Raw genomic sequence first — 72,089 nt, forward strand, 5'->3', positions numbered from 1 at the left:
TACCGAAAGGGCGTGTGGGATATAGGCCCACACGTAATAGAACCCCCGAATTCGGAATTTCCGTTTCCGTACAGACCATTGCCTTAACATACTAGGTGTATCCCATACCCCTAGACCCGGGCAACTCACCGGCCCTCGACTTTCGAGTCGTAAACAGGTAGTGGCGACTCCTTCTCACGCGCGTTCCCGAGAAGGTGGACACTCTCAAGCCGCGTTACATTTAGGCGCGCGCATGCGAGCTCTGACAAGACGAAATTCGAGTGCGCACAATATGTTGATCTTTGATTTTACCTCAAACAATGTCATTATTCACATAATATATACATATCGACTAAACACTATCTTCATTTTCTTAGAAATTTATGATTTCACGAATCGATTTTATATTTCAGTTTTGTCCTCCATCGTTTTTACTTAAACGCTCAATTTTGACAGCTTGCATACAATGCCGGCTTGATAATTTGGATGAAAAGAAACACCTTTTACTTTGGTTTTCTCCTCCCTTTTTTCGATTAGGATTCCTTTTTGTTATCTTTTGGATTTTGCTACAGCAGCATAGGAAACATGCATGAAAACTTCATAAAAATTGTTCTAGCCATAATATACTTTTATGCTCTTTGACAATTTTTTGGGACATATAACTACTATATTTTGATATTGACAGAGTATTTTTCACAGTATCAGGATATCATCTCATCTTAATCGGCATCCCTTGATTTGATGTATAAATCCAAGAAAGTAATTAAAAATATGGAAGCATGTCCCCCGGAACGGCAGGCCACTCTTCCAGGAGAATCTACATTTTTAAAATCTAATTCGGCTTTTAAATTAATGCTGCACGAAGTTCCTAAATTAATTAATTAAGATTATCATTGTGTCTGACAGTGTCTAATTTAAATTCTTTTCTTTAGTGAGGCATTAGCTTACTAACTTAGCAAAAAAGGGCATTAAGTTACTAAAGTTTAAAGAGAGAAGAAGAGGAAAATTCAATCATATTCATGGGTTCTAGGCATGTGCCCGATCTTCGCCTCGAGGTCTAAAAGGGTCTCAAATAATTTATTAGATATACTAATATCAAGAACTATTATTTTTTATATTCATTTATTTATTAGTGATAATAAGATCTTAAAATGATGTGTTTGGAGTATTCATAGGCCCATAAAGGATTTACTCCCAATAATGCAAAAAGGTTTCCCATTGGCAACCTAATTTTTTTAAAAATCCATATATCTAAATTTTCGTATATCTAGTATTTTTATATGAAATTTCTATTGATTAATTTATACAAAAGTTGTGTGAAAATATATTTCATTTTTTGAAATAATTGATCCAATCATAATGACCAGATCGTTTATCCCGTTGAGTGGACATGATAACCTGCTATTTTGTTTGGGCCAATTACTAACAAAGCAGTTAAAAAATATAAAAATTTAGAAATGGAAATTTTAAAAAATAAAGTAGCTGCTAGGGTACTCAACGCATTTTTTATACAATTTTTTTTTTACTTTTCTAGACAAAAGTTAGGTGAAAATATTTTTTTTTAAATAATTGATTTGACCATAATGACCGGATCATTTATTTCGACAGGTCGATCAAATAATCTGTTACATTATTCAGGTTGGATTTAAAACACTAAGAAATGGGTTAAAAAATAGGACCTAATCGTTCATTTGTCTTGATGGAGACTGTATTACCTATTGCCTTTTTTGGATCGTATTTAATAATATTTAGAAAAATGAATTTTAAAAATCAAAATTTAAAATTTAAAAACTGCAAGTAGGAAGATGTTTATTATTAATAATGATAAATCTTAAGACGATATGCTTTGAATGTTCATGGGCCTAGGAAGAATAAACTCTCAAAAGTGGAAAAATGTTTCCCGTTGGAAACCTAAATGAAAAAATGCATATATTGTAATTTGTATATCGAGCATTTTCAATATGAAATTTCTTCTGATTTATCCATATAAAATTCGAGTGAAAAAGTACCATTTTTTTTAAATTATTGATTCAACTGTAATGATAAATGGATTGACCGAATAACCTGCAACATTGTCTTGGTCGAATTTAAAATACTAACAAATAGATTAAAATGTGAAAATTTTAGAAAAATAAAGCAACCGTGAGAGTACTCAAAGTATTTCCGATCGGAAATTTCTATTGATTTTTATAAAGAAAAGTTTGTGAAAATACTTTTTGAAAATAATTGATACGATTATAATGATTTGATCGTTTATTCCGACGGGCTGGTCGAATATTCTGCTACATTATTCGGGTTAGATATATAATATAACAAAGGGGTTAAAAAAAACTGGACCCTGATAGGTCAATAAAATTGTCTATAACCTTTTGGATCGAATTTAATAATAATAACAAAAATAATAATAAAGTTTAATTTTTTTAAAAAAAAGAGGAAGCTGCGAGTGGGGAGCTTTTTCCCACTCACCAGCAGGTCACATTTTGGTACCTAATTTCACCTTCTTTTTTAGGTGTGAATCATGGTGTCCGGAAGTCAAATTTGACCCCTACTAATCCAGTCGAGTTGGGTCGACCCATCAACGGGAAAAGTTCTCCCGGCATGAATTTTCTATGTTCACAAGAACTCGAACTTGAAACTTTCCTTAAGTGGAACAAGTTTCAAACTGGTTGAATCAATTCATGTTGGTTTGATTTCACTTTCTTATATAATGATATTTAAGCCCCTCCATTTGGATTGGACGGAATATATCTCTTACTAAGACTTCTCCAGTGTAGCCTTGGAGGGAAGAATGTGGCCACGTGGACGCACAGCGCGCATCTCTCTCCAACGGTAGATAGACTGTCGAGTACGATATATGCATGGAAGAAACACAAAAGTTACCAAAAGGTAATCAAGTGAAGTATTCAATACCTGTCTAGTATATTTTCAATTAGCACATACTATATGGGTAATTCTTAAGTCATTCACGTCTCGAAAAGGTGTTAGGCAAGAGCTCATTATATTGTGAAAATTTTTAGGTGAAACGTATGATTAATTTATCATGTTTCTACGGAATCTTTCTAAAAAGCATCATAATTTGCGGATTTACTAGTATACATATATCTTATTAGTCTCTAGTATTCTTGAGGTACTTGCCGATATCTTACTCGTTTGATGACGTATTACAGGATTTCTTAGAACATAGACTTGATATACATTTACTAATCCATATGCACACTCCCATTTTCTTTTGCCTAAACCGGTAAGTTCTCTTACGGAAAGACCCATAATTCGATTCCACCGAAGTTAAATATTCTATCAAATTTTAGGTAAAAATAGAAAAGTTTAAATATAAAAAGTATACCCGACTCGACTAGATTAGTCATGACCCAATTAGATATCCGGACATCAGAGTTCACACCAAAAAAAAAAACATAAAAGATATGATATATGAATTTTTCCAAAACACGAATACATGTTTATATTAGATATGGCTATATTAAGCTACTAAAAGAGAAAGTTGGAAGAAAAAATTATGTAAACCTATCGAAGTCATGAGCCACTCCATTAGTAAGACATCTGGTTAGATCAATGAGACAGAAACCAATGTAATTAATGGACGAGACTTTGAGATTAGAAGCTTAATCATAAAAAGCCATCATATTAATTAATATGATAAATAAAAAAAAATAAAATAAAGGACCAGCTAAGACACCACGGGACAGCGGGCTTGGCGGCTTACCGGGACATGAGGACGAGTGATCTTGTGGGTCCCGCGCCGTCGCTCGATTCTGGGAGTTCACTTCCTAACACGTTGACAATTCTTTAATTACAAAAATTCTGCCGAAGAAGAAAAATAACAACGCACGAAGATTATCTTTCATCTTTTAAAGATGAAATTTTATACGAATATGTATATATAGATGTATGTAATTGATCCGATAAGGACGCTGATTGGTCGACTTTGCTTAGGTCGATGACTCAGTGTTGAGAATGCCTAACGTCGTTGTCAATTAATTATTAAGCTTATTAATAAGATGTTTCAATAATTAAAAACTAAGCAAAGCACGTTATCGAGATATGAAATAGCCATATTAATCAAAGAATCTACTTGCTTATTAGTGACATATACAATAAGGTCCGGATTTAGCTAGCTAGCTGCCAACTTACCTTATAACAACAGAGCCGTGTGTTGCCAATATACTTTGAATCTTTCTCAACTTTCGACCACAAAATGTTCATCACCCCGTATTTGTTGATACTTGTACCTAATCGTGCATCGAACATCTCCCAAAAGGCCAACAAGGAAATGGGCTGGCATGTGAAACTTCGCTTTATAAAAATTTATAAGATGGAAGTCTTAATCCGGTTGCCTTAGCAAGAATTTCGGCTAGTTTTCGTTGTTAATTGTTGCTTACGCTCTCGATTCTTACGGCTTAGGTGATTCAAGAAATCATCATCCTTTTTGGTTATCCGATGAGCTGGTTTGGGGCCACGCGAACGACATTGGTAGAGTTGACTGGTCATCAATGTTAAGATAAAATTGCAATTCATGTCATCACAGTGTATCATATATGCCCTGGCTTGCATATTCTGTATAATATAATCGGTATTCATATCTATCTAGAATAGAGTTAGACATACATATATTCTCAATATTTTAGTGGTATTCAAATTATTTTCTTCATGCAAGTTTTCTGATGTGGCGAGATATGAAGTGTTTATCTCATATGAAACATAATCATATACATTGCATATGTACTATGTAATTATATGGATTGCATAAGTGTATATATGCAATATATCATTTTATTGGTTTTTTTTTATAACGCCATGAACAATTCTTTGAGTTTTGCGTATTCTATTTATCTTCTAATGCTGACATGCATGTAGATCCACACATATAATCTCGTTCAAATCATTTTCGTTGAAAAATTATGTCTCCGTTCTCCATTTTTCGGGAAGTGCTTGTTTCTTCTTGGAACTTCCGTGAGGAATATTCCACAGCTCACACGCAAATAATTTTCGAGATATATATATTACAATATATCTCTTGACATGTAATATTGTCTTTCATATGAATTTTTGGAATAAACTCTATGCAATGACGAGTTTTAATTATTGTTCTCCGATTATAATTTTTTATTAATAATGTATATGTGGATCTCTAAGTTCCCTACGTACCTGCTCATGTCTCTTCAGACGCTTCGCGCCAACCCTTCAATACTGAGCTAGCCCGTTGCCCATTTGCTAATGCCATTCATATATTTTCATGAACTAAAGAGAGCGATTGATGATGTATGTAAACACAGTGCATTACAATGATGAATATTTTACCGCCAGAAAAGAAAAATGATGAATCTTCATAACGAAGCAAGTACAACTAATGTCACGAAATAAAAATATGCTACCTATGCTCTTGATTACGCAGGCAAAAAATAAAAGACTTCATAGAATACATTACACAATGGTATATAAAGAGCTTATTAGCAAAAACATAGAGATTAGTGAAATAACATTCACTTTTCACTTCTTCTTTTTTTCTGGAAAACATTCACTTTCGACTTTGAAAAAAAATTGCGATCATATCATGCATAAAATTATTCCTATCGCCTCCTTTGTGATTCAAGTTGGTGATGTGAACAAGCCAATATTAAATGAGATTAATAAATATATACCGTCACGTTTAATAATATTATTCATTTAGTATTTATCAAATTATCTTGTGAAACTTACAAAATATATATATATATATATATATGTTTTTTCTGCACATATTTGATTAGAACTAGTGCATATTAACTTGATATATTAGTATCGCATACCTAATATTTTCTGGATGTGAACACAGGAAGAATTATGCCACGAATGATTGCAGAGTGGAGAAATACTCGAATCCCACTTTCTAAGCGTAGCTTTTAAGGAATCCAATTGCAGAGGGAGAGGCGAAAAGGAGAAAGAAGAAAGAGGGTAGATGACAAGCAGAGCCGTCGCATCCAACTCTCCAAGATGGAATCTTATTCAGATTCTCTCCCTGTTAATTTTTTTAGCGTTTTGTGCGGTCCTTTAAGATTCCCATCACCTGGTCTTGTCTCTCGACAATTCAACTAAGAAGAATAATTTTTCAGTAGTACACATTCTCATTTAAAAATTAAGAGAGCTTAATCATGAAAAGATATAGCATAATGACATACGCTTCTTCTGATAATTAAAATATTTCATATTCTATAATCAATGAGATTTTTCGTGCTCTTTCATTAATCATTAAAATTTTTATTTTAAAGTATTAAATTTATAAGTCTTTTTCGTAATTGAAAAAATTAATATTATTACCAATGAAATCGCTTTTTATTTATTTATTTATTTATATTTATAATTTTTTATATCAAGCTTATGAACCTACTTCATAACAGCCAAAAAAAAAAGGCAAGACCAGTGTTCTCCTGGTAAAGAGAATTGGCAGGGCAAGATCGTCCGGAAGTCTCATGACACTCACTGTCTGCTGTGTTCCATCTTGAGTATGTCGTCGGTCTACACCCTGTACGTATTTTGTACAAGTTCACCTTATTTTTCTGAAATTTCAAACTATTTAAGCCGTTGGATTTCAAATCCACAATAATTATGTACTTTGTAATATGTGGATGGACGCAAATTGAACCAATCAACAATTATTGTCGTGCTAGCTTGGAGTACATGGCAGGACATAGTATTTATATCTTTCATTTTCTTGAAGGTTATATAGAGTATGAGCCATTAGCATGACGTTTCCCGACCACAAGAGATCATTGTGATCCTTTGGCATATAGTTCTTCGTCCTTTATCTTTCTCCCTAGCGTCGCTTCCCGGCGAAGATGACCTACTAATTTCCCACTAATGCATGTGAAACACCATAGGAAACCATTTCAAGAACTACCAAGCCACCCTATTGGCTTCTTCTTTACTATCCTTGTTCTGGATTCCAGGTCATGATCATAATCGGTCATTAGTACACATTCGTAGAGCTTTATCCTTTAACGCGCCGGCCTAAGTCGAATTAAATTAGTCGGAATCCATTAGACTTTTGAATACAGGCGTGGGTGGCCTTTTGTAGCGCCACTCAAGCAATGGCTTGAGGCCCCCAGAGGATCTAAGATTCGTTGGCCGCATATTTAATAATTTTATAGAATTACAAATATTTTTGCATGATAGATCAAGGCTTCAAATATTAATTATTCCAATTAAATTACTATTAAATCTCAATTTCCCTGAGTTGTATTACTCACTCAATTACATTCTATAATTAGTTCCCCACAATCTCTATATTTTATCAATGAGAAAATCTTAAATATTCCTTATTATGGAAGGCATAGTAAGGAAAAACCAATAAACTTGTAGTATTATAAATAAAAACCCAAAAATCATGTACTTAAAATATCATAGGCTCATTCATTATAATGCTTGTCCTTCCTAATGACTTTTTCTCCTTACTATTAAATATTTTTATAAAGCAAGTATTTTGTATTTTTCGTACTGTTCGGTCTTTCTTTTGAAAAAAAATTGTTCCATTATTTTTAGAAAAGTTTTAAGATAGTAAGCTTTAACTGTAGGACTTCCGTGAGGTGATCTCTTTTGCATTTATAAGATATTCAAAATATAATAAAAACTAAAGAGTTTAATAGTGATATTTGTCTTAAAATATAAATAAATTTAGATATTAACTCATATAATATCATTAAATAATTAATAAGTCCCGTATTAAAGTTTCGTTTCAGGCCACTAATTCCCTAGACCGCCCTTGGATACTGCGTGCACACTGAAAAAAAAAAAGAAAATGGAATTGAAGGGAATCACAATATAAAACAATCAAATTTGTATATGTATAGTGATTTATATTTTGCATAACAATCAAGAAATTTCATGTTTGATTATTGTAAATGAGATTTTGTACATTTTTTTTATTTTGGAAAAAGTACAAAAACCCGCATTGTGATTTGGGTTAGGGACAAATTGTACTATGTGCATTTGTTATGGATAATTAGCCCCACTGTGGTGTATTCCGTTAGCCATATGGAGTTACGACGTTAGTTTTTTCAAATTTTTAGTCATCAACCTTTAACCTTTTAATCATTTTGGTTCTAAATCTTATTTCTTTTATCATTTTGATCCCAACTTTTCATTTTTTTCATTTTAGTCTTTAAAAAAATCGAAAGGGAAGAAGTGGCAGCCCCGACCCCTCCACCGAGGTCACCGACCTCCTTTGTGGGTACCGTCAACCTCGATGGAGGGGTCGGGGTTACTGATTGGCTACCCCGAGCCCTGAATAGATCGGGGACTCAATCGGCGACCTTAATCCTCAAATTGATCGGGGGCTCCAATTCAGAGTTTCCAATCGATTTGCGGGTTGGGGCCGCCAATTGACAACCCCGACCTTTCCATCGAGGTAGCCAACATCCTCCGTGGGTACCGGCGACCTCCGTGGAGGGATCAGGGTCGCTGATTGGAGGCCCCAACCCCTGAATTGACTGGGGAGTCCAAGTCAGAGTTCTCGATCGATTCGCGAGTTGGGGCCACCAATTGACGACCCTAATCCTTCCATAGAGTTCGCCGGTGACCTCCGTGGTATCGACTGCCTCTATGGAGGAATCGGGGTCGTCAATTGGCGACCCCAGTCGGCGAATCGATCAGGACCTCCGACTTTGAGTCATCAATTGATTCGGGGGTTGGGGCCGCCAATCAACGACCCTGATCCCTCCACCGAGGTCGTCGGTACCCACGGAGGACGCGACGACCTCGGTGGAGGGGTTTGGGTGGCCAATTGGCGACTCCGACCCCTCCTTCCTTTTCGATTTTATTTCTAGGACTAAAATGAAAAAAATAAAAAGTTGATGATAGAAATGATAAAAGAAAAAAGATTTAGAACCAAAATGATTAAAAGGCTAAAGATTGAGGACTAAAAGTGAAAAAAAAAACTAACGTCGTAACTCTCTATAGCTAACGGAGTACACCACAGGAAAGCTAATCGTCCCTAACAAAAGCACATAGTGCAATTTATCCCGACTTCAAGGCACAAGGGGGATTTTTGTACTTTTTCTTTTTATTTTCCTGATTTTATGCATGTCCTAACTTAGTGTGCCTCTTTTGCAATAAAAAAAATAAAGATAGAAAATGACTAATTTTTGTTGGTTTTGCTTGGAACTACCATTCGTAATATGACCTTTAATTTGTCATATTTTCTCACATAAATATCATCAACTTTAAAACAAGATGGGTGCGGTAGGTATCTGTTCTTTTGACAATGCTCATCGCAGCTACAAGGTCCAAGGAAAGAGAGGGGATGATCCATCGGTTGATTTTGGATAATCGAACCCAAATTTATGGGCTCCTTGTTACGTATGGGCCGATCGAAGATTTATCTCGTGAAAATTTTCAAGATCATGCTGCCCTGTAATTATTCTGTCATCAACTTAGATTATTGAAACTTCTTAGTTGAATTGTACCTCAATGATCTAATGATCGAGGGAGGAGATGGTCGACTGATCGGATTGTTTTCTTTTCTGACCTTCAAAAGGGACACTTGGGGCATGAAAACAAAATGGGTTAAGATTTTCTTATCTCTGCCATTTGCTACTGATGTTGTGGCTCAAGAAGCATTTCAGATGTCCATTACCTGGGGCATAACCCTGTCCCTAATGAATGCCTTTCGTCACTATTTGAGTCTTGGCCATAAAATGGTCAGTTGAGCTGGGGAGGAACTAACTCGGCGATGAAACTCTTCGGACTTACATATGTGACTTCTCCCGAACCCCTACGAGTTCATCTTGTCCCTCTTTAGAGATTTCATAGTTGTGTAGGCACGATGGTAAAGCACGTCACGACACAACTTGCCCCTCTTCATATTCCTTTACACAGTTCGTTTGGTACACATTCATCTCCTCTGTCCTTCACCGTTATTGTCGTTTTGACACTCAAATAAAAGCATTTCACAATCATGAAACTCAATATGGACCTCTATAGAGTTTCTTAGGATACCAAAAAATAACCGGATCGATTTCATAGCAACTGAAAATGGTAAATCGCGCATCATATTGGACCATCTCGAACAAATTGTCGAAGCACATTTATTCTCCTTCCACTGTACATAAAATTGTTCCAACTATACCACCACTTGCCATAGAGTCAGAGCCAAATGCTTTGTTTGGCATTGACTTGAGAAAGGGACCTGAGAGACTGAAAGGCTGAGCCCCACTAAATGAGCTCTCCATGGGTCAGCCTTCAGATATGTCCAGCCAACAAAAATCCCTGACAAGGATATGACCCAAAAAATAATTCTGGATGGATGGATCAGAAAACATAATAATCCATTGAAGGATCCATCCAGCTTTCTCCTAACAATTTATAGCACTCACGCCTGGAACGTGTGCTGCTCCGGCACCCAAGTAGATAGATGCATCAATAATTGAAGAAGCTTCTCACTTCATTTCTGACTTAATGATCTCTTGTTCCAAGGAGACCAATTAATAGCTCTCTCAATGTTAAATTTTTATATTCACAACATTCGAACCGAAGGTTTTGATTAAGAGAAATAGTGTCGGACTGTTTGAACCAACTCATGTTAGTATGTACCCATACTTTAATTTGATTTGATCGCCTCCTTTTCCTTTATATATTTCCTTTTCTACCTTGTTTACCCTTTTCCTTTTCTTTTTTTCCTTCGTGCAAGTCCTATGAGGTATCGTGAGTAACAATTGGAAATATATTGAATTCGAAAAATTGCCCCACTATTCGATTGGCAATGAAGAGAAAAAAACCTCTCTGCCAGAAAAGAGAAAGAGATGTCACTGATAATCAAATCAATAATCCAATTATATCTTTATCGCTTGTGAATGGAAAAAAATCCATACTGTAAGAGGTTTACTTCTTTAGAGGGTCAATCCGACACGAACTGGATTAGTCGGGGTCTATTAGACTTCCGAATAACAGAGCGCACACTCACATCTTATCTCTTGTCGATGCTTTTCATTTTCCTCTCCGTGTAAAAGACACATTATATATACTCTAGAATAAGTAACATCTAGAGTAAAGATGACATGATTAGTTGGCCAAAGAGAAAAATGATGATGTGAAGATATTTTTTTTTTTGCTGCGAGATGTGAAGAGTGATATTTGATAAGGCGTAAATATGAATTGTGAATAATAATTTAAGATTGGGACTCGATTAAGGGAAAAAAAACATGGATGTCCACAAAATACAATTATATGAGAGACCCTTTCGAAGAGGGTATATATACGCACACACATATATCCTTATATAGGGACTGGGCGTCTATGTTCTCGCTTAATGGAATCTTGACGGGTGCGATCGTAAGTGTAGATGGCCTCCAAGAGTTTCACAAAATCATATCTTCCTAGACATGACAGCTCAATAATTTGACAAGATTAGAGAAAAAAAAGAGTGCAAAATCATATATCTCCATGTTCACTAAATTGCAAAAGCACGGAATGACAAAACACATGTTAGACAAAATCAAAAGATGTCATCCCAATTTCAACATTATCGTGACTCATCTGCCTTCTGGCGGATCTAATAGCATCTCTTATGGCCTTTTCACAATGTTGCGAGGATCAATAATGAACTGGGTTTTGTGGTTCTGTACTTTTGCCTTTTTTTTTTTTCCTGGCTCTTCTATTTCCCATTTCTTCTGCTTCTTTGTGCTTGCAAGAGACAATATAATATAGGACCCAGGATCTAAAGGACGTTCCTATTTATCATCACGTGCTCTTCTTTCTCGCCGACCACAAAAACAAATTGCTCTTTTTTCTCTTTAGATTCGATTTATTATGCCACTTTATCATTTGCTTTTTGTTATCATCAGCTGATCATAATTCAAGTTTTAAGTATTATCAATAGTTTCTTTTATTCCATTAAAATTTTTCCAAATGATTTAAATATCCTCACAAGAAAATGGGGCCATGCCGTTTAGGTCGCAATTTTTTCCCTCGTAAAATTTATTATCCGGATCGATAGAATGCCAACCATCTCCATTCCTAAATCTCAATTGCTAAAGATCCACTAGAAAAAAGTTGAGGGTTGGTAATTTAACTAGCAGAAAGAACTTATATATAAAACTAAAAATTGGAAAAAAAATAAAATAAACAGAGCGATTGATAATAGAATTATGACGAGCTGGCTAGCTGCGGACAATGCTTCTTGAGTGGGGGTCCCACCGGCGAGGATGAGATGGAGGGTGGCGCCGCTGCCCATGAGTCGTAGGAGTGGCCGGAGGTCAAGAAGACATAGTCCACCGCACCCCCGGGGCTGCCGGGAACAGAGCTGCCACCGCCATTGCCACCCCCACGACATTTCCTTTTATTTGGGCGAAGAGACCCGAGGCCTTGCGCCGCCATGGGCGCGTACTGATCACAAATCAATTTGCGACAGGACACCACCTCACCGTCATCTCCTAAAGTGCCGAGAAGCTGCGACTGCCATTCCTCTTTAAGCCCAAGCCCGGGTAAGCCCCTGACGACTTGCAGAATCGTGGCCGCAGCCACTACCGAGGGAAAATATTGGAGCAACCTGGCATCGGAAAGAACCGATACGACGACATCCTCGCACCTCCGGAAGAATTCACGGTGCAAATGCTGGTCCCGGAATTGGAGCCTACGAGCGATATGATCGAGGAACGATAAAGGGGTTACTGGGTTCATCCTCCATTGCAGGGTGGACAGGACCAGAAGCTCCATCTTCTTTATCGTCCTCGCCTCGAAGAGGAAGACACTATCGTCCACCTAAAACAGAAGACGAGCATTTTCGATTAGATCAAACAGTCCTCGTCTGATGCAAAATGGAAATGGCAATGCGATCGAGTTGATTACTTGGAAGTCTACGAGGAGGGGCACGGAGATCTCCTCCACCTTGGCGGCCAGGGACAGGCAGGCCACAGCTGCGAGCTGGCCCATCCACGGCGCCCCATCCCGCCGCAAGCGGGAACAGCTCGAAAGGAACCTGTCCAAGTAGTTGACGGCGAGGACCGCAGTCAGGGCGGAGAAGCCGTAGTGGGCGTGGACTCTCAAGATCCACTCCACTGCCCCGTATCGGGCCTCAGCCAGCTCTGGCCCGACATCCGCCCGAGATTGCTTGGACAGCAGACACCCGAGCTCCTCGTCATCCCAGGACAGGTCCAGCTGTTCGAGCAGCTTCTGTGGAGGGTCACGCCAACGGGTCTCACCCACGAGTTGCTCGGAGCAGTAGAGGCCATCCAGAGAGGGGGAGTCCTGTCGGAGAGTGGAGTAATGAGGCACTTTCTTCTTTTGGGAAGAAGTCATGCGTTCGGGCGGATTTTTTTTCTCCGTTTGGGAAGGACTAAGGAACAGAGTAGAATGCTTCCTTTCTTCCTCTTCCTCTTTTGCTTTAACTCAAACTTCACAGGGAATAGAAAGCTTGGATTTTCTCGTTTTCGATTATGGGAAGGATACGGCCGAGTAGATGGATAAGAAAATAAAATAAATGAATACACAAAAATTGCATCCGTATCGTTTTAATTTCAAGTGAGAACATATATTACTGAACTATAATCATTTTATTCGAATTTTTTATTTTGAATTTGTGAGATTTTTACATATGGTGAATTTTTGGACTGAATATCTACAGTCCAACCTGGACTAGGCCTATGGACCTTTTTTCCTTGTAATCGAAATATCTATGGTTCAATCCGAAATAACAAGATCTTGTGAGCAGTAAACGTGAATGAGGTAGTGTGCATCAAATACTGTTGGGACAACCTGTTATATGGTGCGGATATGTGTATAAAATATACGTAGATTACATATACAACTTCATATATCCATTAGAATTTCTTGTAAACATGATGCGACCGAAATCATCTTATTGCAAGACGAACATCGTATGTTTGATCTGGTCAAGCATGCCATGATAAATATTTAAGGTGGCCTAAGTACAGTGTCTTTGCAGTTTACCAATAGAAAGATTTATTCATTTGCATTCACAAGCAAGAATCCATGTTACGATCATGGGACGTAGAGATAGTTCACAACATTCTCGGCAATCATAGTCTGCTAAGCAGCCCGAAGGATGCTATTGCTTAATGAACTCTTCACGCTCAAACTTCCGTTCTTATCGAACCCATTACTCAAACTCATCAACAGGTCATACACGGCATTCTCAATCCCGATAACAGGAATATCAAAAACATAGCCTGGTTTTGAGAGTCTCCCTTGTTTGAAATTCTCGATGGATTGGCAAATCGTACCGAGAGCGTCGCCAATGCTCGTGGTGCAATTCCGAAGCAGCTCCTTTTCGGATTTGCTGAGGCCAAGTTGACTTGAGAGCTCTGTCACGTACGAGGAAGTTTTATTGGCCTCTAGCTCGGACAGCGAGAGCACCTGGCTGCATATGTGGTTCATATGGAATCCAATTGCGTTAGCATACCGAAGGAGAGAGTTGGTGCACAGATCTTTTGTTTCGACCTTAATTTATCGATTTCAATAATTCAATTCAATTCAAGTTCTCTCTCATAAGTGAATCTGTAATGACTTTCCCGAGTTAAAATTTTATGTCCTTGGTCGGAAAAAAAACTTTGCACTAAAAAATGTGGTAGTATTGTAAGATCACATTGTAGGTCTCATATTTTAATTGTATAAATGCTGATATATTATCAAAATATTCCCGGTAATCTAATATATTTACCAAACACAACAATCTCAAATTTTAACTTACGTAACCTAGCACAATGGGTTTCATGATTATGTAGCCCGTGTAATCTTAGCATTCTAAGTAATGTACGTAACAGAACTCAACTCAAACGCCCCCGTAAAGAGCGTATTCAGGAATTCTATACCAGCTGGACCGCGTCTATGGCTTGATTGATATAAGCAAGTGAATTGAGCATAAACCTAACTACCTAAGTGAGTTTTGACATTAAATAAATATCAAATTGGTCAGAATAATACTCTAATGAGTCTCAATAAAAAGTCGAGAACAAAATTGGGAGGCATCATCCTTGGAGCTTTGTTACTGCTCAAAATGGGGCTGAGAATGGAGCGGAGGATTGTAAATCTACGGTCCAACTTGGACTAAGCCTATGGACCTTTTTTTTTCTTATAATCGAAAAATCTATGGTCCAACCTGAAATAACAAGATCCTGTGAGCAGTAAATGTGAATGAGGTCGTGCGCATCAAATACTATTGGGACAACCTGTCATATGGTGCGGATATGTGTATAAAATATACGTGGATTACATATACAAATTCATATATACATTAGAATTTCTTGGAAACATGATGCGACGGAAATCATCTTATTGCATGACGAACATCGTATGCTTGATCTAGTCAAGCATGCCATGATAAATATTTAAGGCGGCCTAAGTACAGTGTCTTTGCAGTTTACCAATAGAAAGAGTTATTCATTTGCATTCATAAGCAAGAATTCATGTTCCGATCATGGGACGTGGAGATAGTTCACAATATTCTCGGCAATCATAGTCTGCTAAGCAGCCTGAAGGATGCTATTACTTAATGCACTCTTTAGGCTCAAACTTCCGTTCTTATTGAACCCATTACTCAAACTCATCAACAGGTCATACACGGCATTCTCAATCCCGATACCAGGAATATCAAAAACATAGCCTGGTTTTGAGAGTTTCCGTTGTTTGAAATTCTCGATGGATTGGAGAATCGTACCGAGAGCGTCGCCAATGCTCGTGGTGCAATTCCAGAGCAGCTCCTTGTCGGATTTGCTGAGGCCAAGTTGACTTGAGAGCTCTGTCTCGTCCGAGGAAGTCTCATTGGCCTCTAGCTCGGACAGCGAAAGCACCTGGCTGCACATGTGGTTCACATGGCATCCAATTGCGTTAGCATACGGAAGGAGAGAGTTGTTGCGTAGTTCTTTTGTTTTGACCTTAATTTATCGATTCACGATTTCAATAATTCAATTCAATTCAAGTTCTCTCTCATAAGTGAATCTGTAATGACTTCCCCGAGTTAAAATTTTATGTCCTTGGTCGGAAAAAATCTTTGCACTAAAAAATGTGGTAGTATTGTAAGATCACATTGTAGGTCTCATATTTTAATTGTATAAATGCTGATATATTATCAAAAATATTCCATGTAATCTAATATATTTACCAAACACAACAATCTCAAATTTCGACTTACGTAACCTAGCACAAAGGATTTCATGATTATGTAATTCGTGTAATCTTAGCATTCTATGTAATGTACGTAACTCAAACGCCCCCCTCTAAAGAGCATATTCAGGAATTTTATACCAGCTGGACCGCGTCTATGGCTTGATTGATATGAGCAAGTGGAGTGAATTGAGCATAAACTGAACTACCTAAGTGAGTTTTGACATTAAATAAATATCAAATTGGTCGGAATAATACTCTAATGAGTCTCAATAAAAAGTCGAGAACAAAATTGGGAGGCATCACCCTTGGAGCTTTGTTAATGATCAAGATGGGGCTGGGAAGGATTATATGGACCAGCAACTCCCCATGTTGGACCTAGCCGGAGTGGTCAGGTGCAGATGAACCCCACCAGACTCGGAGGGAGCCCCATCGCATCAACTGTTCGAACATTCCGAAGACTAATTCCCAATTGGACGTCTCTGATTGTCTCTGTATATGGATCCACCTTCGATGTAAGGGCAACATGCACGAAACCATGAAAAAAGAATCCGTCAGCTCAAGTTCACAAAACAAATACCGATGCCGGTGGTAACAACTTGGGCTGGTTGTCCAGGGTCTCTGGAGACTGGGATGAGCAAAAACCAAATATTAGGCTTTAAATTGAGAAAAGATCAATCGTCTCAATCAAATGGTCCTTTGCGATGGAGAGTATTACTAGTACCATGCACCATGAATTGAACTTGTAATCAATTTCAAGCACCCCAACTCCGTAAATTATGTGTTAATTCATAATACGGATTATGTGTTATATTGCCCAAATCTTGTCTTTCTAACTGTATCAATTAAGAAGATCAATAATTCCAAATTTTAATAAAATATGCATTATATGTTGGCCAAAAAAAAAAACCCATTATCAGTTTGGGATGAATTAAAGTAAGGGAATAACTAAGTTTATATTGTTATGCCATAAATGTAAATTTATTTATATCAATCACAACGATACATATTATCCTGTAAATTCCATGAATGCAATCTATATGAAATTGAATAATGCAAATTCCTAATATTTTGGATTTCTTGTCTAACCTTTTTCTCTAAACAAATAATTTCCGTACATAATCTCAATAATTCTCAAACCAAATGTCCTTAAAAGAAAAATAAAAAGTTCTATCTTAGAAGAGCAAAAACTTTTGGCACTGCTGATGGGTGGTTGAATAAGGGTGTGTTTGTTTCAACTTAATTAAATAAGAGCTTAAAAGTTAGCTACATATTAGTTATAAGAGAAAGTAAATGTAAGAAAGAGGGAAATGTGAGAGATAATGATCTAAACTTAATCATTAAGTAAAAAAATCACTTAATGAAACAAGTAGAAAAATTTGACTTCATGAAATAAATCATTTTTCATTTATTAATGCTCTTTATCTCTCACAAAACTTTTCTCATACTTATTCATTTCTCCTTTCTTCACTAATTAAGTACTTAATTTTTAAGTACTTAATTTATCAAACACCACCTAAGATAATGAATTGTACTCTCCACCACCCTCTCATCCTTCGAATAGATCTGCCATAAGACACTCATCTAGCTTATCAACGGCAGCTTCAAACTTGGTTATCATTCCATCATAATATTCATGGTAGCTGGCTTTCCACCCCTCCATCCTGTTCTTTTCTCTGTCTCTCTCTATTTTCTTGTAAAAAATTTTATTGTTGAAAACATTTTTACTTTTAGAATTTTTTAAGAATACATTATAGAGACGTATTGGTGTAATTTCATTAACACGTACCAAATTCCCAATGCTAGTCCATGCTCCAAACATCAGAGATATTTTTTTATATTGAAATTTAGCACTCTTTACATTGCATTCTAACAACTAATTGACGTACTTAATTCTTTTACAAGAGATTAATCAAATTGTTGCATTCTTGAAATGTATTACATTTTACCAAAAAACAATTATTGCCATTATTTTTCAATTTCTAATGAATTTAGAATCTAGATTTTTTTACTCTAAAAATCATTAAAGAAATTATAATATTCTTATACTCAAATATATATATCAAATGGTCTATCGGGTTTAGATCATAATTTATCCGACTAAATGAATTGGCCCCAGCTTGTTCTAACATCCACCCAACTCTGCGCCAATTCAGGCTGCAAATCGCCGGCATAATATCAAATGGTCCCCAAAATTCTGACAAGTCTCAAGAGAAAGTCGAGAATAAAATTGGAAGGCATCATCGTCGGAGCTTTGCTACTGATCAAGCTGATGGGCTTGGGAATGGAGTTAAGGAGTGCACGGGCCAGCATCTTCCCAAGTTGGACCTGGGCCGGAGTGGTCAGGTGAAGCCCACCGGGCTCGAGAGGGAGCCCCATGGCATCGACCGTTCGAACATTCGGAAGACTAATCCCCAGTTGGGCGGCTCTTACTGTCTCCGTATATGGACCCACTTTCGATGCTAGGGCAACCTACGCACCCCCGAAAGAAAATCCGGTTAGTATAGTATTCAATTTAAATCTAACAATCTCACCATGTTTCGGTGCCCAAAAACCGATCTGTAAACAAAACCAACTCAACATACAGAACATCACGCTAAATCAACCGACGGACCATGCGATCGAGTGCAGGCACGTTAGTAATACCATGATCCGGAGATTAGGGTGAGCATTAATCAAATTTTAAAACTTTGAGCTGTCTCAATAAAATAGTCCTGTTCTGTGCAACATGAGTAACACTTGTATCTAGCGTCCTCCAAATTGAACTTAAACATATTAATAATTATGGTTGGCTAACCGACGCATATGAGCCTTCCCCACTAGATTGGTCATAAGTGTTCTGCATAATCTTAAATTATGTAATGCAGACGAAATATATAAAAACACAAGTCCAAATGTAAATGATCACATGCTTCCCCGTAGTTTGCTCTAAGAATATTATTTTTTTGAAGTTAATCACCTAATGATTCACAAATGTTGACGCTATTCCAGCAAATGGTCCTGCTAATGAAAAACATGCAGTGGGCTGCGAACTACTTAATATGGGTCCACAAAACAACTACTGGATAAGAAATTTTTCGGTAATCGTACCTCATAACATGTCCTAATTGGAGCAAACTAACGAATGAATGCGGTTAGTCGGGTAATGAGACATTAGAGAGAGAATTAAACAAGCACGTGCCTGGATTATTGGTAGTCCCGGGGACTGGAGGTCGGCAACAAGATCTACGAACAGTCCCTCCAGCCTCCGTTTGTATAGCTCAGCGTCCTCCCTCTCCAATGTATCACTCTCCCCCTGGTACCACAGCACCGCCCTGATCCGCCCGCCGCCCCTCAGGGCCGCCTGAGCCCGCCTCGTCATTTGATCGTACAGAACTGTACCCCTCTGCCACTCGGTGATCTTCGTCCCGCCCACTGCGCACGGCACTAGCCCCACCAACCCGAACTCCAGTTTCGCAGCCCTCAGTATTGCATGCACGAAGGCCATCCCCGGCCCCACCCCATTGGTCTTGTTGTAGTCGATGTCCGAGTGGAGGGGCTCACGCGCCTCCATCCAGGTGAGGTTGGCGGCGAGTCGGAGGATGGAGGGGTTGGGGCGGCAGTCGGGGGGTACGATGCCGTCCCAGGTGGTCACACCCGTGGCGGTGTCGTTGGTCACTCCTCCTCGCCCAGCCATGTTGCTCTGGCCCGCTAGGATGAAGATGGACTTCTGGGCCGTTGGCGGAAGTGGGTGGGTGGCCGCCAACGGCCAGGATCGGGCCAGGATGGCCCAGAAGATGAGAATTAGCATGGGGAGCATTGTTGGTGGCGGCCAGTGCTCTCAGGTTGCGGCGAAATGTCGAAAAGAGATAAAGAGAGAGGTGAGATGTCTCTCTCTGGCTCTCTCCTCTTATGTCGGGAGATGGATGCTTTGCTTCTTATACGGTCTAATATACCAATCTAGGATGCCTTGGTCCATCTGCAATGATGGGTATTTATATTATACTCAGATTGGAGAAAGTACCACATGTCTTGCCATAATGAAATATATCTACGAAGCTTGATTCTGAAGATTGGAAGAATTTGGAAAGGTATGGTTTACTCCACAGTTAGGAGTGCGAAACTCACCAAAAATATCTCGTGATTAACATTAAATCGGTGCCCATTCAATAACCAATCTCAGCCAGTAGATTGAAGTGACTATTATAGCAAGAACAACTTTATCATTGGCCACTGTGGAGCTCCTCTGATCTCTCCAGAGGAAGGTTGTTACGTTAGTCTCCCCTCCCAGTCTTTTATTCAGCATAAAAAAAAAAACTTTACCAACATTTTCGTTCGTGATTATCCAGCCAACTGCCGTCCGATTTGTTTCATTGAAAAGCCAAGACGATGATCAACACATCTGTTATGCCATTAACCTAAAGCTTCACCCTCTTTTCCTCACATCTGTTATGTCATTAACCTAAAGCTTCACCCTCTTTTCCTCGGCCGAATCGAAAGGTTAAAAATACCCGCTTCATTGTGGTCTCATGTTGCTTTTTATTTAGCAGGTCGAATTGGCTCGAGAAGCCCAATCCGGTACACCACCAAAATTAAGCACAGATATATTCACATCTAGATTAATGCACTGAATCACTAGACAAATACAGTTTTCTAATATTAGTTAATGATTGTCCTAATAATATTCTATAGCTGGGCTATGCTCTTTTCCCATTAGGTCAACTGCTTCGCTGCTAAGAAGAGATTCCCCTCCCAACCAACAGGTTGAGCCTTCACAACAGAAATGGAAATTCTAAATTTTCTCCGACATATAGCATACGAAGTCAATGAAAAGAGAGCTTGCATTTCAACATAGATCAATTCAATCAAATCACTTTTTCTGCTAATAGATCAAAATCTGATTAACCTTGGAGTTAGCAGCTGATAGCAGCTGACTCTTTGAAAGAGTTGCACCTAATGAAAATAAACATCGTAACCATATCCGATTTGCATTTTACCCAAAATCCTAGCTTAAAAACATACAAAAATGAAAAGTACGGGGGTGTACTACAGACGACTGACCACTTCGATGTTTAATCTGTTTAGTAATGTAATATTCATAACAGGATGGGTACTTAGCTCGAACATAAGCTCAGATACACTTTTCGTATGAGAAGTCTATCCTCCCACTGTAAGTTCTCACAACGAACTGGCACCTCAAGAACTTAAACTGGGGATGCCGGTCGACCTATCGCCAGGAGAAAGAGAGCACATCAAATTATTAATTTACATATAGACTGATTTCATAAGCATGCAAGACAGAAAAGAAGTTATTTGCTTGAATCTTCTGTTGCAAGATGCAGCGAGTTTAATTGGCCCAGAGAAGAACCTACATCGATTTCATCTTCCCCATCTTCTTTTGATAAACTGAAGTAGTTCCATTATGCAGCCACTTCAGCTGCAAACGAAATGTCAAGAGACGCTAAGCTTTTTTGTGAATCTACGGACTAACCAGAGCATCACATGCAAAACTGAATAGGAAAGCAAGAGGGCAAGCATATGAAAGCAAATGAGACCGGGTAGACATGCATCATTAAAAGGAAAATTGATAGGGACAATAATTGTAGATCCAAAGTTCCTAAAGCTTCCTGATCGATAGAAAGCTTCCTGATTTGTAATTTACTATTATTAAATATGTAAATTGATACTACATAGTGAATTAGTTTCTTATATCTAACAATTATATAGTGAGGAACTCTTTCTAATTTAATAGATATTGTTATATAATTACTTTCATTTCTATCCTTATCATATATATTGTACAGGTTAAATTACGTCATTTATATTTCTTAATATTTCATAAATTAGGCTTTTATCATTTTTATAAGACTTTGGTAATTCAATTAATATGTAGTAGGGTGTGCCTTCTACCCTTTCACATATGATCAGCTATGACAATTTTTGAGTGAGATAAACCTACCATTTTATATCTTTTGTGGTTATCATATCCAGTTTGTAAGGATTGCTGACTTAGGAGATTTTTTTTTTTTAGGTAGAGGACTTACGAGATTTTAGCCTAGGGGTATAAATGAGCCGAGCTGAGCCCGAATATACTAAGCTCGAGCTCGGCTCGTTTATTAGTTCGCAAGCTCGGGCCTAAGCTTGAGCTCATGCGAGCCTAACTCGAGCTCGTGCAAGCCTAACTCTTCGGGCTTGGGCTCGGCTCCTTGTATTTAGCGAAAGCTCAGCTTGGCTCGTATAGACTCGCCACGCCAGCAGAGCTCGACTCGTATAAGACTTGTGAGCTCGACTCGTATAAGACTTGTGAGCTCGAGATCGCATAGGCTCGTGAGCTCGAGCTCACATGGGCTTGGATTGGGCATGGACTTGGATTGGACTACCGCAATAACTCATAATATATATATAACTTATAAGAATATATATATATATATATATGTATGTATATGTACATAACTTATTTAGGCTCGCTAACTTCATAAGTCAAATACCATTGAGCTCAGCTTGGTTCGTTTAACTGGTGAGCTCGAGCAGAGCCAGGCTTGAGCTTTATAAGAGCGAATTGAATTTGAGCTTTCATCGACCCGAGCCTGAACCGTTCGCGAATGTCTCAGCTCGTTAACACCCCATTTTAGCCTAGGTAAATTGCCACAATATATGAAAGTGAAATATAAGGCGTCCTTAAAAATTAATTGGTGGTATATAAGAAGTATCTTTCATTTCTAATATCATTTTTATAATTTTCTTTTTATCAATGCGATGTTACATGAAATCAACATAATGATTTTTAGTTTTGGCAAAATTAATTATATTTTATTTAAATATAAAATTTTATGAATTGATTTCAATGGTTGATTAAACCATAGTTATTGATTTGGTACGACATAAGATTATTAATCATGTTATCAACAATAAATAACAATAGTTTTTTAAATAAGATCTAATATATAAGTATATACACACACACATTTCCTAGCATTTTAATACAATGTACTACTATATAACTCTATCGGAAAAACATTTCACCTGTAGATCTCACTGGCTGTAATAAATATGTCAATATTAACTATGGTTGCATATGCATGAGCCTCCCCACTAGATTGGTCATGAATACTTTACATAATCTTAAATTATGCTATGATGCACAGAACATAAAAGACAAGTCCTAATAATTTATTTTTCTTTTTATTATAACTCAGGTGTGGTTTCCCATAGGTTTGTCCGTGAATATTATTTGTTTAAAGTAAACGTCTCCTAGTATTCCACATATATTGACTAATTCAAGCAAATGGTGTCATTCAGCAAAAAAAAAAAAAAGCAAATGGTGCTGCTAATGAAAAATAAGCAGTATATGCTGTGAACTACCCCAAACTAAGGATGAAAAGCAAATATTGCTCCTGATGATAACTACTGAATGAGAAATTTTTCGGTGATATCCGTATATCGTAATGTGGCAAGACTGGTTAATCGGGGATGAGACATGAGAAATATGAGAGATAATTAAATGAGGGCATGCCGGCAGTGTCATTGGTGACCCCACCTTGCCCAGCCATGTTGCTTTGCCCCTCTAAGACGAAGACAGCCTTCTTGTCAGGCAGTGGAAGCGGCTGGGGGGCCGCCAACGGCCAGGATCGGGCCAGGATTGCCCAGAAGATGAGCACTAGCTAGCATGTGGGCCATTGTTGATGGTGGCCAATGTTCTCAGGTGCCGTCGAAGTGTCAAGTTGTGGAAAAGAAATGGACAGAGAGAGAGAGAGGTCATGAGATGCCTCTCCTTCTGTAGGAAGAAATTATTACGTCGACTTAATCCACTGCGTCGTTCATGAACTTAATCGAGGGAGAGATGCTTTGCTTCTGATGCCGTCTAATATATCAATCTCAAAGGCCTTGGTCGACGAGTATTTTATATAAATACATCATACATCGATCGATAATTTAACCATAATACACACCAATCTAAGATGCCCTGGTCAATTTGCAATGACGTCTATATTACATATATGATATACAGATGGGACAAATTACCACAATTCTTGCCACAATACACGGTCTAATATCATTGCCGGATTCGGCTCTCCATCATCGAAATCTCTGATGGCAATATCCCTTTATGTTACATCATCAGCCTCATAAAAGCTCCATTTTTTGCTTTAACTGAATCAAGATGCGAAAATACCCCCTTCACCATTGCGTGATCTTGTTTTGGTGTATTGAGAAACCCAATTGGTCGTACATATCTTAATCTTGATTAATAAGCAGCAAGTAATGATGCAAGTCAACAGAGCTCACTTCACTCATTCACCTTCCTTCTTCGCAAATGAATCAAAAATCTTACAAACTAGCTACGAAGTTAGCAACCAATTCTTCCAAGGACTTGCACCGATTGGAAGATCCTCGAATCACATTCGTCACCCTCAAAGCAAGTAATCTACAATGATTCTTCAGACCGAACTCAGAAAACAAGCATTGGAACCATTCCGATTACATTTTACAAAAATCCTAGCTCAAATATGAAACATAAGGGGGTGCTACAGACTAACCGCTTCCACGTTTAAAATGTTCCTTAATGAACCTTTCAGCATAGGATGGGTACTTAGCTCGAACATAAGCTCGGAGACACTTTTGGTATGAGAAGTCTATCCACCCACCGTCAGTTCTCACAACGAATAGACACCTCGAGCGCCTAAACTGGGGATGCCGATCAACCTTTTGCCATGAGAGAAAAGAAAACATCAAATCATTACCTTAAACCTTGCTTCAGTGTCATAAACATTTAAAACAACAAAAGAAAGTATTTTTCATTTTTCTGTCGTAAAATGTGGCAAATTTAATCAGCCTGAAGAAGAACCTACATGATAAGTTTCATTTACCGCTATTTCCTTTTGGTAAACTATATCAGTTCCATTATGCAGCCATTTAAGCTGCAAATGATAAGTCAATTGATGCAAAGCTTTTTTGTGAATCTATGGATCAACCAGCTTGCCAGATGCCCAGCTAAATGGGCAAGCAAGAAAGGTAACAGACAGAAGCCAATAAGGCCAGAATGACATACATCGATACTAAGGGAAAATAATGGGGGACATTAGCTGCTGATCTAAAGTTCCTAAGGCCTTCCTGATCGATAGAAACATTGGATCTCTAAAGTAAACCTCAGACTGGTGCCAAGCAAAATACAAACCTAAAAGGCATGAACAGAGTCCGCTGGCCATTTTAGTCTAAATCGATCTCTATAAAGACTGTCACTAAGCTGAAAAAACGGATATGTATAACCTAAGGAAAAGCAGGAGATTCAACCAAGCCAGAACCAAGAATCAGCGAGACTCACAGGCCATGTGTAAATTGATCAAACAAGCTTCCACATAGGATCTATCTCTTTGAACAAACAATAAGCAATAAAAATGTATTATGTTCATCAAAATCCAAAAGTAATCTGCACGCTCCGAATATTCATGGAGAACGAGAGAATATAGGTATCATATACATGACATATAGCACGTGATTCTGTAGAAACTGTAGATTATAGATGCAGAAATGAAAGAGCAATGACCCTGCCTGAGCTGACAAATCATTTATAATTCAGGTGTGCCACAGGAATAATAACTTGGATAGTGCAAAGGCAATTCAGAAAAACTGGACTTACTACTGTTATAGTCTGAACATCTATTGACATTGACGAGAATGATGTCTTACCATAATGCCATCAAGTCCACAGCCAATTTTGTCATCACAACGAGGATGATAAGAAAGTAGCTTCTCAACAATGACCGTCTCATCTTCAGCCGCTAGACGTTCCCCATCCAAATACCTGGTAGCAAGAATATTAACTAAATAAGAGAGTGAACTAGGGCAGTCACAATTAAGGACCCAGATGCCCTTAAGACGTAGACACAATGGTAGCACATTCCGGCAAGCTTTTCATTCACATTTGTTGATCAAGAGTCCTACCGAAAGTTATGCTCTTCAAGACCTCTTTCCGGTGCCAACCAAAAACAGAGGGATGAAATTTGAATGTACCACGTCTAACTTTGTAAATCTCTTTATTCATAAAATGAAGAGTAAAAGGAAATGAAAGATGGCAAAGAACTCTTGAGGATACTTCCTACTGATCTATTCTCTTCGCCCCCAACATAAACAATTAAAATTCACCCTCTCCCTCTTCCCTCTGCCTGCATAAATCCTTCATTAACATATGGCCTACCTGGGCAGCTCCGCATTGCCCCACATATCCACGAAGAATAGTACTCTTTCCCTCTTCGAATAGCTTGATTGCTTAGGACAGAGCCAAGATGTTTCTCAAACATTACCGACCAGCTGCATTCATGTTCTACGAAAACGAGAACTCATCAACATGGAAAGAAAAACCTCCCCGTGTCCGAAAAGATCAACTATGTCCACAGTACGGAACCAGCAGCAGTAACCTCCAAACCTCCAAAAGTATAAACCTTTAATCCCCTTTCAAATTGAACACCTTCACCCCCTACACAATTCTCTTACTCTCCCTTGATTTGCCTGCGATTGCATCCATTTTTGGAACCCTTGGCCCATCTTTGATCCGTCATGTAAACTGCCGATTCCCAATCTAAACCGCAGATACGGGCAGTCAATCATCTAATAATATTGCTCCTTGGAATGTCACAAGTAGGAGACTTGACCATAGTCAAGGTAAAGTGGACTTTGCAGCAATATGTACGCTCTTTACAAGAACTGCTTAATACAGACGAATTCATAATAGCGGCATCTACTCAGTCAAGCTAATTACAGTCAAAGCAGAAGCTCAGTACCTTTTCGAATGGAGAATATCTTTGGCTAGGGAAAGGATGGGCCTGATGTCTCTGAGAATCTCCTCCTCCTTATCCTTCCACTTCCTGTAATCGGGATCGTCCCACCGGTGGAACCTCGGAGGCTCCTTGGCAGTCAGAAGCACCGTGGCCGTGCTGTCCGCGGAAGGGACCTGCCCCTCCGGCTTGGCCGGCTCCGTGGAGAATGAAGCGGTCGCGAAAGCAGCTGCACAACAGGGGCGGCGCGGCGGGGGAAGAGCCTGGGCAGCGAGACGATGGTGGAGTCGGAGGCGGAGGAGCGGCGCGCCCCTCAGTAGCAGAGGAGCAGCTGCCATGTTTGCCGAAGAAGTTCGGAGGTGCTACTGCCCTGCCGCTTCGTGCTCTGCTCGAGTCGAGTTCTTGTTCAGCTCAGGTCCGAGCCGGCGGTTCAGGATACTAGGTAGGGGACGGGAGGATCATCAGCGGCCCACAAGCGTATGATCAAGCGGTGGAGATAGCTGATTTGGCGGGCGGTGGTCCCCAGTACAGCAGAAAGGAAAGGAGTATGCCTTGGATTGAGAGCGCTGCTGTTAAAAAGAAAATCAATATATAACTAAAATGGTTAATAAAAGAGTTACAAATCAATAAAACCCTAAAATTCTATCACGAACTATAAAAACTTTCAATTTGATAACAGTTCTAATATGGCGTCAAATTTTCCATTAATTTGGATGGAATTAAGGTTACAGAGGGCGTTGACGACCCCAATCGGGGGAGGACACTAGTGATCCCAATCAGGAGAGTGGTGGTCGGAATTAAGGCCCTCATTTTTCGGAATCAAGAGAACCTTCAAATTAAAAATTCTCTCAATTCTGACTGGTGGAGTCACGACTATCACCCCCCGATTGGAGTCGTCGGCGCTCTCTATTACCTCGATTCCGTCCAAATTAACGAAAAATTTAGCGTCGTGCTAGAATTGTTTTCAAAAGTTTATGCATTCTTAGGTTAAGGAAAAAATTTCGTGCTAGAATTATTAAAATGTGAAAATTTTGTACTTTTTTTTGTTATTAACCCTAACTAAAATTTACTTGGGTACACAATAAATGAGATTTGGTGCATAATGCTTAGAAGAAAATATTAAAAATATGGACAAAGAAAATTAAAGGACAAAGATAATAATTAAAAACTTTTAATTAATGCAATTAATGTATCAAAATGTCCCACTCATTATGTAAAATTAAAAGAAAATTAAAAGAATATGGAAATTAAAATTAAAAATGGAGAATAATAATTGAAAATATTTAATAAATGCAATTAAATGCACCTAAAAAGCTCTTACTTAATAAAATTAAGGTAAACTGTAGTTGTAATTTCTTAATTATGCATAAGTAATGAGTGTATATAAACATTTAACTTAACGTGACATTATAAAATTTGAGCCTATCTTATAGAAATTGATATAACAATTTTGATATTCTTACGAAAATTAATGAGCATATGTAAATTTTATCATAAACATATATATGTACGAACATATTAAAAAATAAAATTTAACATGTTAAACAAAAGAATCATGAATTATAGAAATGTAACTTTTAATAAATTATAAAATAATAAGAAATATACCAAAAGTATGCATAAAAAATATAGTTAAATATAGTTATATATATGTATAATGTCTCATTACATAGAACAATGACAATCTTACCCACGAAGGAAGATTATATAAATTGAAAAAAAATGATATTATATTGTATAACAATAATCATTATCTAGAAAGAAGATTCCATATATTTGAAAAATAATAGAAAAGAATAAATAAATATATATATATATATAACACAAACTAAAATTGTGAAAGAAATTAAATAAATTTACAAGATATAATAAGAACGTTGACTATAAAATTATAATTGAACTATTCAAAAGCATTCATGCAACTCTATTGAAAATTAATAGGACTAAACCATAAACTATTGACATGCAAAAAAACAAAAATATATTAAAATGGGTATAAAGATAAATCAAATTTGTAGGAGAAATTTGAAAGAAAAAATATTGAATAAGTTAATCAATCCAACTTCATCAAAGGTAATTATTTAAAGATTATTGTCTGAAACTTTAAACTATTTTTTGATAAATTTATGATTTATAACAAGCAAATTATTTTCAATATATATATAATTAGTATATAAATGAGATAAATGTATGAAAAGATGAAACCACGTATAATACAAAGATACAATACTAAAAAATATTTATTTTTTCATATAAAAATTTCCAAAAATAATAACAAATCATAAATTATAAGAAATTATGGTCATATAACTAAAATTGACTCCTATATTAATAAATGATATCTTATTAGTTAACAAAATAGAGTATATTTAATCATGTGAATTTCATTTATTTAATTGGATGTTATCCTAATTTCTATTAAAATATTAAAATTGTTATCATTATTTATGAACTTATGATAATATAAAAAATTAAACAAGGATGTTACAAGATTTACATATTTAAAAACTGGGTAATGAAGTAAATATATATGAACTTATCATAAAGGTTCATTTACAACAAATCTCTCAAATAAACTTACTATTAAATAAATATATAATATGATGCTTACTGATTGGGACAATTTGTGAAAAATATATATTAACCATGCAAAATTAGTCTAATTTTATTATTTAATTAACGTATGAAACTTGAAACTAATTATTAAAAAATATTTTACAGTGTTAAGAAACCAATATGTATTTCAAAATTCAAAATATTTTTTTATAAAAATGATTTATAAATGTTTTAAGCTCATAAATAAAAATATAATTTTTCATAAATGTTATGGTCTTATAAATGAAAAATATTACGATATAGCACTATAAGCTTAAACTCATAAATACAAATGAAATAAAATTTAAAAAATAAGGATCTCATTATTATTATTTAAAAAAATGAGCAATTTTTTTTATCTAATTACTAAACTTAATATTGGCCAATCTATATTGATAATTAACAAAAATAGGATGATGAATTCAATTGAAATAAGTAGTTTCAAATATTATTATAATAATTAGCTTGCTAAGTTACCAAAAAAAATTAACTTACTCTAATTTTTAACAAAATTTTGCTACGATAAATATTTGAAATTTAATTAATGATTGAATTTGTTTTATTATTTTTTGTTATAAAATTGGCATTTCAAAATTACATAAATGTAAATAATAAATGGTATAGGATTATATGTAAATGAACCCATGCAATGCATGGGATAGAAATCTAGTGTGGAAGTATAATTTGTTGAAAATAAATTTAATAACATTTTGAAACTGCTAAAATCTAAATTAATAGTTAAAATAGAGAATAAGTAGAAATATTTTTACGAACACCTATCAACCTGTTGGAGAAAATCCCTTTTGCAATTTTAGAAATTAATCAAACCATGATTTCGAAAAAATTTACCAAATACTGCTTAAGTCGGTAACTATTAAAAAATAATACAAATTCATATATTACTTAAAAAAAGGGAAATGGAATTACTTTATTTATCGAGTAACTCGAACTCTTTGCTCCACTTGAAAGTAAATTCCAATTTCCTTTTTATTTGTGATAAAACGATGGTCAAATGAGAATACAATTCGTACTCTTTTCTATCGAAAGTAATGAGAAATGTCTAAGAGAAAATATTACAATCATAGGAATATCGAAAGCAATCATCCAAGTTAACTAGAAAGGAAAGTATATGTGAAAAATTTACATCAGATAAGTACAATATAATTTTAGATACGAGCCACTCTCCATAGTCTCGTATCCCTTGCCAATTACATGGACCCTGGTGAAAACCATGATAGGAGGATCATCAAGTCAAATGAATATAGTTTTCAGTCATCTCATGTGGAAATTCCTAACAATTCTCCATACGAAAGCAAGATAAGAGGAGGTCTTGAGCAGTACATGAGTGCAAGCCACAAAAGATGAAACCAAACTAATTGGGTCAAATTTGGTCAAGTAACAAAAAGTCACATACAAAACTCGTTTCCTCATCACCCAACTACATATTTTTCAACATAAAAATTATTTTGTATTGAAACATTTTTTTCAAAAAAAAAATGAAAAAATTAGCAATGAGCATTATATAAATTATTGATTGAAGATGTGGAAAATCTTGTATATAATACAAATTGTAAATTTCGACGACACTCCTATAATTTGTGAAATGAACAACGACACTCTCCTTTAAAAAATTAGCCACACACTACTCATCTTTTACTGACGTGGCACCAGAGAACATTCACTTTGCCATGTAGATTCTTCATCACGAAATTGCATAAATCGATCCGTTACTTGATTTATTTAATTGAATCAAATCTGACCAAATTTAAGAAAAAATAGTAGAAATCAACGAAATGAGGAGTGATATACGACTAATTTTGAAAGATGTGATGATTCTAATTATTTTACAAACTATAAGGGGTCGTTGAAATTTACTCTAATATAAAAACATAAGAAATTTAAAGAGAGAGAAACCACACGCAGTAATGTCGAATTCCACGATAAGCACCATGAGACCGTTCACTCCAGATCACTACCTCACTCACCCACCGTCAAAAACTACGGCTCTCCTCCTCCGACGACAACGACGAACAAGACCTCATCAGAAGGAAGCCAAATGGAATTCGACCTTCCGGTCCCCGGCTGACCATTTCCGATCCAGAAATTACGGCCACGGAGACCCTCCACTGTATCTCCGACCCCCATTCGCCGACCGCCTCGTCTAACATCACCTGACGACGACCTCCCCTATCCTAGCTGCCTTGGGTCTCCGCCCAGCCGCCGATGGGCCAAAACGCCTCCGCCAGCCGCTTCAAGATCCAGCCGACGGCCCTGATTCCGCTCATCGGCGCCAAGGAAGGCAACGGCCAAAGCGAGGAGGTCGGTCCCGAGCCGTCTGATTGCACCTCCGATCTTCCCGACGAATGTCTGGCCCTCATTTTCGAGTCCCTCGGCCCCAACGACAGGAGGCAGTGTTCCCTCGTCTGCCGCCGCTGGCTCAGGATCGAAGGACAGAGCCACCACCGCCTCTCCCTCAATGCCAATTCCGGCCTCCTCCCATCGATCCCTTCCTTGTTCGAGCGATTCGATGCAGTCACGCGGCTCACCCTCACGTGCGACCGGAGATCGACGAGCATCGGGGACGACGCGCTCGTGACGATATCCGTGAGCTGCTCGAACCTCCGGCGAGTGAAGCTGCTTGCCTGCCGCAACCTCACCCATCGAGGCATGGAAGCCTTCGCGAAAAACTGCAGGGGCCTCAAGAAGTTCTCCTGCAGCCAATGTACTTTCGCAGCCAAAGGGGTTAATGCCATCCTCGATAACTGCGCATCACTAGAAGAACTATCAGTTAAGAGGCTTCGCAGCCTCACTGACGAGACCGTTTTCGATCTGATAGGTCCCGGCGTGGTGGGTGATTCGCTGAGGACGATATTCTTGAAGGAGCTTTACAACGGACCAAGCTTCTACCCTTTGATCATCGGCTCAAAGAACCTGAGGACTCTGAGGCTCATGAAGTGCTCGGGCGACTGGGACAGAATGCTGCAGGCGATAACAGAGCGGGTGCCCGGCATGGTTGGGATCCATCTGGAGAGGATTCAGGTGAGCGATCTCGGCCTAAATGCCATTTCCAGTTGTCCGAGTTTAGAGATATTCCTCATGAAGACGCCTTACTGCACAAATCTCGGGCTTGCTTCAGTTGCCGAACATTGCAGGCTACTGAGGAAACTGAGTATTGATGGATGCAGGGCAAACAGCATTGGTGATCAGGGCTTACTCTCTGTAGCTACTTACTGCCATAATTTGCAAGAACTTGTTCTTGTCGGCGTGAATGCTACAAGCTTGAGTTTAGGTTCAATAGCTTCGAATTGCCCGAATTTAGAGCGATTAGCGCTCTGTGGTATCAAGACAGTGGGCGATGCTGAGATTGCGTGCATTGCTGCAAAATGTACTGCCTTAAAGAAGCTCTGCATTAGGAGCTGCCCAATCACGGATCAGGGAGTAGAAGCGGTAGCTAGTGGGTGCCCTTGTTTGGTGAAAGTGAAGATAAAGAGGTGTAAATCAGTGACTCGCAGGGCAGTAGGTTGGTTGAGAGCCCGGCGAGAATCACTCACTTTGGATCTGGATACAGTCGGCGATCAAGAACTGGGGTATCTGACTGGTGGTGGTGACTGGTGACGATTTAATGCGAGAAGATGTAATTGGGCAACTGCATTTGCAGCGGTAATGCATTTGAGTCAAGTTTAGAGATGCTGACTTCTGGTATGGATGAGATTCGATGTATGATACTCAATTTGAAGGTCCATTTATGGGGATCATGATTCTTCAGGTTTCTGCATTACAATCATATACTGTCGAAAGATGCAGCTGCAAATTGGTGTTCTCATTTCGATCTTGATCTCATTCAGACACAAACATTTTGGTGTGTCCATTCGATATCATGCTCTAATCATTCTCCCTGAGATAATTCAATCGGCTTCATTCCAGAGCTTACACTACTTTTGATGCCAAGAATCGGTTCTAATAGTCGTGATACTTTATTGATTTCCACAATTTAGTTGCCATTGATGTTTGAGATCCGTGGGATGCCCTGAAACCCGATTAAGGAGTCACACCGTATAGTTTAGGCATGAAGATGTAAGAAACATTTCTTGGCCAATCACCTGTGGATATATTATCAAACTTACTGCCTCATATCATTGCATTTTACTTTAAGCAAATTTTCCATGCTCTGTAATCCTGCAAATAAATTTTCTTCTCCGATTCAATTCATATGTAAGAAATGATATCCTTCTTCTTGTTTTTTTTTGGATGATAAATATGTCAGAAATTATTAGTATTTCATGGTCAGACAGCAACAAACTAAGACACAGGTGGTATATGCAAACCGGTCCAAATAACATGTTCCAGAAGCGGGCCCAAAGCAAGCCCTTTAAATCTGAACCAGTTCCATACCCAACACGGGCGGTATACGAGGATCCGATGATGATGTGACTCATAAGAGTCGAATCTCGACACTCTTCCCCGCATCTCGTTGGCTAACTTAGGCTTCGGAGAAAGAACCGTAATTCCCTTAGTATTCCTAGATATCTTACCAATGCGGGATAATCAAAGGGGCATCAATAACTTATATCAAGCACATCTTTAAATAACTCATACCAGCCATATTGGACTATAATCGGTCACAAAAACGAAATTATTACTGGGACGCTGAAAACTTCATGCCCAGCTCAATATGAAGTACTGGTTTTAGTCGGATTATCTGCCGAGGAGGGCCCGGATATCCTTAAACAAAGAGTACGTAAATAGTTGTGCTCATAGATTAGCAGTTAATTATGTCAGGAAGGTGGCCGTTTTCCTTAATGCAAGATTGCATTTGAAAGCCACCAAACGATAATAATGTTACAATCGATACCGCAACGAGCTAGCTAGCTCGTAAAATAAATTAGATGGAGTCAGAGAAATTCCATAATATTTGATCATCGTTCTTCAGGGCCCAAGCAAGCGTAGCTCAGGATCTAATTTTGCTTGGGACAATAGACTCATTAAACCAATTACAATTACTTACACTGATTTTGCTTGGGATCCTTCCGTTAATCATGCTTCCATTGAATCAAGTTTTTTTTTATCCTCATTGTCAAATTGTCACATATCCTCTCACATATTTCGGTTGGATTGACCATCTGGTGGGGCTCCTTCGAGCCCACATGACCACAGACATCCAATAAACTAACTTGTTCTAGAGTCCCAATTTAATTATTAATTTTTGGAAAAATTTTATAAAAGGAGAAAATTTCACCAGAAAATATCCACTTCGTAATCTCTCTAAATATTTATTTCCTCGCACTTTGTAATCTCTCTAACCTCCCATCTCACGTACCTTTCTTTTTATTCGGATCATTTAATATATTTATTCATCAAACTCACTTATATGTACATCTATACGCTTGAGAGGTGAAAAACAAGTTCTCTTGCTTCACATGTTCATATTAATTAACTAGCAGGTGCTGCCAGATTGATAAGTGATGCGGCAGAAGAAGTGACAAATCGGTACATCGAGAAAAATAGGTTCTGACGACCATGTCTCGAGGGAAACGACCTTTGGAGCACAACTCATAGTCTTTGGCTGTGAAAAGACAAGATTTCGGCCGACTTCCATCGTTTAAGGTCTCAAACGAGCATTTTTATGTTATTTGGGCGTTTTTACAATTTTAGAAAAAGTTTATATCTTTCGTGTAATTTAGGCATTTTTAATTCTATTTAAACGTTGTAAACCCTAGGGTTAAACAAGTCGTTTTTTTTGGATTATCAATAAAGTTTGGAGCTTTCGTGCTCTTTGCCCAATTCTCGGATTCGATTCGAGTTGGATGCCAATTTCCTAGGTATTCGAAAAATCAATAGGGATTGAAGGTCGTAGTTTTGATATTCTGCGAAATTAATGGGTTTGTGATAGGTTATTCGCGTGTACGCTGCGTCAGTTGGTATCAGAGCCGCGTTCGCTCTTGGATCAGGGATGCTTCCCTGAAGAGCAGTTAATCAACATCGTGTTGCGGAGAAGGACGAACTGGATTGGAGGATCGAGCAGATCATTGATACCTGGCTGGTGCGTAGGCTGAACGTGGTTCTGGATCGCCTAACCGAGAGGATGAGAGCGCTGATGGAGGGCCGATAGGAGGTCGACTCGAGGCGCGGCCAAGTCCCTAATTCGACTGCGAACTTGGAGGAAATCGAGTATGATTCCAATTCTGAAGGGGGTGCGACTTTGTTTTCCGAAGGGGGGGGGGTCTTCTCGACATCGAAAAACAGACGGAAGACAGACACGAACGGCAACTCCTTACTCCTCCCCATCCCTTACTCATCACAGCTCCCTCCTTTGGCGAACTCGATTCTGCAGCCTCCTCCTCCACCGTGCTCTACTACCAAGCTCGAACAGCTCACCCACGAGCTCCTCCTCTCTCCGTTGAAGCCCAGGCCAGCACCATCCACTCCGATGATGCCTTCTCGGTGATTTTTGAACTTTTCCTCAACTCATGCATGAGCTTCAGCTTGTCCACGCCTCTCAAGCTAAGCACCGTTACTGTCCCTCTTCCTTCCTCCTGCGCTTTGTTCGTTGTTGTTCTGTTCTTCCCTCTTGTGATAGGCCACAGAAGCCTCAAGCCGCAGATCGTCAAGGGCCTTATCGAGCGTAACATTAGCTCAACTCCCAGCTTTCGGCTCCTTTCTTCCTCCTCTGCAGCCCACGACAGTGCCTCACGATTCCAGGCAGCGCCTCAACGGTTTAGACTCGACCAAAATAAAGCTCCCGGTGAGGTTCTTACGTCCCATACCTGGCTGCCCTTGTGTGGACTGAGGAACTTGATGATTTTGGGTTGATTCATCGGTATTTCGATTGATAGCCGTGTGCTTACAGTTTTGGCTAGGATTGTTGACGACTCCTAGATAGATTCAGGCCAGTTCCCCTTGATCTTTAGTGCTTGAGATCAAGACTGAGATATTGGTTGAGATGCATGTCTTCCCTCAAATTGATTTGAGCATGTCTAGCTTGGCATTGATGATTTTGAAAACGTGTTCTCGGTATCGGCCGAATTGCTTGGTGTTTGTTTGATCAATCTAGAATAATTCGTATTGATTTTGATAATCGGAAGTCACGATTGAGGTATTGGACTAAGTTAGATATTGGTTCTTGATCGATTCAAGTATGTTCAGTTTGGTTTCGAGAATTCGTTGACTTACTTGGGTATGAGCATGACCTATGACAGATCCTAAGACTTTCTAGAGGTCTAGCATTTTTTCTTTTTTTTTTCTCTCTCATGCTAAACTGGATTCAACATTCTTGTGCATGCTAGTCATGAATAGTTAATAGCCTTAGAGGGCCATCTTGGTCACTTTTAAGTTGTAGAATGAGCCATCCTCGTGCCTAGGCCTCTTAGAATCGTTCTCCTTTATGTGTGGCATCATTCCAAGTGTTTTCTAAGGTAACTTTAGAGTGATTTATACACTGGACAGCATTGAGTTATGGCCTTAGAGATTTGCTTCGATCGTATACCCTTTATGAAATGAACCGTCTTCATGTTGTTTTGGTCTCATTAAAGTCAATTGATTTGTGGGTTTTGAGACATATTTCGATCATGAACATGGAGTAAGAAAGTTCTTTTGGTGCTTGAGTCTTCTTGGCTTACTCTCGCTCGCATCTCGTGATGATTATGAAATGAGAATGATAAATGCATGATAAAGCGTGAGAGGACTAAATTGATTCATAATTAACAGATGAAGCAAATGCAGATCTTGCGCTTGAGTGCCTCCATTTTGGTTTTGGTCATTCAAATCATTATTTCGTACCCCGTCCCTTCTCCTTGTTCCCTTTTTGTTTTCTTGCATGTCTCATGGGAGGAGAAGAAAGGTGGAGAGACAAGAAGACAATAGACTAATGCAGGTGGGGCTCAAAGACGGTGTAGAGGTCGATTTAGGCTTAGATCGATCTCGACTTGAAGGCCACCTGGGTCCATGGTTGTCACGGGATCTTCCAAGCTAATCGATCCTAGGAATCTCCTAGGATAAGGTATGATTTCTCGATCTTAGCGGTATGTCTAGGACTCCCACTTGATATGATTGCGTGATAACTTGGGCAATGAATGGTAAAGTGGGTCTATTGAATCGTAATGACGAGCGGGACCATTTCAACCTTGATTTTATAAAGTTTTCAACCTGTTTCAGTTCAGTCCTTGCAGTTCTTTTCACTGTTTTCAGATCAGCCTGAAACTTTCAGATCTGTTTCAACTGAGCCCTAGGTTATTTTCAGCATTTTCAATTCTGCCGCAGAACTTTCTAGACAATTCAGATCAGTCCAGAGAACTTTTCACCTATTTTCAGTTCAGTCCCTAACGTTCTTAACAAATTCAGAATGGCCCCTAGCCGACATTTCGCATTTTCAAAGTTGTCCCTAACTGTTTGATCTGTTCCAAATCAGTCCTTGGGATTTCAACTGAATCCCCAATTTTTTTGAAGTTGTTCAATTCAGTCCTTGGGCTTTTTTTTTTGAGATCTTCAACCCTTTCTACTTAAGTCCCTGAGCGGTTTGTCACTTCCGACCATTCTCCTCCCCGAAATTAATCATTTCCCTTGTTTTTACGTTTTCTCCATATCATGAGTCGATGTCGTTTTATCGATTTCGTTAAATATCGTGTTTTGTGTGATTGCATGTTTGTTTGAGTTCATAAGATCATGACGGCAACGACTTTGTAACATACGTGTTATTGTCGTGTTTGATGTGTGAATATGCGATAAATGGCCTCCTTGTCATGTTTTAAAGTCTTTTCTCGGATTGTGTGTAATCGTATTTTTCCTTTTTTTGGCATTAATTGGATGATAAATTGTAAATTAAACGGGTTAGTTTTAAATAATGTGTGTGGATTTTGTGTATTAGCGACTATCTCGAGTCCACGAGGATCTGAAAGCGCATCGATCATCATTTGACCAGGCGTTCTTGGCCTTCGGGGACCCGTCTTGGTCTTCGTGTCACAAATCGCTTCATAAACCGTAGTACCCAAAGCATAAGGCAATAATCACTAAAAGAATTTCACATACGGGAAAAAGGACGTGTAACTCGGCTAAATAAATCACCCGGCTTTAAGCAAAGTGCATAAATTGATAAATTACCGGTAACCACGTCGATAATTTTAGAATGGGTTTATCTGTTAATAAAATGCGAAATTTAAATAATCATACACTCGGCATAATCAAACGAGAGCAAATAGGGGAAAAGGGTTAGGTTTTGGGTTTTCAGGTGGAAAAACATGTTCTTGGCATAATATGTTCTTCCAATGCCCCAAACCATCAATCACGGGATCCAGCACCCCACACACACCGAGTTTGCGCAACCCAAGTGCAGAATCGGGTCTTGCCTCGACTTACTACTTCACTCCTAGTAGTGTCTATGTGGAAGATGACTCGGATCGAGTAGGTAAGTCGTGGCTAGATATGACCTGGGTGCTCGACCGATCCTATGGCTATCACGGGAGTCAAACGACTCTTCTGCTATCCATCGATTCGGTTGGACTCAATCCCTGGCTCTTTGAGCCCGCGTTGCCTTAATTTTAGTTTCAGTCATTCAAAATCACGCGGTGAGCACGAGTGAAATATTTGACCTAATGCAAATTGACCGGGTCCATGTACTGTATCGCATCTGTATTTTGTATTTATTTGAGAGCACATTGTAAGGGCGTCTTTCTGTATTTTCATTCAGTCATTGTAAAGACTTCGGTCAGTGAGCAGACGGTCTGAGTGTTTCATCGAAATTTCCGTGTCAAAACGAGTGAGGAGTGTGCATCCTAATTCACGCAGTAAATGAAATAAAACGGCATACCCTAAACAAACAAAGTAATGAAAGGGCGTGTGGGATATAGACCCGCACGTAATAGATCCCTCGAATCCGAAATTTTTTGGTTCTGCAAGACCAATGCCTTAGTAACTAGGTGTACCCCGTACCCCTAGGCCTGGGTAACTTGCCGGCCCTCGATTTTCGGGTCGTAAAATGACAAGGGGCGACTCCTTCTCACGTGTGTTGGTCACGCGTCCTCACGGGAAGGTGGACACTCCCAAACCATGCGATAGTGCACGCATGCGGGTCCCGACGATACGAAATTCAGGTCCGCACAGTACCTAATGAGACCTAACTGTTAAGCCCTATTCCGACTGCTGTGAATTGGGGAAATTCGTACAAAAGGTATCAATGGTAAGAATCATGCTCCTCCACTCGATTTCCACCATCAAAGATTCCCATGACATCCAATGGAGCTCGATCTCGATGCACACTGTCCTCTTAATATGCCCAACGGAACCCGATTACCTTGTAGCAAGGGTGGAACCGAGAGTCACATCATCTTCTACATGCATGCCGCGTCTACCATAAGCACAGAGCAGATGAAGTAGTTGGTTGTGAGGAGGGCCAAATTGGGCTTATGTAGAAGAGCTGAGGTTCCAATGGTAATAATTTCCGCAAGGGAAAGAGAGGGAGATGATCTATAAATTTCTAGGAAGATGCATTCAAGATGGTCAACACGCTTTATGAGCTTCCTAGGAAGATGCATTCAAGATGCTACTGAGACAGAATGGGTCATGGACGAATACAGCCCGATTGGTCAAGCTGAGGCACGCGAGCCTTATTAAGTCTCTGAAAAAATTATCACTACTCAAAGAATTACTTCGCACATCAATGGCTGTATATGTGATGATGTTTTGTAGGCTGAATTTGTGCTAAAATATTCAACTAAAATATTCTTTGTTTTGTTTATTCAACCAAAATCCTTAATTAGGAGCATAGAAATAGAATCCCAATAGACCTGATCGATCAAATGAACAGAAACTAAGGAGTAAACTATTATGGAAAGAATCTCTTTCTTTCTATTATCTTGTTTCTACTTTTATGTATATATCTTTATGTACCATACAGAGAATAAACTTAGTATAGAAGTAGATAATATTTTCCTTTATTATCAGCTAGAATAGTTGTATACATACCTTTTCAGAATGAATGCAAATTCAAGCTTTTTTGCTCAATCACATCTCTCTACATGGTATCAGAGCATCGATCCTGAGGAATCGTCAAAATTCTTTCATTGCCGGCCAATCTTTTGGTCGAGCTTCCATCCTGCCAGTTCCATTCAAACTGAGCGTCCTACTCTTAATTTGCTATCTTGCCAGTTCTCTTCAAACTGGGCGTCATCCTTGATTTGTTATTTTGCTAAATTCACCTTTGACTTGTTAAAATGTCGAAGAATACAGACAGTGGTAATTCTGCCACAACCATGCCTCCAGCATACGTTCTGTCTCCCTCTGATGGCCCTGGAACACAACTTATCTCCTGCAAGCTCAACGGAAGAAATTACAATACATGGTCTCAGGCTATGCAGACTGCATTACGAGCAAAGAACAAGCTCGTTTTTATCGAAGGTAAATTGAAACAGCCGGCAGAAGGAGAAGCTTACCACGAACAGTGGATGACATGCAACTCGATGCTTGTCTCTTGGCTCTTCAATCACTTAGACGAGGAACTACAGAGCTCTGTGGCTGGAGCGAAAAACGCCAAAATTCTCTGGGACGATCTCAAGGAACGTTTCTCGCAAGGTAATGAAGCGAGAATTCATCAGCTCAAAACTGAAATTTGCTTACTCAGACAGGACGGAAAATCAGTCTCGGAATACTATTCGAAATTAAAGAGTTTTTGGGACGAATTAGACTTATACCTTGATTTACCGGCATGTATCTGTGACGCCGGTGCCCGAATCGCTGCTCAGAGGGAGAAGGAAAAGGTTCACCAATTCTTGATCGGGCTCAACTCCGATTTTTCGACCATTCGGTCGCAAATCCTAAGCATGGACCCACTGCCCAGCGTCAATCGAGCTCATTCGATGGCCGCTCATGATGAAGCTCAGCGCTTGATTGCTCAAGGAAGGGATTCCGGCTCCGACGTGATGGGCTTTGCAGCCAAAATGGCGACCGATTCAGGGGTCGTTAACCCTAATTTCTCCAGGGTCGGTAACCCTAATTTCAACCCCAATCGAGGCGATTTCAAACCTCGAGCCTGACCATTATGTGATTTCTGTGGGCGAAACGGCCACCACCGAGCCACCTGCTACCAGCTTCACCGCCACCCGAACTCCGACCAGGCGAATCAACGCGGCGCGCGAGGGAACCCATCCGGGCAGTCTCGGCCTGGAGGAAAGTTAGGGTTCTCGTCTCCTTCTGTTTCGCAGATACGCGGAGGAGGAAATTCCGGTTCCGGTTCGGGTCATTCTGTTTTATCGGGCAATCACTATTCGAGCGGCCCATTCCAGACGCGCTCGGCCCAAGAGACTCGTGGGCAGTGGAGGCCCAATCATTCAGCCCAGCACATTCCGTCCCAGAGTGGAACAGGCCATATGGCTGCCCAGGCCCAGGCCCAGGGCGATCAGGCCCCTGACCTTAGCAAACTGGCACATCTCACTGAGGCCCAATTACAGCAACTGGTTTCGATGGTCTCACGAGATGATGGTGAGATAAATCGTTTAAGCGGTGAGACTTTTGTGCCAATTACTTCAAAAATTGATTGGATCATTGATTCAGGAGCTTCTCGACATATGACTGGTAACTTGGACAGTTTTTTTGATATTACTCCAGTTCATGATGGTCCGATTATCCACGTTCCAAATGGAACAACGAAAGCCACTTTTATTGGGAAAATCTCTTTGGGAGCAAATATTGTCCTTCCTAATGTTCTCTACGTGCCAGATTTTAATTGCAACTTATTATCCGTGGCTCAATTATATCGGGAATTTAATTGGAGTGTGCACTATATTTCTGGCTTGTGTTTGATTCAGGACCGCACCTCGGGGAGTACGATTGGAGTGGGTGAACTTCACGGGGGGGTCTGGCTTCTGCGACGAGTGTCTTCTTTATTTCAGAGAGCACGAGCAATGAAAGCAGATACTGAAGACATTTGGCACAAGCGGTTGGGTCATCCTTCCTGTCGTATTAAGTTTGAGAGTAATTCCATTTTTATGAATCGATCAGATAGTAATGCACTTTGTGACATATGTTGTCGAGCGAAACAGACACGCTCCAATTTTCCAACAAGTCCCAATAAAGCTTCCTTCCCATTCCAATTAATACATTGTGACATATGGGGGCCTTACAAGGTTTCGTCAATTTCTGGTGCTCGATATTTCTTATCAATTGTGGATGATTTTAGCAGAGCTGTATGGGTTTATCTCCTCCGAGATAAGTCAGAAGCCCAGAGTTTCCTGATCAGTTTCTGCAAGCTGGTTAAGAATCAATTTGATCGAACAGTGAAGACTGTACGCAGTGACAATGGATCAGAATTCACAAGTCGGGTTGTCCAAGGCTATTTTTCTGATAATGGGATTATCCACCAAACTTCATGCATTGACACACCTCAGCAAAATAGGCGGGTCGAACGCAAGCACCGTCACATTCTTAATGTAGCCCGGGCATTAATGTTTCAAGCCTCGCTTCCTATTGAATTTTGGGGGGAGTGCATCTCCGCTGCGGCGCATCTCATTAACCTCACACCTTCAAGTGTTCTATCGGGAAAGACACCATTTGAACTCCTTTTTCATCGGAAGCCGGATTATCAGCATGTTCGTGTCTTTGGATGCCTTTGTTATGCACATCATAATCCACGTTTTAAGGATAAGTTTGGGCCACGTTCCAGAAGATGCATTTTCATTGGATATCCTTTTGGAAAGAAAGGTTGGCGGGTTTATGACTTGGAAAACCGTGAGGTCTTTATTTCTCGAGATGTTCGGTTTAATGAGGCTGACTTTCCATTCAGCAAAAGACAGTCTGCTGATTAATTAGTCCTGGGATTCGTTTCTTAGATGATACCGGCTTAGTAATTCAGGGGGAGTTTTTCGGCTCAAGCGGCTCAAGTCTGACTGGGGAAACATCATCCAATCCCAACCAGTCCAGTTTAGATGAGGGTACACATGATCCTGAGCCCAATCTGTCCAATAGAATAACTACTGAGCCTGTTCCGCTTGACCCGGCACCCGATACATCTTCTTCTGACCTGATGGTTTCCTCTTCTTCTGGAGTCCAAGCAGATTGCATTGCCCGTTCCAAGGCCCCTCGAGATACTCGTCAACCTAGTTGGTTCAAAGATTTTGTTTCTCACACAGCTCGTTGCCTTGATTACCCCCCCCCCCCCCCCCCCCCCCCCCCCCCCGCCATCAAATCACCTACTCCATCGCGCTCTCCAGGTACGTCTCATCCTCTCGAACATTACCTTACATACTCTGACATTGATGCCACACAATTATCCTTTCTTGCTGCTATTGATTCCGACATGGAGCCGAGGACCTACTCCAAAGCAGCTAGGGATTCACGTTGGTGCCACGCAATGTCAGAAGAAATTCGCGCTCTTGAGGATAATAATACTTGGGTTGTTCAGTCACTTCCTCCTGGGAAGAAACCCATTGGCTGTAAATGGGTTTTCAAGATTAAAAGACGGGCAGATGGCACTGTGGAGCGTTATAAAGCTCGACTGGTGGCAAAAGGCTTCACTCAGATTGAAGGTGTCGACTTCCATGAGACCTTTGCTCCAGTTGCCAAATTAGTCACAGTACGTTGTCTTTTAACCATTGCTGTTGCTAAAAACTGGGAAATGCATAAGCTTGATGTTCATAATGCTTTTCTTCACGGGGACTTGGATGAAGAAGTTTACATGTCCCTCCCTCCTGGCTTTCGCTCCGCCAACTCTGGTCAGGTTTGTCGATTGCAGAAATCTTTATATGGTCTACGCCAGGCCTCGCGCAATTGGTACTCAAAGTTTGCCACTGCTCTTATACAATATGGTTTCCAGCAATCTGAAGCTGATCACTCTTTATTCACCTTCTCTCATGACGGTGTGTTTCTTGCTGTGCTTGTTTACGTGGATGATATGATTCTCGTTTCCAATGACTCTGTCTCCTGTGCTCATTTCAAGAATTATCTTCATCAATGCTTCCGCATTAAAGATCTTGGACCATTATCATATTTTCTGGGGATAGAAATTATTCGGAGCGGTTCAGGTCTTTTTCTAAACCAACGGAAGTACACTCTGGACATTCTCACTGAAGCTGGTATGTTAGGCTCTCGACCAGCTTACTTTCCGATGGAACAACAGCATCGGTTATCTCATGATAGTGGCGATTCCATTCCTGATCCAGGACAATATCGTCGCCTCGTTGGTCGTCTTCTATATCTTACTATCACCAGACCGGAGCTCAGCTACTCTGTCCATATTTTATCTCAGTTCTTACAGGACCCCCGTCAAGGCCACTGGGATGCTGCCATACGAGTTCTTCGCTACCTCAAGCAATCTCCAGGACAAGGAATTTTTCTTTGTCCCACTTCTCTATCATTAACAGCTTACTGTGATGCGGATTGGGCCAGTTGTCCTATGACTAGGCGATCCGTGACTGGCTATTTTATCACTCTTGGTGGAAGCCCCATCTCTTGGAAGACCAAAAAGCAAACAACGGTCTCCAAGTCCTCCGCAGAAGCAGAATACCGAGCCATGGCAGCAACAGTCAGTGAACTCCTTTGGCTTCGCTCTCTTCTTAGCTCCCTTGGTGTTCTTCATGCTGGCCCCATGCGCTTATTATGCGATAATCAAGCGGCTCTCCACATTGCCTCCAATCCTGTCTTCCATGAGCGCACCAAGCACATTGAAATCGATTGTCACTTCATCAGACAATATTTACGCTCTGGCACTATTGTCACTTCCCATGTGTCTTCGCGCTTTCAACTGGCTGACATATTCACCAAGGCACTTGGGCGCGATCAATTTCATTTTCTCCTCAGCAAGTTGGGAATTCGGAATCCTCATTCTCCAACTTGAGGGGGAGTATTATGGAAAGAATCTCTTTCTTTCTATTATCTTGTTTCTACTTTTATGTATATATCTTTATGTACCATACAGAGAATAAACTTAGTATAGAAGTAGATAATATTTTCCTTTATTATCAGCTAGAATAGTTGTATACATACCTTTTCAGAATGAATGCAAATTCAAGCTTTTCTGCTCAATCACATCTCTCTACATAAACATCCATTGCGACCCGCATTAAGGTTTCTGCCTATGCACACACAAAGTATTCACCTTTAATATCAGTTGCATGAAACCGATCAATCAAAAGCCTCTGTAAGTCGAATTCCCAAATGATAATCTAAAAGCTTACTGCCGATGTAGAAATTTTAGTCAGACGAAATTAGCTACAAAATACACATCTAATGAGCCATGCTTTCCGCTTATTGCAAATATCGGGATTCCAGTCAAGAGGAGATTAAATGCTTTGCGCTTATAATGAGGCACAGTCCACAATTACAGACTTGGGACTAGATTTCAGCCTCATTTGTACAGCAATGGAGCATCTCGACCACTTGGCTCATTGTGGGTCTGTCATCTTTGTCGTCTGCAACGCATTGAAGGGCCACTGCGACCAGAACCTCGACCTTCTTTACATCATATCCACCTTCTATGGAGTGATCGACGATCTCTTCGATCCTTGTCGCCGTTGGAACTTCTCCGCTCATCTTTTGTTTCACCCAAGAAGTCAGCCCTAGGTTCTCTGTCTCGCCTCCCGTGCTGGTATCCAGCACTCCTCCCCCCGGGCTCCGCCCTGTGACCATCTCTAGCAGTACAATCCCATAGCTGTACACATCAACCTTGGACGTGATTGATAGGTTGTAAACCCACTCCGGTGCCATGTAGCCCCGAGTCCCTCTAATCTTAGAGAAACTTGAATGTTTTACGTCCCCGCGGTTTAGAAGCTTGGAGAGCCCAAAGTCTGCCACTTTGGGTTTGTAATTCAAGTCCAAAAGTATGTTCTGAGGTTTCACGTCACAGTGCAAGACCCACTCCAAGCACTCCTCATGTAAATAGGCAAGTCCCCTCGCCGCCTCGACTGCAACATCAAACCTCTTTCCCCAGTCTAGTGTGCCTTTGGCAAGGTTCTCGGCCAATGAGCCGTGCTCCATGTACTCATAGACTAGAAGGCGGTGCTTCCCCTCGGCACAGTAGCCCCATAGCTCAAGCAGGTTCATGTGATTGAGCTTCCCAATCGTGCTCACCTCCGCGAGGAACTCCTCCTCTCCGTGAAGGGTCATCTCATTAAGCCGCTTCACCGCTGCACTCCGATCACCCAACAGGATTGCCCTGTAAACGCTCCCTACAGCCCCTCTACCAATTTCTTCCCTGAAATTCCGTGTAGCCTTTCTGAGCTCGGCGTATGTGTACCTTCTGAATCCCATAGCAGCAAGATGATACCCCTGCCTGGCTTCATCTTTCGCTTTCCATGTCCCGGTTACGAAACATAGCACAAGGAGTACCCCTAGGGCCTCAAATCCTGCAATCACCACCGCCAAAATCAGCAGAATCTTCAACAGCAACTCACTCTCATGTCTTCTGGAATATACTCTGTGTAGCTCAACATCCTTCGGACTGTGTGAGCAATTTAAGGTGGAAGATTCCAGCTGGAGTTGTTCAGAGGACAGTATGGCTTTGGGCAACCTGAAATAGATGGTCCCATAACCAGTGGCCGAGGCACGCCCGTTCAATAGCAACACCTTGGGGTAACAATCATGCCGGTTACTGTCTCGAAATTTGTACTGAAACCCTTTGCAGTTGCACAACTCCAAGCATTTCTTTTTGCATTGATTCAAGGTGTAATTTGGGTAGTGGTCCTCATCGTAGCCATAGAAATCCAGGTGTGGAAAACGGATGAATTCACCTGTCTCAGGATCAGGTAACTTGCAGAAGCTCTCGAACTTTGGCTTGCATCCCTGAGACCAATCGCTAAGGTTTTTCCTCTCATATCCTGGGGCATAAGAGCAGCTCCTCCCGGATCTTGCGTTATACAGGCACACGGCATTGGGCCCACAAATTCCATGTACATCGCAGGGTGTGGTGATTGCCTGCCATGAGATAGTCCACTCACCATTCCTCGACAGGCTGTACAGGCGGACATTTCCATCGAAGTCCAACGTCAGCCTTCTTGGAATTTTCTCCCCATAATCGGAAGCCAAAAATTTCCAATCGTCAGAGGAGGTGAAGTTGCCAAGAGAGTCTAGCAACGCAACCCGACTGTCATTGTATGTGGTCCTCCCATAATCCCAAGGAAGTTGGTAAGGATGGGGCCAGTATACGCTCGAGATCTCAGGGCCACTGTAAAGGAGCCGGAGGATGTTGTCATTGTCAAAATAGAATTTGTAGTAGCCCGAGGAGATATTTCCACGGGCTCTGGACGAGACAAGCTCGGTAAACCGGGTGAACTTCTGTTCAGGGTGAAGCGTATTGGTTGGGTGATCAAAGCTCTGCCACATGACTGTGTCATCTACTGGCCTAGGGCCAAAGCTACGAAGTATGAGGTTTCCGGAGTCGAGAAGGTGCAACCCAACATAGGTGGCTGATGAAGATAAGGCTATGTCAGTGGACCAGACAACCTTGTGGCCGGCATCAGTCAAGAAAAGATTTCCATGCTTGTCGAGGATGAGTTTTGAGTGTTTGCCGTTGACTGGTTTGTCTCGATTTGCCATCCAAACGATGCAGTCAAGCATGCAGGATCGGTTACTGAACCATACAGCAAATGAGTACGCATTACGGCCAACTGGGTGAAACCCAGCGAAGAAGGCACCATTTGGGGAACTCAGGACGTCATCTGGATCATCAACAGAGAGGGCGGAGCCTCTCCTGAGAAAGCGGTCCCGGTGAACTGAAGTTGATGAGGTTAACGAAAAAGAGATTGCGAGGAAGAGGAGAACTGGCATGAACAATGATGATGAGATGAAGGAAAATATTGGGTTTCTCATGCCTTGGAATGCTACAGCCTACGAAGCGTTGATGCTTTTTTATCTCCATTTCACCCCTGTGACCACTCAACTAGAAATTGACATTGCATGAAAGACCATCTGGTGTGATAGCATCGCGAGCACATGTTACATGCCATGTTATTGGCTGAGCTACGTAGTTTACACGCTAACTGGCACACATCACGCAATACCCCAGACATTATTTCTTCATCATTTCTTCGCTTAATTAAGAGATAAATCTATCAGAAATTCACATTGAGTGTATCTACTTTGTGCTCATTTCATGCATGTCGAAGTCAATCCTGCAGCATCAGATTTCGGTTGTTTCCTAAGAGGCCGGTTATCTGGGCCAGTCTCAGCTCAGGTGCGTCCAATAAACAGCGACTACATGACCACATCAATCATTACGCGCATGCTTGCGTATTGCAAGTGATGCTATAACCCCGATTTGACGTCAAGTACCTGGCACTAGGAAATTTCTACCATTCCTTACGTGGACGACGGTTCCATGCCCCCCAAATCCGAGGAAAAAGGAGCTAAGGAACTCTTCACCAAAGGAACCGTAGAAACTTCCCCGGGAACAAATTATACATTAAGTGATCTTATATTATAGATAAGAATCATAACATCAAACAGAGCAAAAAAAAAAAATCATAACATCTTGTGAGGGATCAGTTTAATGTAGATTTTTCTGAGAAGTAGCTAATTAACAGTAGATTTTGATCCGAAAGGGTTAACGTTTTCTGATGAATTATCAAATCCCCATCTTCTTGATATTTCTCATTCATGTAAATAAAGAAAGATGAGATCAGACGTGGAGGAAAGGGCACTGTCAAAATCAATAGACCAAACTAGTGTGTAGCTCACCAGATTGGAAGACTTTTCTTTGGATCCCTCTAAAACTTGATATTGCACCATTTTTTCTCAGTCCGATAGCGGAAATTACTCGATCTGTATTAAGAACTGTTACTTTGACTTAGTATATGTCGATAAATCTACTTTTGGTGATGCAAGCATCATCCCACTACAACGGCTTGTAGGATGACGAATAGGAAATTGAAATTAAGCTACATCATCATGTCACTTTATCGATCTTTTCGCTTCGGGCTAACACTGGATTACCTTGAAACACTTATATGGTCGTTTGGATTCAGAGTTAAAGTTACTTTGATTTTGATTTTGATTGTGGAAAAGGACAAATGAGATGTGATTATAAATTTGACTTGGGAAACGTGTGTTTTTGTTATGTAGTGTTTTGAGTTAAAGTTAAAGTTAAAATTTCCTCTGTCAGGTGTTGCCAATGTGAAGAAGGTTAGTTGTTCCCTGAATTAGCAAACGCAGCATCATGTTATAAATAAATTTCAAATATATTTTTTAAAAAAGGATAAAATAATTTATTGAATTATTTATATATGCTATGTGAATATTTATCTAGCTGTATAGATACGTGCTAGATTTCTTAAATTCTTTATAATGTGAATAATTAGTGAACTGCATGGATACTTATCAATTGTTCACTTGAAATATTAAAAATAATTATCAAATATTGAAAACTGATTCGATTCCATATGCGGCGAACCAAATTGAAACAAATGTCATGGAATTTCGATTCCTTATCAAACCAAAGAAAAAGGAAAATTTGTCATTATGTTTCCAATTTCATCCCATTCCATCTCATTTCGTTACATTAACTGCATCATGCCATAACCTTTACTATTGATAAATAGGAAGAATAAATTTCATAGTTTGACCTTGGGCTCGTATACTAATATCTGTTATTGTAGCTAGCCACATGATATGACATGGAAGCTAGAAGTGGGGCTTGAAGGTTTTGCTACATGCGACTCTTTATTATGTGGGTCTATCTAGCACGGTTAAACCTGGTCTTCGAAATAAGTATGTTCGGCATTTATATCAAAGAAACTATATATGCGGTCCTCGTGGAAGAACTTGTTCTCGTCGGCGTGAATGCTACAAGCTTCAGTTTAGGTTCAATAGCTTCGAATTGCCTGAATTTAGAGCGATTAGCGCTCTGTGGTACCAAGACAGTGGGCGATGCTGAGATTGCGTGCATTGCTGCAAAATGTACTGCCTTAAAGAAGCTCTGCATTAGGAGCTGCCCGATCACGGATCAGGGAGTAGAAGCAGTAGCTAGTGGGTGCCCTTGTTTGGTGAAAGTGAAGATAAAGAGGTGTAAATCAGTGACTCATAGGGCTATAGGTTGGTTGAGAGCTCGGCAAGAATCAGTCACTTTGGATCTGGATACGGTTGGTGATCAAGAACTGGGGGATTTGATTGGCGGTGGTGACTGGTGACGATGCAATGCGAGAAGAAGTAATTTGACAACTCTATATGCATGGGCAATGCACTTGAGTCGAGTTTAGGGATGCTGACTTCTGGTATGGATGAGATTCGAAGTATGATACTAACCCAGAGAAACTAATTGCGATCTGTTGATTTGCGCACGAATATCAAACAACAACCTTCTATACCTTGTTGATTCTACGAATACCATGAAATAGGCATCCAACTCAAAACAATTCCAAGAATGGGCGAAAGAGCACGGTAACTCCGAAACTCTATTGATAATTCGAAAAAACAACTGTCTTCAGCCGTAGGTTGTACAAAGCTTAAATAGAATTAAAACGCCTAAATTGCACGAAGAAACATAAAATATTTCTAAAATTATAAAAAAAAGCCCAAATAACATTAAAATCCATTTTTTGAGGCCATAAACGATAAAATTCGCCTTAAATCTCATCAGTTCACGGCCGTTGGCCATGAAGTTTGCCCCGGAGGCTGTTTCCCTTGATAATGGTTGTCAGAACATATTTTTCTCCAGGTACCGACTTACCGCTTCTTCTATCGCATCATTCTCCATTGGGTGAAGAGAATTCGCTCTCGAATCATCTTCATCCGAGCTATCACCTGTGTAAGGAATCAGGTACTTCACATTAAATACATCAACAGTACGAATGTGACTAAGAAGCTTAAGCCAATATGCGTTCGAATTGATCTTCTCCATGACCTCTACCGGCCTAATCTTCCTTGCTGAAAGCTTGTTGTACTCCCCAGCAAGATATCGATCCTTAGTAAGAATAGCTCGCACAAAATCACATACTTCAAATTCCATAGAACGATGCTTCTTATCCGCAGCTTGCTTATACTCAGTGTTAGCTGCTGTCAAGTGATCATACACAGCTCGATGGATCTCTCGCAAGCTAGTCACAAAATCTGCTGTCTTACCATGAACTTTAGATCGGTTAGGCAAAGAAATTAAATCCAAAGGACCCTTGGGAACAACAACATACACAACCTGAAAAGGACTAAAACCCGTGTAACAATTGACAGCGTGATTATGGATGAACTCAGCTTGGCACAACTTGAGGTCCTAACTCTTCACATGCTCCCCTACCAGACTTCGAAGCAAGTTACCCAGGGATCGATTCACGACCTTAGTTTGCCCATCAATTTGGGGATGATATGCACTGCTGGATTGCAGCTATGTATCCACTGTCTTCTATAAACTGCGCCAAAAGTGGCTAAGGAACCAAGTATCCTGATCAGAAACAATGGACTTCGGTAATCCATGAAGCCGATACACCTCGCGTAACTACAGCTGAGCCACCCGAATGTCATCTGTTGTCTTCTTGCAAGGAATAAAATGCACCATCTTAGAAAATGATCAACAATAACATAGATGGAATCATTACCACACTATGTTCGCGGTAAACCCAGCACAAAATCCATGCTAACATCCTCCCAAGGCTGCGCTGGAACTGGTAACAGCAGATACAACCTAGCATTGGTAGCCGTCCACTTGGACACGTTGCAGACCTGACACCTTCGCACGTACTTCTCCACCTCTTTGCGTATGGTCAGCCAAAAATACGAGCCCTGCACTAACTGTCACGTCCGATTTCTCCCAACATGGCCTTATCCATGCAACTCCTTAATAATCTTCAAACGGAGGCTGCAATCTGGGATACACAATTGGTTACTCTGGAACAGAAACCCATCATGTAGCAAAAATTCTAATTTCTCTCCAGCACGAACTTTCCCCAAAACATTAGAGAAATAATGATCAGTCTCAAGTAAATCACGAAGACAGTTAAAACCAGGTACCTCTATACGCAAGCTAACCTAGAAATTGCTCCTACAACTCAGTGCGTCAGCCACCCGATTTGTCACCCCCAACTTGTGCTTCACCACGAAGGTAAAATGCTGTAAATAAGCAATCAATGAGGCATGCTGCGGGGACACCTTATCTTGGCGGTGAAGGTGTTTTAACGCCTCGTGGTCAGTATCAAGCACGAACTCCCAATGAAACAAATAATGCCGCCAATGCTTGACTGCTTGTAGTACCGCATAGAACTCTACATCTTAGGTGTTGTACTTTAACTTAGTCCCTAACAGCTTCTCACTAAAATATGTGATAGGCATGTTGTTTTGGCTTAAAACTGCTCTAATGCCCACTTTAGAAGCATCACTGTGTAACTCAAAGGGTTGGGCAAAATCAGGCAAGACTAATATTTGGGCAATTGTAAGACGCATCTTGATAAGTTGAAATGCCTTCTCCGCTTCCTCTGTCCACGCGAACTTTCCACCTTTCATGCAATCTGTTATAGGCGCCATAAATATGCTGAAGTAGAGGATGAAACGCCTATAAAAGGAAGCAAGTCCATGGAAACTTCAAACTTCAGTAATTGTCTTCGGTTATGGCCATTGCTTCACCACTTCGATCTTGGACTCATCTACCTTTAATCCGTCGCCGCAGACCACATATCCAAGGAATAAGACTTTCGATGCCATGAATACATACTTCTTAAGGGCAACATAGAATTTCCCCTTGCGAAGCACACATAGAACCGTCCGCAGGTGTTGGAAATGCTCTGTCTTGTTAGCATTATAAATCAGAATATCATTGAAATAAACAACAACGCACTTGCCAATGAATGGTCGCAAGGCTCGGTTCATCACACGCATAAAAGTGCTTGGTGCGTTAGACAGCCCAAAAGGCATCACCATCCACTTATACAACCCTTCGCGTGTCTTGAAAGTTGTCTTCCACTCGTCGTCGGGCCTTATGGGAATCTGATGATATCCACTCTTCAAATTCAGTTTCGTAAACACCGTTACACCGCTGACCTGATCAAGCAAATAATCCAATCATGGAATTAGAAATATGTATCGCACTGTAATTTTATCAATGGCTCGACTATCCACACACATGCGTCACGAGCCATCCTTCTTGGGTGTAAGCAAGGCTGGAACTGCGCAGGGACTCAAGCTTTCACGGATATGTCCCTTGGCCAACAACTCCTCAACCTGCCTCCGCAACTCCTCATGCTCCCCAGGACTCATAATGTAAATGGGTCTATTTGGCAGTGCCGCTCCTGGCTCCAGGTCAATTCGGTGCTGAATATCACGCGAGGGTGGTAAACCATCGAGAAGCTCCTTGAGAAAGACGTCCACAAATTCAGCCACTACAGGTGCGGCTACGGTTGGGATTGACACCTCAGCGGCCACTTCTTTTCCAATTAGCACATAAACTAGCTGTGATTCGTCCACCTCTTCTTCAAACGTCGCCAATGACAAGAGCTTCATTTCTCCACCCATAGATGTTGGTTTGTCCGTCTCTCTGCAGGGCACTGGCACAATCTTCGCATTCTCAAACATAAGTTAGTCCGCCCGTCATGAATTACACGATGGTAATACTGCCAAGGCTTCCCCAACAATAAATGACATGCATCTATTGCCACCATATCACACCACACAACATCTTTATATTTCAAGTCAATGGAGAAAGAAACCAATGCACGTTCTAATACATTAAACTCGCCCTCTTTTTTCAGCCATGCCAACTTATAAGGCTTAGGATGTTTCTCCGTCTTAAGACCCAATTTCTGTACTGTCTCTACATAGACAATATTCTCACAGCTACCAGTATCAATAACAAAACGACACACCTTTCCGATGACAGTGCACGTGGATTGGAAAATATTGTGCCTCAGCCAATTGTCGTCAGCAACCTTAGGCGTCAAGCAAGAACGCCTAACAACCAGTGCCATTCCTCTGTCTCCAGTCACTACTTCCTCGTCAATGACCTCCTCACTATCAAATACCGGAGCTTTGGCTTCCTCCAAACACTCTTCTTCGCTCTCCTCTGTGTCAACGAAGAATGTCTTTTTGCTAGCAGTCTTCCTGCACTCGGACTGCTTGTGACCAACCTCGCCACATCCAAAGCATCTCATCCCACTACCCGTTGGTCTATTTGATTGGCTTGTGTTAGCAGTATTTCTGTTGGCTCTCCCTCTAGGACGGTTTACTCCGCTACTACCACCTCCACCTCCAGAATGACTCGCACCACTACTACTTCCTACATTGGAGGAATTCCTGAAATTGTTGTTTCGTTGGGACTACTTTTCAACTTGTAGAGCCTTTTGATGCACTGCCGAAACACTGGGTGGATCAAACATATTGACGGTGTCTTGAATTTGCGCCTGCAACCCTCAAATATACCTCGCCACTAATTGGTCTTCAGTCTCATGTACCTCATTTCGAACTATAAGTTGGAAAAACTCCGTGGTATATTTATCCATCGTTCGAGTTCCTTGCCATAAGTTTTGCAGTCGCTGGTACATCAACCTCTGAAAATTGTATGGCAGAATACTGGCTCGCAAGTGTTTTTTCATCTTCTCCCACGTCACAATTTTTGGCTTGCCTAATTTGCTTTTGGTTAATTTGACCTGCCGCCACCATGTCGTGGCACTGTCTCACAATCTGATTACCGCCAAAGGTACACATTTATCTTCGAGCACTCCTTTAAATTCCAGGATCTCCTCGACTGTGGCCAGCCAATCAAGAAACTCCTCAGGTTTGAGGCTGCCATGAAATTCTAGGATTTCAGTTTGCATCCCAGACTCCCAACGCATCTTGTCATCCTCGATAGGACACCTCCTTTCATCCTCGATAGGACCCCTTTGCTGCCTACATGGGATATCCGCAAAATAATTCTCTCCTTTCGTGGGACTCCTCGTCAAATTCCTCTTGATTAGGGTCAGGGTTAGGGTTCGGATTAGGGTTTCCCCGATTCTAATTCCCCATAAGTGCAGCCATCCTCTGTGTTAGCTGCTCCTTCATACGATTCATCATCTAATCCACGATTTGCTCCAGTCTCTGTTCCAGATGTCGCAAGTTGTCATGATCAAGGACATCGTCCACACAATCCTTTCTCCTGGGTGGCATGGTTGTTCAAGATCAAACCGTAGGCTTTAATACCAACTGATGCAGCGAAACTAATTGCGATCTGTTGATTCGCGCACGAATACCAGACAACAACCTTCTATACCCAGTTGATTCTATGAATACCAGGAAATAGGCATTCAACTTGAAAGAATTTCGAGAATGGGCAAAAGAGCACGGTAGCTCCAAAACTTTATTGATAATTCGAAAAAACAACTGTCTTCAACCCTAGAGTTGTACAACGCTTAAATACAATTAAAACACCCAAATTGCACGAAAAATCATAAACTTTTCCTAAAATTACAAAAAACGCCCAAATAACTTTAAAATGCCCTTTTGAGGCCTTAAACAATAAAATTCGCCTTAAATCTTGTCATTACACGGCCAAAGGCCGTGAGTTTTGCTCCGGAGGCTGTTTCCCTTGACACAGGATTGTCAAAACCTGTTTTTCTCCATGTACCGACTTACCGCTTCTTTTACCGCATCAAAAAATAAGTTTTTCAATCTGCCCAATCTCTTTTCTCACCTTCAACCTTTTTCTTTTCGGTCTTCTTTTACGCCATGGAGTCAGAAGGGAAAACGACAATGTTAATCAACCCATCTCTTGTCAACACCAACACTCCTTCTTCCCTTTTACCTAATCCATCTTCTTCTTCGACCCCAATAACCCTTGCTGCACAATCGACCCTCCCTGCCCAGATTCTCCACACAAAAAATGGAACCATCACCACTCCTAATATCACTAATCAGATTGCAGTTACTCTGAATCACAAAATTACATTATTTGGAAATCTCTGTTCTCCACCGTTTTACTCTCTCATGACCTCTTCTCCTATGTCGATGGCAGCTATCCGTGCCCAGAGCCAACAAACGTCAACTATGCAGGGTTGATTCAAACGGATAAACACATTCGATCCTGGATCTTTGCAATTATTTCTGTAAAATTCCCACTTAGGCCTACATAACTTGAGCCCATCTACAACCCAAAAGCTTAAGCTGATAGGTTGCTGGACCCAAGTCTTATATAAGCTTGTGGTTTCTTTCTCAATTTTTTCATGTGGGATAACATATCTCAACACCCGCCCTCACGTGACAACGTGTGGTCCAACACGTGTCACGTGCCTTAAACACTCGCCCTTAACAACTGACCACGAGCCGGACATCTTCTTCCGTGTTTGGGCAAGGGGGGACAAATACCAAACTAGCCTCGAGCTCCACACTCGGGCCTAACTAGAGGTGCATTTTTAGCTACCTCGGAATTAGAACGGGCCACTCTCGGGCCTGAAATTGATAGCACGTGCCCGTGAGTCGGTCGTAGAATCGACTGTCTTCTTCGCCAAAGGGGAAACAGAGCATAGGCGGGGGACATTCAGTAAACTGCAGGGAGACATGGAGGAGAGGCCAGCTTGTGGACATTGCGGGAAGATGGGCCATTCGAAGAGTACCTATTTGGCCCTTATTGGGTATTTGTCTTGGCACTCCAAATCCAAGACAAATGCAGGAAAGGGGACTGTATGGGGACAGGGCAGGCCGAACAGTGGGCTATGAACAAAAGCCCAAGCTCAGCATGGCCTAGATTGCGCAAATGCAGCCGACACCAGACAGAGCAGTGGATCGCGGGTTGAAAGATTAGAAGGCCTTCTTGATGAGCAATTTCAAAAATTGCTATCCATGCTTTCTCAAGACACCATGGACCCGAACCAGCTAGTTGGTAACGAGTCTAATTTTATAAATTTGCAGAATGAATGGATTTTGGACACGGGAGCAATGAGGCACATGACGGAGTGCCTTGAAAATTTTTCGAGAACCGTTCCAATCAAGGGCGAAGCACCGGTATATATTCTTAACGGGGGCATGGTACAAGCCATTCAAATGGGAAATGTCAAAATTGCAGGCGTGATGAAAATTACCGATGTGCTCTATATGCCTACTTTCAATTGCAATTTAATTTCCATTGCGCAATTATCAAGAGAAATGAATTGCTATGTGACATTTTGTTCGAATTTGTGCGTTATACAAGACCACACCTTTAGGAGGACGCTTGGAGTAGGTGAGCTTTGGGGGGGGGGGGGGGGGGGGGTTGGGTTTATTACTTGAAGCAAGTGGCCACCGCACCGCAGAAATGCCAGGCAGCCGTAGAGGAATCCGTGGATCTATGGCATCAAAGGCTCAATCATCCGTCTCGTGTGATGAAATTAAATGGTATCAATTTAGATTTCAGTGAAAGAAGCAATAAGGAGTATGATGTATGTCTTAGAGTGAAACAAACACGCTCACAATTTCAATTGAGTATGAATAAAGCTGAATATCTGTTTCGGTTAATACACTATTATTTGTGGGGGCCATATTGAGTTAAGGCCAGTTGTGGAGCCAATTATTTTTTAACCATCGTGGATGATTTTAGTCGAGGAGTTTGGGTATATCTGCTGTGAGAAAAATCTGAAGCTCGATAATTTATAATAGATTTTTATAATTTGATCAAGAATCAATTTGATTGCACGATTAAAATTTTGAGAACTGATAATGTGATGGAGTTCTTATCAGGGAGATACAAGATTTTTTTCTCTACACATGGCATTGTGCATCAGACATCTTGTGTAGATACACCACAACAGAATGGCCGGGTAGAAAGGAAGCATCGGCACATTCTCAATGTCGCAAGGGCACTCATGTTCCAAGCCTCATTACCGACACGGCTCTGGGGTGAGTGTGTCTCAACAGCCATCCACTTGATAAATATCACTATCACACCATTACTTGGCAACAAAAGCCCACACGAGGTACTCTTTGGTAAACCACCGAATTACTCGAATTTACGGGTTTATGGGTCGTTACGCTATGCACACACACGAACCAAGGACAAGTTTGAGCCGAGGTCTCGCAAATGTGCTTTTATCGAATACCCTCATGGGAAGAAGGGATGGAGACTTTATGATCTGAAGTATCGACAAGTGTTTGTATCGAGGGATGTTTGGTTTTGCGAGACAATTTTTCCTTTTGCCACAGAAAATGAAGACTCGAGGCAACGAAGAAAAAGAAGTCTGTTATTTCTGGATGGAATTGGGTCTATAAGTCCGGAAAGGTGGACCGAAGAATCTCAACTCGACTCTAGGAGATTGATCCATCTCGGTGGAACAGCAGAAGAATGTTTCGGCTGGCCAGAACAACTCGACCCAATATGACGACAATAGCCTAGCCCGGAGATAAGGGAGAGGCCTAGAGATGAACATGGATCCAGTTCGGCCCAACGGGTTCTGGAAGCAGATCCGAGAGAAAATGAGATGGACCGAGGCCTAGAAGAAAAGGAGAGTGAGAGCCCTGGGCAGATTTCCCAACCGGGCCGAACAAGAGAAAAGGCGGGCCCAATTTTGGAGGAAAGGGGGAGTATTTCTGGGCCAGGTGAGTCCTCAAACCGAAATCTGGAAGTTAGGGGGAGCAATTTTGGGTCGGGCCCAATTGGAAAACAAGAAGGCCAAATTTTAGAAGAAAATGGGAGTGTTAGTTCGAAGATAAATCAAGGAGATAAAAATAATGAGATGGTTTTGCGGCGATCTGAACGGGTTTCAAGTCTTCCCAAACACTTCAAGGACTACATTGTTCATACTGCTCGTCATAAGACCCCCTCTACCGAATCATCCACTTCATTGGACTCCTCAGATATGTCTTACCCTGTTGAGAAGTTTATTGATTATTCCAATATTTCTGACCATCACAAGGCATATCTAGCTGCAATTGATTCTGACACTTGGGCCTACATAACTTGAGCTCATCTACAACCCAAAAGCTTAAGCTAATAGGTTGCTGGACCCAAGTCTCATATAAACTTGTGGTTTCTTTTTCAATTTTTTCATATAGGATAACGTATCTCAACACCCGCCTTCACGTGACACGTGCCACGTGCCACGTGCCTTAAACACCCGCCCTTAACAACTGACCACGAGCCGAACATTTTCTTCCGTGCTTGGGTAAGGTGGGACAAATACCAAACTAGCATCGAGCTCCACCCTCAGGCCTAACTAGAGGTGCATTTTTAGCTACCTTGGAATTGGACCGGGCCACTCTCGGGCCTGATTAATATGAGGCACACTCCTGGCTGCCTCGAAACCGAATTCCGCATGGTGTGAGCTCACATGAGGGAGCGGAAGCATAACCCGCTTTGATACTATGTCAAATGTTGCATATTAAATTTCCATTGGGCTTATACGGGCTCAGACCCATATCCACTTAAAAGCTCAAGCTGATATGTGGTGGTACCCAAGTCTCATATAAACCAATAGATTTTGATTCATCATTTTTATGTGGGATTAATATCCTCAACAATTTCTGAGGACCTTCTTGAGGAGGTTCGTGATCTGTCAATTGCAAAGTCCGTCTGGGATTGCCTCCGGACCAAATTTATGGAGCGCACACGCTCCCGTGCTGTGGACATCAAGATTCTTTTCTCTTGTGTCAAGCTCACTGATCAAGGAACTGATAAATACCTTCATGATTTGAAGGTGTTAGTTGATGAACTCAAGGAAATCGGAAAACCCTTGTCAGATGAGGACCTCGTCACTTATGCCCTAGCAGGTCTCCCCAAGGAATATGAGTCGTTCATCACCACAAATGCGAATGACCACTGACCTTCGAGACCCTCCAAACCAAGCTCACACATTAGAAGAAGAGACTCAAATAGTTTTATCCAGAATCCAACTATGCTCTAGCAACCAATCCACCAACAACGCTTTAATACAAACTCGGCCCGCTCGAGGGAGTGCTATTCCAGGGGGTGGCCATGCCCGTGGTGGTCGCGACGGTCGTGGTCGTGGCCGTGGAGGACGCAATCACAATCAATGGAACAACAATAACAACTGGATACATCAGGTGTCTGGGGGTCGTGGCACTAGTGGACGAGGTGGATTTGGCAGATGAGGCTTCTATCAACCTACTATGAGCAAAGCTGCACCACTCCAGTCTTTGGGTTCGATAAGAGCATTCCATAACTCCCCGTCTACCACTGATGGAATTTTGGGACATGGCCTTGCTGCTGTGATTTGTCAGGTTTGCAATAGCCTAGGTCATACTGCCATCCAATGCTATGAAATATATAACCAAAATCCCTCTCCAAGTTATTCGAAGTCCTTAGCTGCACTCAACCTAAATGAACCATCAACCCATGGTGCTTATCTTGACTCCGGTGCTTCGTCCCACATGGTCAACACCGAAGGTATCCTTTCTCACTTGACTCCATACTGTGGTTCTGATGGTGTTATTGTCGGTGATGGATCACTCCTGCCCATTAAAAGCATTGGTTCTATGACAATTCTTGCTTTAAACACTAATCTTCAGCTTAAAGACACTGTTTATGTCCGTGATCTTGATTATAACCTTATCTCCGTAAAACGTTTATGTAAAGATAACAATCGTCATGTTATCTTCACTGATTTTGATTTCATTGTTAAGGACAACAACTCGGGGAAGATATTACTCAACAGCCATATTGATGGGTCATTATATCCAACTACTTTGCCTCGTCCTTCCGCCCTCGTCGCTACCACCCATCCTCCTACAACTTGGCACCCCCGTCTTGGACACCCGAATAAAGTTCCTTTGGAAATTATTAAACTCGTAATTTGATTTCTTAGTTTTTCTCGTTTAAGGATTTCTGCATATCCAATTTGGGAAAGTCTGCTCGTTTACCATTTTCGAATGTTGAACATTTATCCTCCTTTCCTTTGGAAATAATACATGCCGATGTATGGCAATCATCTATTCTATCTAATACGGAATTTAAATATTATGTCATTTTTATTGAAGATTTTTCCCGATATATGTGGATTTTTCCATTAAAATGCAAATATGAAGTGTTTCACAATTTCTGCACATTCAAAACACAAGTTGAAAATTTACTTAATCAAAAAATCAAAATTTTTCAATGTGACGGAGGATTGGAGTTCAATAACTCTTGATTTAATAATTTATTCCATGAATAAGAGATTTCTCTCCGAATGTCGTGTTCACACACACCACAACAAAATGGTGTTGCTGAACATAAACATAGACACGTTGTTGACAAAGTTTGTACTTTGTTAATTCAAAGTCAACTACTTCCAAAATTCTGAGTAGGTGCGGCTTTAACGGCGGTCTACACGATCAACCGTCTATTGTCTCCTTCTTTTCAAAATCGGTCCCCTTTCAAAAAATTATTTAACAAAATTCCTAATTACAACTTCCTAAGGGTGTTCGAGTGTGCATGCTTTCCAAATTTGACTCCCTATGCTTCTCATAAATTGGAACCTCGATCAAAGGAATGTGTCTTCTTAGGGTATGCCGTGGGATACAAGGGTTATTGGTGCTTTGATCCAATTGAAAGTAAAGTCTACACCTCTAAACATGTTCAATGAGACTTATTTTCCATATCAAAAACTCACTTCAGCAATTTCTTCGCATAATACCGACATTCCATCTCGGCCCAGTCCATTTGCGATCCATGGACTCTTCAAACTAGAAAAATCATCCATTAATTAGCCCAATTCAGACCTCAGCAAACATTCAGCCCGGGCTCCCATCAAGCTAGCCTACATAAACCACATCCGCTAATCGGAGTCCAAATGCGCCAGCCCAGTCTTTCCATGTCCAGCCCGTTTCGGTCCAGCCTGTCTCTACACAGTCCAATCCAGTGTCACCAAACGAATCCAATGAACCCAATCCGTTCCAATCTCTCTCAAACTCTACATAGACCTAAACCCTTTCCATTCCTGCTCATCCAACACCCATAAATCAACATCCCATGACCACCCATGCCAAATCCGGCATTCACAAGCCTAATCTTAAATTTTCTCTGCTCACTTCCTCATGTAATTTTGTCATAGAACCAACATGCTATTCACAAGCAGTTAAAGATCCTAATTGGCGTCAAGCCATGGCTGATGAATTCAATGCACTTATTCAAAATGGTACTTGGAGTTTAGTTCCTCTAAATCCTTAGGTAAATGTGGTTGGAAGGACTTGGAAGTATAGGATTAAGTATCATGATGATCGGTCTATAGAGCAATACAAAGCTCGTCTTGTTGCTCAGGGATTTCATCAACAATCTAGAATAGACTTTCATGAAAGTTTTAGTCTAGTAGTAAAGCCATCTACCATCCGTCTGGTTCTTTCACTTGCTCACTTTCATTCTTGGCCCATACGTCAATTGGATGTCAAAAATGCTTTTTTATATGGATTTCTAGCTGAGAAAGTATACATGCGTCAACCTCCGGGATTTGTCCATCCACAATTTCCACATCACATATGTCGTCTTCATAAATCCCTATATGGACTGAAACAAGCTCCTCGAGCTTGGTTCACCAGGTTCAGTACCTTTCTCTTAACATTATGATTTCACCCCAATTCTGTTGATTCGTCTCTATTTATATATCGTAATGGTCCACGCACAATCTTCTTCTTTATGTAGATGACATAATTCTTACAGGTTCTCCTAATCTTCTCGAGCGTTTCATTAAAATTTTATCGGATGAATTTCCCATGAAGGATCTTGGTCCCTTGCATTTTTTTCTTGGCATTCACGCCACATTTCCTCCGACACAATGTTCCTTTCCCAGCACAAATATATTTCTGACATTCTCTCTCGCTTTGGACTTGATAAATCCACAACAGTCATGACACCCTTACCGTCTCGAACACGTCTATCATTAACAGACGGTGATTTATTGGATGATCCAACTGAATTTCGATGTATAGTGGGTTCTTTACAGTACATTAATATTACGAGACCTGACATTTGCTATTTAGTGAATTTAGTCAGCCAATTCATGCACACTCCTCGCAAGCCTCATCTTCAGGTGGCAAAAAGGATCCTTCGGTATCTTCTTGGCACATCCACTCATGGGCTTCACCTCTATCAATCTTCTGACCTTCAGATCACCGCTTACACTAATGCTGATTGGGCTAGATGTCCAAATACCCAGCGGTCCATGACTAGCTATGCTATGTTCGTCGGACCAAACTTGGTCTCTTGGCGATCCAAAAAGCAACTGACTATATCTAAAAGCTTGACTGAGGCTGAATATCGAGCTTTAGCCTATGCTGTTGCAGAGACCTCGTGGATTCGACAATTACTCCTTGACATCGAGTTTCATGCTCCTAGCCCAATAATAGCGTGCTGTGATAACATCAGTGCTACATATCTAGCTGCCAATCCAATTCAACACCAACGGTCCAAGCACATTGCGGAGGATTACCATTTCGTTCGGGAACGAATTCAACGAGGGGATCTTCTTGTTTGCTATGTACCTACATCAGCTCAATTGACGTAGATACTTACGAAGAATCTCTTTGTTTCCTCGTTTCAAGCGCATTGTCGCAATCTGTCATTGTCTTCGTCCCCAGCAGATTGAGGGGTGTATTATAATAAATTTCAGGGATTCTTACCCTTGATAGGTGATGCACATACCATGTACATGTACTTACCATGTAATCCTGAGTTTATAAATATACCACGAGCCAATTCTATTAGGGCGGGGCATTAACCATTCACAATTATCTTAGGTATATAGTCCGTTTGGAACTTATGTACAGTTGTTTTCTCCAAAACTTAAATTTCCAAGCCATAAATGTGACAGTAGTGGTGCATTAAGGCCCTTTGCCACGATAGCAGCTTCAAACAAGGTGAGGGCCAACTCCAGGCCCGAAAAATAGGTACAACACATGTTATGATCGACATATTCCAACTAATACAGAGATTATCCGTTGAGTACAATAGATGATGTCCTCCCGCATTTCATTTCTCATGGAAAAATAAACTACGGCATCAGTAAAACCCCGTGTCCTGTTCACATTAATGAATGTCGTGTTTGTGTATTGACCAGAGGTGCTCGGCTCGTGCGATATGGACAGTCCGAACTTCTCTTGGATGGCAGCAGCAGGTCACCAGCTTAATCTGCTTCCGTTCCCATGGAAAATTTTCTAAGTCAAAATTGCGAAAAGCCAGACTTGATTATGGAGTGGTGTCGTCGATGATCTAAACCAGCAGGAGTTCAAAAGCAAACAGAGAACTCCATCAAGTGGCTTTCCCATCTTCAAATGTGAATTTCCTCATAAGGAATATTTGACTTTTTTTTCCCTAAAATAAATTTATACAATTTATTATGCATTTCCATTATTGGAGAATCCATATCTTGATCGAAATCCATCTTCCATGGATATTTGGCGCTCCTGCTTCTGGTAGTTCGTATAGGATCATATCTAAACAATGGCATTGATGATATCGATCAGTAAGCCACCATAATTAAGGTCACTGGGTCTTCCATACCCGGGTTTCGTTATGTTGAAGACACTAGTTTGAATTTCATTATTTAAACGTCACATTCTCTATTGAGAGGAAAAATAAAATTGTCGGCATTTCTCACGAGGAATCCAGGGTTCGAACTGTTGCACATGCATGTCCATATAAATGTTTCGCTCGTGCACATATTAATTTCACTTTCAAATCGTTCCCATGAGGAATTTCCAAGTCAAAACTATATTGCAAGATGAACAAATTTATTTGTATATATGATATATTTCACATAACTGGTCAACATTTTTAACTGGCAGGCAGCAGGAATTCAAGAGATAGAAGAAGATGATCATCCCACAGTACAATTCTCATATTATCATTTGGAAAAATATGGCTCACGCCCCTTCAAAGCTCCCAGCTACTTGTAATCAAAAACTTAATTAGCCTTAATAAGTCACAAAATTGAACGATAATTCAAATAGCAATTCGGACAAATAAAATGCTATAAAATTAAATGAATTTCACTAGTGTATGAACTTGGAAATTCAAACCGAAACAAAGGCGAAACCGAAAGATACGAGAGAGCCGAGTCCTGTGTTAGACACAAACCCTTTGAAACAGAATTGTCCCCTCCTGGATGCTTGAGGTCACGTGGACAATCGTTTCTCAGGGTAAAACGGCAACAAGCGAAGCAGCAGCACGAACAGCAACGCTTTGACGAACTCGAAGAGAAGCGTGAACACTTTTGAGGTCGAATCCTTTGTAGAAAAATTGTAGCCAATCACTTGTGCAATTTCCTTTTAGTCTCAGTAAAAGGAAGCTCTTCTTCTCTAGGGAATTGCAACCAAGGGAAGACTTTTCTTCTCTTTTCTTTTCCTTTTTAGAAAACGGCTACAGGAAGCAAATGGCATGAGGCTCTTGTTTTTTTCATTTTTTTGCCGTGTGCTCCTTTTATAGACTACGGGTTCCATCCGTTATATGACTCTTCCTATTCTCCTTTTATGGGGAATAATTCACATATATTCAATATATGTGTTAATTGTATTTGATTATTCATGAATGCAATTCATTCATTTCTTGTAACCATCAAGAAAATCAAGAGTCATTAGCTCGTGAGCAATTTTCTCATTCACCCATTAGCCATAATTTCCAACAATCCCCCACATGAATGAAAATTGTTTTGTTTCGACTTGTAGATAGTGTTCACCAGTTGAACCTGTATAGGATAGGTAGGTGTCACCACCCTTGAACCTTCCCTTGTGAAAATGCATGTACTTTACTAGCAGTCCAATAGACAAGATGTCCTTGAATTGTTCCGCTGTTTTGTGTAAAGATATTACACACCTCACACAAGATTCAACTGACTTCCTTCGGTTCTCATAGTTGTGTCCATTTTTGCCATGGAACACCGTTCTGGTTCTGCGAGAGTTTCTGAAGAATTAAGTCCATAAAAATTCTCCTGTAAAGCGGCCCCACTTCTCTCTCACATAGGTGATTTCACATATCATTAAAGCAGTTTTAGATTGCTAGCCTTATCCGTTTATCACTGTTTCATCAAGGAATGGTCCAGGGATTTTCTCCCCCACAGTGATTTAATTCGGTTGTATAACTTGGTTGTCCCATTGAACCTAGATCTTGGGATCTCCAGTCAGCTAGGTTGGGTGTCCGCTATAAAACCTTTCCTCTAATGGACTTTAGACCCATTCCCTTTGACAACTTCTCAAATTGTTCTTTACTTAACCCTTTGGTTAGCGGATCCGCTATATTATCCTTTGACCGCACGTAGTCAATAGAGATAATTCCAATCGAGATCAGTTGTCTAATGGTGTTGTGTCTACGACGTATATGTCTAGACTTACCATTATACATATTACTTTGTGCCCTTCCAATTGCCGTTTGACTGTCATAGTGGATACAAATTGGTGGCACAGGTTTTTCCCATTGAGGAATGTCCTCTCGAAAATGGCGTAGCCATTCAGCTTCTTCTCCACATTTATCCAGAGCAATAAACTCAGATTCCATTGTGGACCTAGCGATAACAGTTTGTTTCGAGGACTTCCATGAAACTGCTGCACCTGCTAGTGTGAACACATATCCACTAGTGGATTTTGAATCCGTTATATCAGATATCCAATTCGCATCACTGTATCCCTCTAGGACAGCTGGATATCTGGTATAGTGCAGCCCGTAATCTCGAGTGTATCTAAGGTATTTGAGTACCATGACAATTGCCTTCCAATGGTCTCCACTCGGATTACTCGTATATCTACTGAGTCTACTAACCGAGTATGCAATATCAGGCCTAGTACAACTCATCAGATACATCAGACTTCCAATGACCCGCGAGTATTCTAGCTGAGAAATACTCTCTTTTCTATTCTTTGATAGATGAAAATTATTGTCTATTGGAGTCTTTGAAATTCCAGAATCGTTTTTGGTAAATTTTTCCAGAATTTTATCTATGTAGTGTGACTGACTCAAAATTAGTCCATCTGATGTTCTCATGATTTTAATTCCTAAAATCACATCAGCGAGTCCCATATCTTTCATATCAAATCTTGAATTCAACATATTTTTCGTAGATTTGATCATTCTGTCATCACTACCAACAATGAGTATGTCATCCACGTAGAGACATAAAATGACGTAACCATTTTCTGTTTCTTTAATGTACACACATTTATCACACTCATTGATCTTAAATCCCTTGGAAATCATTGCATTATTGAATTTTCCGTGCCACTGTTTTGGCGCTTGTTTTAACCCATACAATGATTTGACCAATTTACAGACTTTCCTTTCTTTTCCTGGAGCCATGAACCCCTCGGGTTGTTCCATATAGATTTCTTCATCTAAATCTCCATTTAGAAAAGCTGTTTTCACATCCATTTGATGAACTTCCAAATTACGCAATGCCGCAACTGCAAGTATCATCCTAATGGAATTTATTCTTGTCACAGGAGAATAAGTATCAAAATAGTCCAAGCCTTCCTTTTGCTTGTATCCCTTAATTACAAGCCTGGCCTTGTACTTATCAATGGATCCATCTGCTTTCATTTTCCTTTTAAAGATCCATTTGGATCCTAAGGGTTTACAACTAGTAGGGAGATCCACTAATTCCCAAGTGTGATTTCGCAGAATCGAATCAATTTCACTTTTGATTGCCTCCTTCCAGAGAGGTCCCTCAGAGGAATTCACTGCTTCAGCATAGCTTTGTGGTTCATTTTCTAACAAATATGTCAGAAAATCATTCCCGAATGATTTTTCAATTCTAGCTCTTTTGCTGCGTCTAGGTTCAATCTCTTCATCCGAACCCTGCCTTTCATGATCTACGTCATGAAGTCCATCATTCATAGTGCGTGAGGTTCGTTTCGATGAACTCGATGCCTCATTCAATTTACATGGAAATACATCTTCAAAGAACGATGCATTCCTTGATTCCATTATCGTGTTCTTGTTTATATCGGGAATCTTAGATTCATGCACAAGAAATCGATAAGTACTACTATTATGTGCATAGCCAATAAAGATGCAGTCCACCGTTTTAGGACCGATCTTTACTTTCTTTGGTGCCGAAACGACTACTTTTGCCAAACACCCCCACACTCGCAAGTGATCGTAGGATGATCTCCTACCTCTGAATAATTCATACGGTGTCTTTTCCCTTTTCTTTTGAGGCACCTTATTTAATAGGTAATTGCTTGACAATATTGCTTCACCCCACATATTTTGAGGTAATCCTGAACTTAATATCATCGCATTCATCATGTCTTTCAATGTGCGATTTTTGCGTTCAGCAACACCATTCGATTGAGGTGAATAGGGTGCAGTTACTTTGTGTATAATTCCGTATTGTGCACGGAATTCCCCGAAAGGCGTTACGTATTCGCCTCCTCTGTCACTCCTCAATCTCTTGATTTTCTTGTTGAGTTGATTCTCAACTTCATTTTTATAGAGAACAAATTTCTCTATGGCTTCATCTTTGCTTTTCAACAAATATACATAACAGTATTTTGTACTATCATCGATGAAGGTAATAAAATAATTATTACCTCCTCTTGTTGTTGCGAACTTTAAATCGCATACATCACTATGAATTAGATCAAGTAGCTTGGTGTTCCTTTCAATCGTTTGAAAGGGTGACTTTGTCAATTTTGCCTCAACACAAATTTCACATTTGTGCTGTGAATCAATTTGGAATGTAGGTATGTGATTCAAGTTAATTAATCTACACAAAGTATTATAATTAACATGACCTAGTCTTCCATGCCACAAATCAGGAGACTCAATCAAATACGCAGAAGAACCAGAATTCTTATTGATTATGGTCATTACATTGAGCTTAAAAGGCCCGTCACACACATATCCCTTTCCTACGTACATTCCAGACTTGGACAAAATAACTTTGTCCGACTCAAAAACCATCATGAACCCATGTTTGTTCAGCAATGACCCGGAGACTAAATTCTTCCGAATCTCAGGTACATACAATACATTGTTCAGAGTCAACTCCTTTCCTGAAGTTATCTTTAAGACTACCTTGCCTTGACCTTCAACAGCAGAATGGGCAGAGTTTCCCATATAGATCCTCTCCCCAGTGACTGGTTCGAGCATAGTGAATAGGTCTCTGTTTGAGCACACATGTCTGGTGGCACCGGTATCAAGCCACCATTCCTTTGGTTTGGACCCAATGAGGTTCACCTTTGAAACCACAGCAGATAGGTTGATATCTGCCACATCTCGAGCCATTTCATTAACCACGTTTGCTTCATGGTCCTTTTTCCTTTTTGGGAGCCTGCAGTTAGTAGATCTGTGACCTTTCTTATCACAGTTGAAGCATTTCCCCTGAAACTTGGGCTTGAAGACTCCTCCATTCGTACCCAGCTTCTTCTTGCCTTTTTTGTTCTTAGAGCTTTGCCCTTGCTCCATGACATTTACCTTAGCAGCAGGGAGGATGAGATCCTTTCCGAAGTTTTTATTGTCTTCTTCAATTCGAAGCTTGACAACAAGATCTTCCATTGTCATCTCCTTTTGCTTATGCTTCAGATAATTCTTGAAATCCTTCCAACCAGAAGGCAGCTTCTCAATGACAACAACCACTTGGAAGGATTCACTTAGAGCCATCCCCTCAGCCTGAATCTCATGTAAGAGCACTTGCAATTCCTGCACTTGACTCATTACGGTCCTTGAATCCACCATTTTAAAATCGAGGAATCGTCCGACGAGAAATTTCTTCGCACCGGCATCCTCTGATTTATATTTACGGTCCAAGGATTCCCATAGTTCCTTTGCCGTCTTAAACCCCTGATAGACACTATACAGGGAATCATGAAGACTATTCATGATATAATTCCGGCAAAGATAGTCGGAGTGCTTCCAAGCGTCAAGCGCACTGAGAGCCTGCACATCTGACTCCCCCACAGATAGGGTTGGAGCATTTTCAGTCAAGAATCTTGCAAGGTTCAGAGTTGTGAGGTAAAATAGCATCTTTTGCTGCCACCTCTTGAAGTTCAACCCATTGAACTTCTCGGGCTTCTCGACATGGTTCACAGGGACTATCGAGGGAGCAGCCACGTTTTGGCTAACCAAATGGTTAGGCAAGATAGGAGAAGGGCCGGAGCCAGTAGTCTGGCTTCCGTTGGTCGTATCTCCATGGTTCCCCGACGCCATTCGAATCGTTCAAATAACAAAATCTGTTTCAAGATTGTAATAAAAAACTTAATTAGCCTTAATAAGTCACAAAATTGAACGATAATTCAAATAGCAATTCGGACAAATAAAATGCTATAAAATTAAATGAATTTCACTAGTGTAAGAACTTGGAAATTCAAACCGAAACAAAGGCGAAACCGAAAGATACGAGAGAGCCGAGTCCTGTGTTAGACACAAACCCCTTGAAACAGAATTGTCCCCTCCTGGATGCTTGAGGTCACGTGGACAATCGTTTCCCAGGGTAAAACGGCAACAAGCGAAGCAGCGGCACGAATAGCAACGTTTCGGCGAACTCGAAGAGAAGCGTGAACACTTTTGAGGTCGAATCCTTCGTAGAAAAATTGTAGCCAATCACTTGTGCAATTTCCTTTTAGTCTCAGTAAAAGGAAGCTCTTCTTCTCTAGGGAATTGCAACCAAGGGAAGACTTTTCTTCTCTTTTCTTTTCCTTTTCAGAAAACGGCTACAGGAAGCAAATGGCACGAGGCTCTTGTTCTTTTCCTTTTTTTTGCCGTGTGCTCCTTTTATAGACTACGGGTTCCATCCGTTATATGACTCTTCCTATTCTTCTTTTATGGGGAATAATTCACATATATTCAATATATGTGTTAATTGTATTTGATTATTCATGAATGCAATTCATTCATTTCTTGTAACCACCAAGAAAATCAAGAGTCATTAGCTTGTGAGCAATTTTCTCATTCACCCATTAGCCATAATTTCCAACACTACTTACACCAACTTATTTCAATATTAGATTGCGGACACACGCAAACATAGCTTCGTTAAAGGCATATGATGAGTTAAGTTCCTTTTCCGGCAATGCGTCTCGTGTCCCACTTCCTTAAGATTGGATGGACGGTGTAAGAGTACACAGGGATGGCAAATGACTCGAGCAATAGCCCTTACATCAATTATTGGCGTCCATGGGTGATTAAGAAATAATTTGTTAGAAACATCCACCCGATGCACCAATTGTAACTCCCATTTCTAAGTCGATTATTGAAAAGAAAAAAATGAAACGCTAAATTGTGCTAGGGCGGACATACTCTAGGCATTCCATAGTGTCGTGGTCTATTACGCTTCTCAGTTCGATCATTAATTAATGTCAATCCGAAATGGAACAAGCGCTCAAGTGTTGGGTGATGTTAGTTTCAAACGTTTAATTCTCAATCTTTCTTTCTCCCCAACAAAAACTTTAGAAACCCTTAAAGCAGCTCCCCTTACTAGCGCGTCTAGCGCGACACCACTGGGGACCGGGAAGCCGTGGCCATCCTCTACCTCCCGCTAGTCTTCGATCTCGATGACTCGTCTCCCTTCTCCTCTTCCTCTCCCTCTTTTTTCCTCCCCCGAACAATAATGGAGGTTTTGGGGCTGCCAATCGAGTTGCTGGCCCTCCTTTCTTCTATGAATGGTCAATCACTGCTCCTCCGAGTCGGGCCAGTCTCCTCGCAACTCTTAGAGGCGCCCTAGGGTCCTCCTCCACCATAGATCCGACACTTCCTCCCATCGGTGGGATTTGCGGGCCTCTCCACCACATTTCGATGCCACTCTTCCGCTATCTCTCTATGTTCCTGTGGTGGTCGGGAGTTGGTGAAGAGGATATCTCGGTAGGTTGCAGCAGCCCTTCCAGTTCCTCTCCATCTTGGCGTGGCATTTG

The 72,089-nt window shown here is 40.5% G+C and overlaps 5 protein-coding genes across 7 annotated transcripts; 1 reads left to right on the forward strand and 4 right to left on the reverse strand.

The window, feature by feature from the left end:
- Nucleotides 1-11,913: 11,913 nt before the first annotated feature.
- LOC116193536 (cyclin-D3-3-like) lies at nt 11,914-13,470 on the reverse strand. The gene is made up of 2 exons (XM_031522283.1): nt 12,814-13,470; nt 11,914-12,726 (listed from the first exon to the last, which is right to left on the reverse strand). The coding sequence occupies exons 1-2, from the start codon at nt 13,261-13,263 to the stop codon at nt 12,112-12,114; spliced, it is 1,065 nt and encodes a 354-aa protein (XP_031378143.1). The 5' UTR covers nt 13,264-13,470; the 3' UTR covers nt 11,914-12,111.
- Nucleotides 13,471-18,106: 4,636 nt separating this feature from the next.
- Nucleotides 18,107-20,021, reverse strand: LOC116192185 (probable carbohydrate esterase At4g34215). Its single transcript, XM_031520651.1, has 2 exons — nt 19,268-20,021; nt 18,107-18,558 (listed from the first exon to the last, which is right to left on the reverse strand). Exons 1-2 carry the CDS (start codon nt 19,883-19,885, stop codon nt 18,265-18,267), a joined length of 912 nt encoding a protein of 303 aa, XP_031376511.1. The 5' UTR covers nt 19,886-20,021; the 3' UTR covers nt 18,107-18,264.
- Nucleotides 20,022-24,292: 4,271 nt separating this feature from the next.
- On the reverse strand, nt 24,293-27,343 carry LOC116192186 (protein DCL, chloroplastic). The gene is made up of 3 exons (XM_031520652.1): nt 26,844-27,343; nt 25,753-25,867; nt 24,293-24,768 (listed from the first exon to the last, which is right to left on the reverse strand). Exons 1-3 carry the CDS (start codon nt 27,173-27,175, stop codon nt 24,598-24,600), a joined length of 618 nt encoding a protein of 205 aa, XP_031376512.1. The 5' UTR covers nt 27,176-27,343; the 3' UTR covers nt 24,293-24,597.
- A 4,051-nt stretch (nt 27,344-31,394) lies between these two features.
- Nucleotides 31,395-33,563, forward strand: LOC116192319 (F-box protein At1g47056-like). 3 transcript variants are annotated; one of them, XM_031520852.1, is made up of 2 exons: nt 31,395-32,471; nt 32,618-33,563. In XM_031520852.1, the coding sequence occupies exons 1-2, from the start codon at nt 31,656-31,658 to the stop codon at nt 32,633-32,635; spliced, it is 834 nt and encodes a 277-aa protein (XP_031376712.1). In that variant the 5' UTR covers nt 31,395-31,655; the 3' UTR covers nt 32,636-33,563. The 3 variants fall into 3 exon arrangements, with proteins under 3 accessions (XP_031376712.1, XP_031376710.1, XP_031376711.1); XM_031520850.1 differs by having other exon boundaries at nt 31,396-32,154; nt 32,269-33,563; XM_031520851.1 differs by having other exon boundaries at nt 31,655-32,174; nt 32,269-33,563.
- An 11,708-nt stretch (nt 33,564-45,271) lies between these two features.
- LOC116192448 (putative receptor protein kinase ZmPK1) lies at nt 45,272-48,382 on the reverse strand. The gene has a single exon (XM_031521001.1). The coding sequence runs from the start codon at nt 48,213-48,215 to the stop codon at nt 45,744-45,746; it is 2,472 nt and encodes an 823-aa protein (XP_031376861.1). The 5' UTR covers nt 48,216-48,382; the 3' UTR covers nt 45,272-45,743.
- Nucleotides 48,383-72,089: the final 23,707 nt, after the last annotated feature.

This window comes from Punica granatum, chromosome 1, assembly GCF_007655135.1.
Source record: "Punica granatum isolate Tunisia-2019 chromosome 1, ASM765513v2, whole genome shotgun sequence".
Classification (NCBI taxonomy): Eukaryota; Viridiplantae; Streptophyta; class Magnoliopsida; order Myrtales; family Lythraceae; genus Punica; species Punica granatum.

Excerpts from the sequence above, each read along its gene's own strand:
- LOC116193536 (XM_031522283.1), bottom strand. The coding sequence starts at position 13,263 with ATGACTTCTTCCCAAAAGAAGAAAGTGCCTCATTACTCCACTCTCCGA. Across the intron at positions 12,727-12,813 it reads CCCTCCTCGTAGACTTCCAA|GTGGACGATAGTGTCTTCCT; the intron begins GTAATCAACTCG and ends CTTCTGTTTTAG.
- LOC116192185 (XM_031520651.1), bottom strand. The coding sequence starts at position 19,885 with ATGCTCCCCATGCTAATTCTCATCTTCTGGGCCATCCTGGCCCGATCC. Across the intron at positions 18,559-19,267 it reads CGGGACTACCAATAATCCAG|GTTGCCCTAGCATCGAAAGT; the intron begins GCACGTGCTTGT and ends GGGGGTGCGTAG.
- LOC116192186 (XM_031520652.1), bottom strand. The coding sequence starts at position 27,175 with ATGGCAGCTGCTCCTCTGCTACTGAGGGGCGCGCCGCTCCTCCGCCTC. Across the intron at positions 25,868-26,843 it reads GATATTCTCCATTCGAAAAG|GTATTTGGATGGGGAACGTC; the intron begins GTACTGAGCTTC and ends TCTTGCTACCAG. Across the intron at positions 24,769-25,752 it reads GTGGACTTGATGGCATTATG|GTTGATCGGCATCCCCAGTT; the intron begins GTAAGACATCAT and ends TCATGGCAAAAG.
- LOC116192319 (XM_031520850.1), top strand. The coding sequence starts at position 31,656 with ATGGGCCAAAACGCCTCCGCCAGCCGCTTCAAGATCCAGCCGACGGCC. Across the intron at positions 32,155-32,268 it reads GAAGTTCTCCTGCAGCCAAT|GTCCCGGCGTGGTGGGTGAT; the intron begins GTACTTTCGCAG and ends TCGATCTGATAG.
- LOC116192448 (XM_031521001.1), bottom strand. The coding sequence starts at position 48,215 with ATGAGAAACCCAATATTTTCCTTCATCTCATCATCATTGTTCATGCCA.